General features: G+C 38.8%; 4 protein-coding genes and 1 non-coding gene across 9 annotated transcripts; 2 read left to right on the top strand and 3 right to left on the bottom strand.

The window, feature by feature from the left end:
• Positions 1–5,088: 5,088 nt before the first annotated feature.
• LOC133797868 (protein BTR1) lies at positions 5,089–12,067 on the bottom strand. Of its 4 annotated transcripts, XM_062235957.1 has the most exons (10): positions 11,915–12,067; positions 11,629–11,763; positions 10,025–10,263; positions 9,834–9,940; positions 8,440–8,633; positions 6,439–6,563; positions 5,847–5,942; positions 5,703–5,764; positions 5,499–5,607; positions 5,089–5,366 (listed from the first exon to the last, which is right to left on the bottom strand). In XM_062235957.1, exons 2-9 carry the CDS (start codon positions 11,714–11,716, stop codon positions 5,508–5,510), a joined length of 1,011 nt encoding a protein of 336 aa, XP_062091941.1. In that variant the 5' UTR covers positions 11,717–11,763; positions 11,915–12,067; the 3' UTR covers positions 5,089–5,366; positions 5,499–5,507. The 4 variants fall into 4 exon arrangements, with proteins under 4 accessions (XP_062091941.1, XP_062091939.1, XP_062091942.1 ...); XM_062235955.1 differs by having other exon boundaries at positions 5,089–5,607; XM_062235958.1 differs by having other exon boundaries at positions 5,089–5,607; positions 6,439–6,500.
• A 31,974-nt stretch (positions 12,068–44,041) lies between these two features.
• LOC133797866 (uncharacterized) lies at positions 44,042–47,040 on the top strand. 2 transcript variants are annotated; one of them, XM_062235953.1, is made up of 6 exons: positions 44,042–44,351; positions 44,467–44,657; positions 44,744–44,789; positions 46,215–46,300; positions 46,397–46,513; positions 46,739–47,040. In XM_062235953.1, the coding sequence occupies exons 1-6, from the start codon at positions 44,111–44,113 to the stop codon at positions 46,808–46,810; spliced, it is 753 nt and encodes a 250-aa protein (XP_062091937.1). In that variant the 5' UTR covers positions 44,042–44,110; the 3' UTR covers positions 46,811–47,040. The 2 variants fall into 2 exon arrangements, with proteins under 2 accessions (XP_062091937.1, XP_062091938.1); XM_062235954.1 differs by having other exon boundaries at positions 44,219–44,356.
• Positions 47,041–50,498: 3,458 nt separating this feature from the next.
• LOC133797865 (mitochondrial pyruvate carrier 1) lies at positions 50,499–52,424 on the top strand. The gene is made up of 5 exons (XM_062235952.1): positions 50,499–50,652; positions 51,373–51,478; positions 51,577–51,631; positions 51,725–51,860; positions 52,138–52,424. Exons 2-5 carry the CDS (start codon positions 51,386–51,388, stop codon positions 52,193–52,195), a joined length of 342 nt encoding a protein of 113 aa, XP_062091936.1. The 5' UTR covers positions 50,499–50,652; positions 51,373–51,385; the 3' UTR covers positions 52,196–52,424.
• A 1,310-nt stretch (positions 52,425–53,734) lies between these two features.
• On the bottom strand, positions 53,735–58,363 carry LOC133797864 (uncharacterized). Its single transcript, XM_062235951.1, has 12 exons — positions 58,247–58,363; positions 58,000–58,115; positions 57,837–57,866; positions 57,574–57,707; positions 57,190–57,366; positions 57,004–57,067; positions 56,794–56,901; positions 56,419–56,572; positions 55,973–56,062; positions 55,556–55,611; positions 55,035–55,092; positions 53,735–54,583 (listed from the first exon to the last, which is right to left on the bottom strand). Exons 1-12 carry the CDS (start codon positions 58,326–58,328, stop codon positions 54,171–54,173), a joined length of 1,482 nt encoding a protein of 493 aa, XP_062091935.1. The 5' UTR covers positions 58,329–58,363; the 3' UTR covers positions 53,735–54,170.
• Positions 58,364–62,048: 3,685 nt separating this feature from the next.
• LOC133798781 (U2 spliceosomal RNA) lies at positions 62,049–62,242 on the bottom strand. The gene has a single exon (XR_009876001.1). It is a non-coding gene; the product is annotated as a U2 spliceosomal RNA (small nuclear RNA).
• Positions 62,243–71,925: the final 9,683 nt, after the last annotated feature.

The following is a 71,925-nucleotide window of genomic DNA, read 5'->3' as shown; positions in this document are numbered from 1 at the left end:
TGGCCATTAGCCTGAGGATAGGCCACGGAGGAGAAACTTTTCACAATTCTGTACCTTTCACAAAATTTGGTGAACAGGTCGCTGTCGAACTGAGTGTCGTTATCGGAAACGATCTTCTTGGGCAGGCCGAATCGACAGATAATGCTTTTAACCACGAAGTCAAGTACTTTTTTTTGACGTTATCGTTGCCAAGGGTTCTGCTTCAGCCCACTTCGTAAAGTAGTCGATGGCTACCACGGCGTACCGGACCACGCCTTTTCCAGTGGGGAGGGCGCCAACCAAGTCTATCCCCCAAACGGCAAACGGCCATGGGGACGAGATCATCTTTAGCTCAACTGGAGGAGCTCGGGCAACTGCGGCGAATCGCTAGCACTTGTCGCACTTCTTCACGTATGAGATCGAGTCCTTGGACAGAGTTGACCAATAGTACCCTTGCCTTAGGACTTTTGAGGCCAAGCTCTGCCCCCCGGTGTGGTCTCCGCAAAATCCCTCATGCACCTCCTGCAGGATGGCCTTTGCTTCATCTGGAAGAACACATCAGAGGAGAGGTAGGGAGTGCCCACGTCGGTATAGCATCCCGTCCACCATCGTATACCTCGGCGCTTGATACAGGACTCGTCGTGCATCATTACGCCCTTTAGGCAGCTTTCCCTCGACGAGATACTCAAGGATGGGGGTCATCCAGGTCGGCCTGGCATCGATCATCTCGACCTCCGTCCTGACATCTTCTATGCTTGGTTTTTCCAAGAATTCTATTGGTGCAAACCCCAAGGTCTCTGTTTCCCCATAGGTGGCGAGCTTGGCAAGAGCATCTGCATTAGCATTCTGCTCCCGAGGTATTTGTTCGATCGAGCCTCGCTCAAACGCGGACAGCTCAGCTTTTACCTTTGCCAGATAGGCGACCATCTTGGGTCCCCGCGCTTGATATTCGCCCAAAACCTGATTTACCATGAGCTGGGAGTCGCTGAAGCACTGGACGGAGCTCGCCTTCAACTCCTGGGCTACCCTCAGCCCGGCCAGCAAAGCTTCATATTCGGCCTCGTTGTTGGAGGCTTTGAATCCGAATCTCAGCGCCGAGTGGAATCTATGTCCCTCGGGGGATATCAAAATGATTCCAGCTCCGGAGCCGCTCTCGTTGGACGAACCATCTACAAAGATCCTCCACGAAGCCTAGGGCGAGCTGATTTGGGGTGAGTCTTCTGCGGGATCCTCCTGGAATCCCGTGCACTCTGCCATAAAATCGGCCAGGGCCTGACTTTTTATAGCAGTTCGTGGAGTGTAAAAAATCTCAAACTGACTGAGTTCGATTGCCCATTTCAACAAACGTCCCGATGCTTCAGGTTTTTGCAAAACCTGCCATAAAGGTTGATCGGTCATGACGTGTATCGAGTGGGACTGGAAGTACGACCTGAGCTTTCACGAAGCCGTGATAAGGCAGAACGCCAATTTCTCCATCAGTAGGTATCGGGATTCAGCCCCGAGAAGTCTCTTGCTGATTTAGTAGACTGGCTTCTGAACTCGTTCCTCTTCTCGTACCAATACGGTACTAGCTGCGTCCTTAGTGACAGCCAAGTAGAGAAAAAGAGGCTCTCTTGCCTTGGGTTTGGATAGTACGGGCGGCTCGGCCAGATGTGTCTTCAGGTCGAGGAATGCGCTTTCGCACTCTACTGTCCATTCAAACTTCTTGTTTCCTCGGAGCAGGTTGTAGGGTTTCTTCTCCTCATGTTTCTACCACTATTTCTCCCCCTCACTCCTCATCTCCTTCTACCTCTTCCATTACACCTGTGTCAACATCCTCTGATTTACCATCTCAAACAGATCCTCCTAACCTCACTTCCGCTGTCACTTCTCCTCCTATTCTTGCCCCTTCCATTCCTTCCTCCTCTAGTCCTTTGGTTCCTTCCTCTGTATTGCCAACTGCACCATCATTATCATCTATTACAGACCACTCTAACACTCACAAAATGGTTACTAGATCCAAAGTTGGTGTGTACAAGCCGAAGGTGTATATCACCTCTAAAGAGCTATTAAATCTTAGTGATGCTCTTAACAATCCTTTTTGGAAATCGGCTATGGATGAGGAGATACAAGCTTTGCATCGCAATGGTACTTAGACCTTAGTTGAGCTCCCTTCAAATAAAAGACCTATTGGGTGTAAATGGGTGTTCAAGTTGAAAGAAAATCCTGATGGTTCAGTCCTTAAACATAAGGCACGGCTGGTTGCTAAGGGGTTCAACCAACAATATGGGTTTGATTTTACTGAGACTTTTAGTCTTGTTGTTAAACCCACTACCATTCGGATTATATGGACTATAGCTCTTTATTATGGCTGGTCTATTAGAAAACTTAACATTAACAATGCTTTCTTAAATGGCCAGCTTCAAGAAGAGGTTTATATGTCCCAACCACCAGGTTTTCAACTTAAAAAGTCTCCTCACTTGGTTTGTAAACTGCACAAAGCTCTTTATGGCTTGAAACAGGTCCCTCGAGCTTGGTTTGAACATTTGAGAGCCACCTTACTGTCCTTACACTTTCAGAGTCCACGGGCTGATCAATCTTTGTTTATCAAGATTACTTCCTCTTACACTATTTTTGCTCTTGTCTATGTTGACGATATCTTGATCACAGGAAGTTCTCGATCTGAAGTTCAGCACTTGATTTCTCTCTTGCACTCTACCTTTGCTCTCAAGGACCTTGGTGAACTTCATTATTTCTTGGGAATTCAAGTTACAGCCACTTCTCAAGGTTTGCATCTCTCACAAACTAAGTATATTACTGATCTCTTGTGCAAATCAAAGATGCAGTTTGCTAATGGTTTACCAACCCCAATGGTTGTTGGTGAGAAGCTCTTGGCCTCAGGCAGTGATCCCATTTTAGACCCAAAATTGTATCGTAGCTTGGTAGGTGCATTACAATATGCCACTATTACTAGACCTGAAATCTCTTATGTTGTCCATAAAGTATCACAATTCATGCATACTCCCTTGGAGTCTCACTGGAAAACAGTCAAGCGGATTCTACGGTATTTGAAGCATACTTTGAACTTTGGTCTTCATCTTAGGAGACCTGAAACTCTTCATTTAGTTGGCTTTAGTGATGCTAATTGGGCTTCGGACCCAGATGACATGCGCTCAACTACTAGGTTGTGTGTGTATCTTGGTTCTAATTTGGTATCTTGGTCTTCCAAGAAACAAGCTATTATTTCCTGCTCTAGTACAGAGGCTGAGTATAGGAGTTTGGCTTCTTTGACTGCAGAAGTAACATGAATACAGGCGCTTCTTACTGAACTGCAGGTCACTTTGACCCTTACTCCTACTTTGTGGTGTGACAATTTGAGTACTGTCTTGATGTCTGCCAATCCAATCTTGAATGCTCGCACCAAACATATAGAGCTCGATCTGTATTTTGTCCGAGAAAAGGTCCAACGCTACCTGATTATTGTCAAACATGTACCAGCTCATGATCAAACAACAGATATTCTCACGAAGCCTCTTTCTAACACCAGATTTTTGTACTTAAGGGACCAACTTAGAGTTGAGAATCTCTCACCACTAAGTTTGAGGGGGGTGTTAAGAGCTAATTACTTTGGTTGTACCTGTTTAGCTAGTCCATTGTTATTACTCCCTTAGTTAGTTACAGTAGTTATTAGTCAGTTACATTATTTGTTTCTGCTGTTCCTTCAGCTATATATATACTCTTTGTACAGAATGTTATAGTAATGAGAATCCATTTTATTCATCTCAATCTCTTTTCATAATAATATCATTCAGACCCAACCCTATGTGAAGCCGTAGCTGTTTTCAAGGCAGCCGAACTAGCAGTGGAATTACGGTTCAGTAATGTGGTGTTTCAGACAGACTCATCAAAGGTAGCCACTGCTTTCACTCAAAGGGACAGGAACCAAATTGAGACCATTCTGCAAATTCCCCATATCAATTTTGCAAACAAGGCAAAACTCTTAAATCTCTGGGATATCCATATCCAATGGATACCGAGATCGTGCAATTTTGCAGCTCATAATGTCGCAAGGTGGGCTCTTCAGAATGGATGGGACGGTGGGTTACTTCCTGATCAACTTAATACCACCATTCTATCTGACTACAACCTTACGATACCGGTTGATGGCTGGCTAGCTATGGGCGACGATGGTTAAGCTGTTATCTTAGTAGCTTTTTCAGTTAATTTAGTTTCTGATTGTTTACGTCTGTTGTTGTTTTTCTCTTCGTTTTGCTTTCTGTGATGGGCAAGCTTGCTTATTCCTGCTTTTTGAACTCTGCTTATTTTGTCTATGTTTAATGGATTTCAGGTGTTATCGGTTTGAGACATCAGTTATCAAAAAAATAAAAATAAAAGCATACTCTATTTTTTTTTTTTTTTTGAGATGAACAATTCCACCACATATACTTGAGTGTCCCGTACAACTTTAATAATGGTACTAAATTAAGTTCAAGCTATTGGTCTACAAAGTATGAGTTCATTAGCCAGATTATTTCCCTAAAAGAGTTATTTTTTCTGACTTTAAATATTTACGGTTTAATTTTCTGAAAATATCATTCTTTTCATGCAATTTTAATATTACCATCCATAAGTTAACTAAACATACTGTTAGATAGACGATGAATTTTCTTAAATACAAGAAGACCCACCACATATGTGATTGTGTCCAATACAATTTTAATAATGGTACAGGTTTCTGACCAAAAAATAAATAAAGAAATTAAGGCAAAACAACGTGAATACATATTTTCAAAAACTCAATTAACCATTTTCAATTTCAAGTGAGTTTGTCCTTTTTTCAACCATATTTTTTTAGAGGAAAAGGTGAGCTTAAGAAACTGTCACTTTCAGACAAAAATCAAAATGTCCTCGAGTAGAAGTACAGCTGCAGAGCACGCCCAACCAAAACCCCACTTACACGTTAAGTAAAACGAAACACATTTCTAGCCACAAAGAAACGTTTGAAGATGGCACTATTAGTAAACAGAACAAAGCATTGAAAACATTGGAATTTTCGCCTATCAAGATCAATCGTGCAAAGACCACAAATATGATGATTGATGCCCGATAAGCTCAGTACATTAAAGTGTATAGACATCACAAAATCATAATTGAAGTAAATGAATGGTGAAAACAACTTGTTCCTTTAGAATAACACAAAGTGTTACGTCAATCTAAAAAAAAAAATTCAACCAACATTAGACCAAACAATACCCTGTGCTTACTTTCAAAGTTACAACTGTATAAATAAATAAATCAAAACCTAATCATTCTATTTGGTCAACTACAATGCCCTCTCTCTTCCAACATTTCAAGTCCTGATCTCATACAACTCTATAAGGAAAGCAAAAATTTCCCCCTTCTCGACCCTACAAAAGTATTTCGGTTGTTTTTATCAATTTATCATATCATGTAAGTGGACACATTTTAAATGACCAACTGTATATAAATCTCCAAATCAGGTCCACCAAAAGATTCTCAGAAAGAATGAATTGCATTACTTGGAGAAATTATTCCACCGCTACCCTCTCTGATGCATAGGAAACTTTCTGCATTATCATCGACTCAGCTGTCCGGATTGCCCTCTGGGACCCGGTGATTGTCACTTTCCTGCAGAACAAGAAGCAGATAAGTCGGGAATAAAAAACATTTGAACTCATCCAAGGAAGCAGCATATTTATGCAAAATCAACGGATCTTATATACCTATCAGTTGTTCCAGACAAGAAATCGCCCCGATCTGAGATCTTAATCCTGGCACCACTTGCCTACAAAAACACAAGGCTCTACATTAATACCACTTGTGAAAACCACATAACTGATGAAGTTAGAAACTGGCTATCTACAAACCTGACTGATCTCTATAATATTCCTTCCACCACGTCCAACAACAAATCCAATATGCTCATCAGAAACACCAATAGTTACCGAATTACTTCGGTCCTCCTGGAAAACAACACAAGGTTTTCAGCAGTCCACCAAAAAATAATGATGACTAAACAGTACAATTATTGCAAGTTAATAAACTAAAGAGGTGATTAGCATAGACTCGTTGATAGAACAGAGTGTGTGCAGATCTACAATACACCAATTCTCTTGTGCACAAGCACTTTACAAGAAACGGTTTTGACTTTTGATTCTGATTGGTTCCAACTTAAAACTAAAATGAACTCGTACAACTCTTTGATGTGCACAATGAAAAAATGAGAATAAACTATCATTATTATAGCATCTTGTAATTTCAAGTGTTCTAATAGAAATTTAAAGTAAGTTTGCAGAATCAGCTCAAACTATTGTCCCATCCTCAATTACTCATAACGATAATGTTTGTTCATATCAACTTAACCACCTACAAATCAGTGTGCTCAAAATTTAATGATAACAAACTCTAAAATGTAAATAAGATAAATAAATCAATTAAGAATAGTTGAATTGTATGAACCTTGTTATTCTGAAACTTTCCTCCACCGCCATTTGGTCCATAGCTCGTTAAATTGTAAGATGCTGTTGCAACAGAAGGAAGCACATGTGTATATGGAGTACCATGAAAACCCGAGAAGAAAACACCTAAAATTCAAGTTGAACATATCTTACTGGAAATCAAACATAGGAACCCTACACATAATATAGTTCAAGTAACCATACCATGTACCACTATTTTTTCATGATGAAGAAACAAAAGACTGGGTGTTTTGTGAAGTAGAACAGAGACAGGAAAGTGGAGAGAGTAGACAGGAATAAAAGAAGAACAAAGAATGAGGAACTTGGATAGAGAAATAAAAGAATAGATAGAAAAGATAGAATGAGAGAGAGAGAACATTCTGGAGAATGGAAATCTGAACAATGTGTTCACACCCAGCCTATACATAGAAAGGCAAATAACACGTCCTATATCAACTCATCGACTAAATTTAGGACTTTAAAACATAATAGCACTCTTACAAATAAATCCTAATTCGAATGAATAAAAAATTTAAAAGGTAAATTAGTGCTGTAGCACTTGAGCTCCCTTTTGTAAAATCCAAAATAACATGCTCAGGCTATGTTTGGTAGAAAGGAAAAATGGAGGGGAAGGCCTTCCCCGTGAGGGAGAGAAAAAGAAAACAAAGTTGATTGAGAGAAGTAGGTGGAAAAGAAAAGTGGAAGGGAAAAAAATGAAAGTGGACCCACCATTTTTCTGAGGAACGGAGAAACTTTTTAAACTTGTCAACCAAACTAACTATTTTTTTCTTGATAATTTACTAAAGTCCTACTTTCCTTCTTTCCCCAACACCACACAACATAAAAGAATAGCATTTTCTTTTTTATATTACTAATTTCTATTTCTCATACTTATATCTCCTCCTACCATTATTTATTTCCTTCCTACCAAAGATTGCCGCATAAATCAAGCTTTCATCAAACCTAAGTCCATATTTCATATTTATCAATATAAACTTCATGATCCCACCCAATTTGTCATTAAAAACTTAAAGCAACAATGTCAACTAAATGTTAAAATAAATGTACTAAACAAGATGAAATAGGCAGAAGAACAAAGGGGGTGGAAGTCTGAGAGAGAGAGAGAGAGCGGGGGACAGAGGGAGGGTTACTAGCATGTGACAATGACACAATAAGTTGTGTGTGTGCGCATGTGGGTGGTGGTGTGGTGGATAGGGGTTTACTTGCGCCACATTCAATGACACGAGAAATTAAGAGAGAGAGAGTACTACGGCATTAGAGGCATAGATAAAGCAACCATGAGATCTATCATCTATGATCAATAAAATGTAGCACAGAGAATCACACGAGAAAGGAAGGGAGAGATCAAATTATGACATTTGATACAAGCAGTAGATCAGGATAGAAAAAGTAAAAACATGAATTCTTTCTGAATATATTCATATTTCTGGCAAATGAAGAAAATTTACGTCATTAAACATTAATACAAGCTATAAACAAGGATAGAAAGAAGAAAACATGGATCCTATTTTCTCAATCAAGGAATTGCAATAAATTTTCAAATTTGTGAAAATCCATAAGTATGAAAAAATAAACAAAACACTTCCCATTTAACTGAAACAAATGCTCCTTATCCTCTCTCTAATACAAATCTCATTTCTTATTAAAAAAAGTAAAGTAAAACTTAAACTACCTCTCTAAATCAGATAGAGTAACAACACTAATTTAGAGAGCTCATACTACATGTCTAATTTGAGGAAAGTAAGCAATGGTTTCAAATGATACAACACAGAAAATCAAATAATTTTCATGAAACTAAAACATAACAAGTCACAAATCACAATCCGTAAGTCAAATTGCCAATCACCAAAATAAATAAATAGAGTAAAGAGAGAAAAAAGTGGAGTGTTACTTAAAACTATCAAGGATAAACATCAACAGCATACAAGAATGGAAACCAAATAGCAACAAATAGAGCAATCATTTTAATAAAGAGACATACCTGGATAAGAAAATGGTGCATTCATAGACTGTGTGTAATGAGGGTCTTCAGCTAACTTAGAAAGAATCAGATCAATTGCTCGCATCTGTTCATCAAGAGTTCCTGTAACTGTTACCAGCCTGTCATTTAATCCAAGATAATTATTATCCTGGGGAGATATCTTGATGCCCGCTTGTGACTCCTCAATAAAAGACCTGATTGAAGGAAAACCTAAGATTAGCAACTGCCTGTTTTTCCAGTCTTTTGGCAAGTGAAAATAAATAAATTTCAAATCTAAAAACACACCTAAGTAAATGTAACATTGATTTCGAAGACATGAAAAATAATGTACAAAAACTTAAAATTTATATTAACAAGGATTATCAGAATAATATAAAATTTCCTAATTAAAATGCAATTTTAATATGGTAACTAAATACATCCCTCTCCCTCTTAAAAAAATCCAAAATTTCGTGGTCATTTTTGGTTTTGTTAATGACTGTCAAGGATCAAGCAAAATAGGTGTAAATCATCTGGTAACTCTAGAACAGGATGCTCTGAAAATTTACAATCGTGTTTCTAAGCTGAGCTTCTGTACCAAAGATCAGAGCACCTATCCCAATATGGAACTCAACACACCAAATACTTTGGTCCTAAGAAACTCCCACTTTGTGCATCTTACTAAAATAATCAAACCTTTACCATAGAGGAGCCCAACTGCAGTGGCTGACCCAACTTTAAACCAATCATGACAACTGAAAACCTTCTCCATAGAGACCTTCAAAGAAAAATCAAGCACCCAAGAACCACCCAAATGTCCAATGGTGGATACAACACAGAGGCACTAGAGACATGATAAATAGGCTATTCAGGTTTTGTTTGGCCAAGTTACCGTGATAAACCAATTGGGCAAAGCTAAAAAGAATCAACTGATGAAAGAAAAGCCAAAACCTCATCTAAAAGGCTAAAATATGACAATTCAGTTTTCCTTTCCCATAATTCTAAGCAAGGATAGCAATGGAATCAGCGAACTCGCAATACTTCAGACTGTGAGGCACAACAAAACTACAAACATAAGTCCAAAAGAAGACAATGATTCCAAATTCATTTACCATCAAAGGTTTTAATAGAAAAGATATTTAGACACCATTTGGACCAACAAATCCATCTAATCCAAAATCATGCAACAAAACCTATTATCTACATTCAACTCCAATTTTTTTATTTTTTTTAAATTAGAAATACATGCTAAACACACAAAGGCTAGTTAAAAAGGTTTCAGTAAACATGTTCCAACTTGTTCGACAATATTTTACAGCGAATAGAAGAAATTTTTTAAATAGAATATAGAGATTTGATGTACATTTGCTGTCTTCAACACATAGCAAACAAGAAATTATATGATTAATTCTTACTTTATAGTAGATCCTCCCTTCCCAATTATGCCGCCACAAGAACTATTTGGAACAACTAGTCTCACTTTAGTTCTTGGGTCCACATCATTGCTTTCTTCAGCAGCAAGCTATACAATGTACAAACAAGTATGAGAGCACCATATAGATCATTTGTTTTTTATAAAACCAAAACTCTCATCATAAAAGTATACCTCACTCAGCAACTTAGCAAGAACAAGTTCCATTGCCTTAAGAACTTCATTTATTGTTGCAGATATCATAATGATCCTATCAGTTGTTCCAGGGAAAAATTCATGATTGCGTGACAGCTGAATTCGTGCTCCAGATGTTGATTGAAATTCAGTGATTGTTGCCCCACCCTTTCCAATAACAGAACCAGCTGCAGCATTTGATACAAGAAACCTAATGTATGTAGGCCTCTCCAAAGATTCTGGCAAAAAAAAAAGTACATCATAAATAAATTAAAGTTTTAAAAAATTAAATCCAGTCAAAGATCTTAGCACTTAAATTTAAGCCAATAAGTGATGAATATATGCCCAAATCAATTAAATTGGGAAGAGAATTCTCATAATAGAAAATTGGAAATTGGAATTTAAGCATTTATCAACTTTAAAAAAATAAAGAAAGATACATATATAAAATGAAATGAAATTTAACAACAGGGTTAGTAAAGAAGATTTACATTAAAACTATATATAATTGCATTATTAACATCACAGGGATTTTAATTTATCCTAAAGTTTTCAGGGAAGAAGTAAAAAATGTGTCAAGGCTGGTGTTGATTTCAGATTGACATCTTAACATTTCAAGTAAAGATAAAAATAGCATGCAACTACACTAAGCTAAGAGACTAACCCACCCAAATCAAATGGGTGCACAGCACAATCATCTGTGCAAAAATCAGAACTGTTAATTAACTAATAAAGATATTTAACTGAAATCAGGCAGCTGGGAGCCTGGGACATCAGTTGTAGGGAGCATTGTCAGCAACCAGACAGAAGATTTTAGAAGTGAAACTGAAATTAAGTTCAAGACATCAATTTGGTAAAATTGATCTTTTCTATGGGTAGAATATTTTATTTGGTAAAAATAAAATTATACATTAAATGCCACACAATCAAAGCATATATACAATTTTTGAATGAACCGTTATAAAATTGATGTAGGACATTAATCCCTTGACTTGAGCCTTCTGTGCAGAAAAGACTGTGTCATGGATTCCGACACAAAACATATACAAAGTTTCTCTTTAATAACCATCTCGTCACTAAATCCAATAGAAACTCATTTTCACCATAAGTTATTTCACTAAATCCAATAGATCGAAAAACAAGAAGGTACAAATCCAGCAAGAACATATACCTACTTTCAAAATTCAATTTGACAGAATGCCAATTGCACATTGGTCAATTACAAAAACAAGTTCAGGTACATACATTACACTCCACCCGGAAATTCAGGAAAAATCTGTAAAATGTACCATATGGAGGCTGAGCAAAAAAAGAAAAATCTGAATCTTACAACTTAATTATCTTATCCAATTGGCTTTTTACAAATATGATGATTAAGAATAAATTCATCATTTTCCTCAGCAAACAAACGTACATGTACAAAATCAGGGTTAGGGTTCAGTTCAAGTAGAAAACGGCATTTCCATATAAGAAACTAGCCTCGTCGCCATTGTTATTGAATAAAACCAAACAACCAAAAGAAAGTTCTCCAAAACGAAAGCATGACCTGACCTCTAATTATACAGAAACGAGAGAGAAAGAGAAAAGGAGATCAGATCAGAAACCTGAACCAGTAGGCGATTTAGGCGGTGGCGGAGACCGCTTCCGCGGTGCCTCCGGGGACGACACGTAAGATGACTCCGTCGACTCCATTCAATTCTTACTGCTTCTTTCTTCCTCTACCTCAACCTTAACTCCTCCTAGAGAAAGAGACAGCACTAATTTAGAAAAAAAAATGCAGAAACAAATACAGAGAGAAATGAAGAAACTAACACCATTTTCGCACAACTCAAATTCCCGAGAAACAAACAAACAATCAAAGGAGCTTAAGTTTCAGATTAGCTTACTCACAGACACAGAGAGAAATAGAGAGAAAATCAATCTGGAGGGAGGGAATGGCTATGAAGGAAGGAAGGGGTTTTTGGGTTGGTTTCGTTCTTTCGTGTTTAGACTTTTATTTGCAAAAGCGCTGAAATGTAACTTTATATTTTCTTTTTTCCCTTTTATGTGAGCTGTGTTATACGTGAGAAGCTTTTCTGTTACCTACCTATCCATCCATCCATCTAGCCATCAACCTATCCAATCTAATCTCCGCGCGTGCATAAACGCGCGCGTGGGCGAGGGGTTTGCTCCCCGGTTTGCTTGCTTGCCCATGAGAACCGGCTCTTCTTTCTTCCAGCTACTAATTAATAATATAATCTCGTTATAATTTCAGAAAGAGTGGGCAGTAATCGTATGCAGCCGGGTGTAGCAACTGGCTTCCCACGCGCTTCTTAACTGATGGCATATAAAGTATAAACATATAGGAATATACTTTCTTTTTTATTTTTATTTTTCTCAACTCTTGGATCTGAAGACTTTTATAACATTTTGAAACATATCTTAAAAAGTCTATTTTTGTAAAATAATTTAAATATTAATTACATATTGTGAATTCAATTATTTCAAGCCATGAATCAGATGAAAAAGTTGGAAGTCAATACATGCATATGAAGATAATATTATTAATAATTGTCTTCAGGTTTTGAAGGAGAAGCATGTGATTTTATTATGCCATCATGTAATTTGAAGACAATTTGCACAAGTGGCTGATCTTTTATCATCATTTGAACAATATTTTGTTTATTATTATTATTACATCAAATTTGGATGTTTATTTTGGTCTGATTAGTTCAATGATGAAAATTCATTTTGGGGAAATAATGAAAGTAAAAACTAGGAAAACATATTTCTGAAAATCAAAATCTATGCTTTTTTTTTTGGTTGCTATGCTTTATATTTTTTCTAATATAATTTAATTTTCATTCTGATCGGGCAATAAATTTTGTAAAAAAAATCAACAATTTTTAGTTTGAAATAAATTGATTTAAAAACAAAGTGAAAAAATAGATGTGCATTTATGGCATATGGAAAACTGCATATATAATTAAACATTATCTTAATAATGTCAATAAATGAATAGTCATAAGAAATGAAAGAGAAAAAAAATTAATTTATACTAATGTGGTTACTGCTAAATACTTAAATCCTCTCTAGTTATATTTTTGGAATCAATGCATAAAAGAGTTTACTAGAACAAACATTAATGAGTAATTGTTGGGGAAATAGACAAAATCTGATTGGGATAATTGAACGAAATAAACTAAAGGGTGACAACAAAATTAAATTTACACACACTAAAATGAGTAATGATTAAATAATACAAAATTAATCTTTTGCCATTTAGTATCTTTTTAAAGTGAGGCTCTACATATGTAGTAATTTAAATTTTAAAAGACATCTATAATCAACATTCTCAAAGCCAACTTCAAACATTTCCACACAAAAAAAAAGCATATTCTCTTACAAAAGTAGAATATTGTTGATATTTTATTAAATCCTAGCAATTATTATACTATACTTAATAATTCATTATAGTTTTAATTAATTAATAATAATAATTGAAAAATTATAGTTCAAAAAAAACAAACTCATTACCTAAAATATATTGTTAGGAATAAATATAATCTTTAGTAATTATTTTTTCAATTTTTGTATCATGTATTTATATTTTGGATTATTAAAAAATACATAAAAAATAATTAAATTATATAAATAAAACATATTTCTAAGATTTATAAACACTATAAATATATTACATCAAACAAATTATATTTTTATTAATAGGGTAACTAGCATTTTAGGTCACAATTTATACCAATAGTGTTAATTTATACCTATTTTCTATTAAATGCTATAATTTAGTCTCTACACCCTATACATCATTTAAAAACATTAAATTAAATAGGAAAATTGTAATTGTAGTGTTTTTTATTCTTTGTGTAATAAGTTAAGTCTCTCTTAACTTGAACAGCAAGAATTTTTATAACCAATCTTCAAACAAAGTTTGTGTTACCACCTCGCGTCTAAAATCATTTAAAGGGTGTATATACTTTAAAAGTTATAACCGGCCGACCTAAATGGCAAAATTAGGGCTACAACCCTAGTTCCTCCAAGATATCCTCGGCCGTGGTGGACGAGCAGCCGCATATGTACACGCCGCCACCGAAGTTCTCCAACTCATGGCGGTCAAGCTTTCCTTTTCCCTTACCTGCACTATATAGCACCTGTGAGTCAAGGCTCAGCAATAAAACTTAAACATGTGCATGAATAGTAAATACATGTCTAGCATGCCCAACAGTGGTAACCTACTCATGCATGCATACAACAACAAATAGATGATCATAGAGTCAACCCTGGGCTCTTTGCCCTAGCCATGTGACCATAGAGTCACCTGGGGCCCTCGTTGTAACGTCCCGTGTCATTATGGCTGCTTCTTGGAATGACAACTAGAGTCAACCCTGGGCCCTATGCCCTAGCCATGTGACCATAGAGTCACCTGGGGCCCTCGTTGTAACGCCCCACGTCACTATGGCTGCTTCCTATAATGATGACTAGCCCAACCAGCACGAGTCTTTCCAGTGTGCTTTGTCCTCACTCGCACACTTCCTGGGAAAACTTCTCAGGAGGTCACCCATCTTGAGATTACTCCAGATCAAGCACGCTTAACTTTGGAGTTCTCAAGTGATGGGCTACCGAAAAGAAGATGCATCTTGTTGATATAGGTAGTACCCATCAATCTATTTAAGTCATCTTCAACTGTGTAGTCCCATACCTACACAGTCTTAGAATCATCACACTTGACCTTCCCCAGGCGGTGTGGGATTGCACAGCTTTACCCGGTCTTTCACCTTACGGATCACGGGATACTGACTGTCACACTCGCCCTTAGCTCTGAATGACTAGCCATAGCCAAACACTTTGTTTTCCAACGACCATAGGGTCGGCCAATGTAATAGTACGTTGCTGATTTGGGCCCAGCGCGCAGTGCACTATTGCCGCCCTTGACTAATAAGTCAAGCCCTAAACTAGGTATTCAGATACAGATACAGATAAGCATACTTCAGATAATACAAGTATGCATACATATTAATCATATAACACCATCAATTAAATGAAAACATACTAATAACCATGTTCCCTAACAGGGCCAAGCCCTAGCTACGCAGACCATGCGAATAACCATATAATACTTAGCCAGAAACGAAATATTCATGTATGTTTAATCAACAAGTGAAATCAGAACTTAAACATGTTCACTCTCAAGGGCCCGAGCCCTATTCATAATTATAATCAACAATCGGGCCAAGCCCTAACCACATATATCACATATTGGGTGCAGTTTTCTTACCTCAAGTTTGAGTTTAGCGTAAAATAAGGATGACCCTCGAGCACAATCCCTGTTCCAAGCCCCTAGGGATGACCTAGTCACAATCATAATATAGAATCTCGTCAATAACGAGTAAATAAAGGCTTTCAGGACGTAAAATTCTACTAAACCAGGTAGTAGATACGATCCCGAGCCCTTAGGAATATATTCTCATCATTAAAACCCTACAACAGCCAAAACTGCCCAGGCGGTCCGCGACTTGCCCCTAAGGGCCGCGGCAAGCCTCCCAGGTCAGAGGCTCCCTCCTACCTAGTGATGCACATTTTCCCCATGGGGAACGGGGCCGTGCGGGGACCCGACCCTAATGGGGCGGGGAATCCCCATCTAAATGGGGAACGGGGCGGGGATGGGGATGATTTTCAATCCCCGAATGTTAAATGGGGCGGGGATGGGGATAGCACTCCTCGCCCCGACGGGGCCCGTTTAAATTTTTATATATTTTATATCTTTCTTTATGTGTTATTGTAGTATAATATTAATTTTTTAATATTTTAAATTTTATTTAGGATAATGTTTAATAATTTAAATAATAAATATTGTGCAATATTTTAATTTACATATAATTTACGTTTTTTATTTTAAAATTTACTTTTTTAAATAAATGAGTTCCCCGTGGGGATTCCCCACCCCGCCCCTGACGGGGAATAAGCAGGGATGGGGCAGGGATGGGGATTAAGAATATAAATGGGGACGGGGACGGGGGGAGCACTCCCCACCAATTCCCCGCCCCGTGTGCATCACTACGAGTTCTACCTGAACCCTGGACATAAGTCGCGACCTGGCCTAGAGGGTGACGGTGCGCCCCTGAAGCAGAAACTCTCCCTTGGCCCTAGGTTCAGTTGGGTCGCGGCGCCCCAAGAACAAGGCCACGACCTGACCCTTTGAACCCATATTTCCTCTGTTTTTCTCCAGTCAAAATCTACCCAAATCATTCCTAGAACAGCAATTAAATCCTCAGAACAAATTCATCCTAGTATCAGCAGCAAAACCCAACCTAGAACTCGATTAAAAACCCACCAAGATTCACAATTTATCACTTGAGCCACAAAGCTCAAGAACACCTCAAAACTCAAGGGAAACATGACAAAAATTTAACTAAAATAGGGATTAAAGTTTTACCTCTGCTGTGAATGGTGATCTCCTAGCCACAACAAATCCCGAATCCTAACCTGAGCCTTCAATTCCTTGGTTTCCAGCCACAAAATCTCCTTAATTCCTCAAGAACTTCACTCATAATTGAGAAAGACTAAGAGAGAGAGAGAGTTGGTTGGGAGTAGGCTGCTTCAAGTGTTTTTGTGTTTGTGTTTTGCTTTCTTAAGGCTTAAGTAACTTAAGCTAATCCAGATGCTCAGGGTACCAAAAACGTCACCAATGGCAAAATGGTCAAAATCCCCAATATCTCCTCCTAATATCACTAACTCCAAATATATCCTCAATTATTCATCCTCGTTACCTGATAATACATTAATTACCCACAATACCCCTTGACTTGCCCCGAGTCGGGTATTGGGTCCCGTTGTAACTTTCCCACTAACTTGCTCCCTAGGATTGTCTGGTGCCGAGTATCCCAGATAAACTCACATAATAATGTGGTCTCTCACATATATCGCATATATGCACATATATATATATACAATTATGCCCATAACAGGCCAAATTACGAAAATTGCCTTTCTAATAAGAAACGGGCTCACATGCATATTTAATACACATAAACATGCATATCTAGTCATATTATCATACAATTCACATAATCACATAATTGCACACAAATATAACTTATTTAAGCATATAATTTCATATATTGTCGTATTGGCCCCTAATCAATGCCATAAGTCTTATTAGGTAATTTGAGACGTTACAAAAACCTACTTGATACATTGATTCTGATTTCCAATTAGACAAAGATAGTTGAAAATCAACATCTGGGTCAGTGTTCACTCTTGATGGAGGAACTGTTGTCTGGAGAAGCATTAAACAATCTAGCATAGCTGATTCAACCATGGAAGTCGAATAAATAATGGCTTGTGAAGTAGCTAAGGAGGCAGTTTGGTTGAGGAAGTTCACACTGATCTGGAAGTTGTTCTAGACATGGATAAGTCACTAATCCTGTACTGTGACAACAATGGAGCAGTAGCTAATTCCAAAGAACCGAGAAGCCACAATAAAGGGAAGCGTATAGAAATGAAATACCATATGGTAAGAGAGATTGTACACCGAAGTGATAAGACTGTTATGAAGATAGCGTCGGAGCAGAACCTGGCTGACTCATTTACCAAGACATTTTGTGCAAAGTCGTTCATGAGTCACGTGCGCAATATGAGATTAAGGGAGATGCCTCACTTGTTTTGAGGGTAAGTGGGAGATTGTTAGGATTAATGCCCTAAAAGCATGTAAATACAATTTATTGGTTTTAAATCAAAGTACAATTTTATTATATTTGAATGTTATAATTACTGTTTGAATTAATTATATATTAATATTAAGAAAATTCCATATTCATTCATGAGAATATGATCTTGTATTAGTATGAGAGAATTAATATTATATATAATGAATAAAATAGTCAATAACATATTAAAGTAAGAAATCCTTAATAAATGGTTACTAATACGGTTTGCTAAGTGTTATCCCCATTTCCCGCATGGGCTCGGGGCCTTCGTCTTGGCCCGCTATCAGAGGGCCAGCTCAGCACGTGGGCCCGGCCCAAGGTCTCTTGGTATGGAGAATGTTCAAGGGGACGGGTATGGACCGGGGACTCAAGACTGGGCCCATGGAGGGGTCCGGGATGTCCCTTCGGGTCCATCCTCAGCGAGGATAGTCCGGGCGATGTCCAGAGCGCTTGGACCATCGCGGCCTACGCGTCCTGGTCCCGGACCCTGATACGGTCCGGGCCTGTGGTAAATGAAGTGGGACAACGGTAAACAGACCTGGATCACCTCACCCCCAGTCGAAGGGGCCAAGCGTCCAGGACCCTGAAGCCGCCTTATTCCGCGTGGCGTTGTCCCCACTTTTCGCCTGCAGAAAAGGTCACCTCGGGATTGCACGCCGATGTGTCAGGACTGCGCAGCCAAGTACTCTGACTGGTCTTGTCTCCTGAATCTGCCTCGTGACTCGAAGTGATCAAACCCAAAGCGTCGTTTTGTCGGGCGAGATGTAGTTCTAAGGTCAACCTATTAGGCCTTAGCTGGTTGGGATTTCATGTATTTTTGTATCTTTTTGTATTGGGCCTCCACTAGAGAGGCCACTTGTATCCATTTTCCCCGATGGGCCCAGGTCGGATCTGGCCCAGACCCGGTATTCCCATGCGTCTATAAATATAAGCTACAGAGCACTGTAAACAGGGTCTCCTATTCACGAAAAAGACAGAAACTCTGTCAAGATATAGAGAGAAGACTCCATTGTAAAAGCTTCTTCAAGCTCTAATAATATGGACTCGTGGACTAAGGCTAGTTAATGCCCCAACCACGTAAAAACCTCGTGTCAATCTTCTGCTTTCATTATTATTATTAATAAATATTACTCATTAGTAGAGTTGCCGAAAATCTCGGTTAACAGTTTGGTGCTTTCATTGAGAGCTGAAGGAAGCTAGTGCTAACGTCAAGCCTTTACTACGATGGTGAACACCCGACACACCACCTTCGACCCTACCAACCCAGAGCAGGGCAACGGAGACCCGCTGCCTTCGCAGCATGTTCCACAGGACCTGCCCGAGGACGTGCCTCCTCAAACGTCTCACCAAGACGAGTCCCAGGACTACGAGGGTGGGACAGAGTACGAAGTAGAAAACGAGGAGGAGTATTATGAGGAAAATGAGGGGGAATACCACAACGAAGCTGCGGATTCCAGGACCCCCCGCGACGATCAGCAGGACTTGGAAGTGACCAGACTAAGGCAGTGTAGGATCTTAAAATTTAAATCTAGATGCATGCTTCCTATTATTTTTCCAAACACATAATAGAAACATAGAATAACATGACATACATATGAACATTATATTCGTAAATTAACATAAACACAATGATGTAGAAACTTACGAATACGCAGCGGAACTGGAACAACTCCTTCCTTAATCTCTCTAACTCTTGATTCCTTTCTGTAGCAGAGTATTATCAAGAGATTGAACTAGATTAGCAACACAGTCTTCCTCACCAAGCCTTTGATCAATCTAGAACTAGTGTGGGCTGGTTCTCAACACATGAGAAAGAGATCTAGAAAAGAAGAAGAGAAAGTGGCTAAGAAAGGATTAGAGTGTCTAGGTTTTCACTTACCCAATGAATTAACTGATACTGACTTATGAAAACCCTATATATCATATTCCTTATATAGACAACTTAATGGGCTTTATTTAAATTTAAATTTAAATTTAAATTTTGAATTAATTAAACTAATAAACAAAAAGATAAAAGCCTTGGGCTCCCACAAATGGACTTGGGCCCAATACTTTTATTTTGAATTTAAATCCCAATTGGGCCTAAATTCAAAACCTTTTATTTATTTATTTATTTTAATTAATTAACTAAATCCTTATTCAAATTAACTAATTATAATTTGAAACTTGATTTAATTTTTATTTATTTATATTGACACCAATTTATCAATATTAATAAATTTACCCAAAGATTCTCTTTTATTCTCTAAATCTCATATCTCTATAAATTTTCCAAAATTGACCTAGTCAACTTTAAAAAAAATCCTAATTGATAATTAAATCAATTAATTGAGACATTCTAGATGATTTACTCAAAGGTGATGCGGGGACCATGGATCCATGAAATCAAGCTCCAATAAGTTACCGTGAATTTATTTACGAATAATTTCACTACCTTATTAATTCCTCGTGACTCCACTATAGACTTGGAATTGAACTCTTGAATTCATAGAACGTATTTTCCAAAGCATAAATACGTTATCCATTGTTATAACCATTACAATTAGTCAATCCTCTATCAATGACTTACTAACAAGCTGGGTGAAAATTACCGTTTTACCCCTCATCAGTATTTTATCCTTAACTCCCACTAAGTTCCTTATAAATGATATTTCCGTGAACTTAATCACAGAAATGAGATCTCAATCATTTAACCTTTTGAACAAAGCAATTAAGGAAATCATCTTTTCACTTCTCATACAGAAGTTATAGATTTCATATCTATGAATAATACTCCCACTCAATTTCATTACTAAATCTCCAAGATGTAAGTATGGGCTAGACCGTAGGGTAAGCTGGTAACGAACAAGTCAAAAGATTTAAATAATATAATTAGCAGAATATTATCACTCAGAATTAAGATCGACTTAACCTATGGTCAACGTTGTGATATTGATTAGATTCGATAACAACGATACTTATTTATCAATCAATAATCAATATCGGTCCTAGTCCGATGTAACCAAATACATCCGATCATATCTACTTGGTCAATGCCTTGGACAAGACATCACACTACTAATGTGTAAGTAGATCATATCGTAGATTTCCTAATCAGTGAAAATCCAATGCACTGATCTAATCTAGGACTTGTTCTTTTGAACATATAATTGCAACTATAATCCACTGTGACCTAGTCACCATAATTGTAACTATCCATATGTTCAGGATTTTATGAATGTTTGTATTAATTGAATAAACATGTAATAAAACAAGCGAACAATGCAATTGAATAAACAAAATGATTTCTACTTCTTTTATTGATAATAATAACGTGTTACATAAGAAAAATGGTTTTATTAAGGGCATAAAACCCAACAGGCAGCAAGTCTTGGATCAGGAAGCCAGGATCGCTGAGCAGGCGGAGGCGCATCGCCGGATGCAAGAGTCTCTCCAGGCCCTGCAGGCGCTCATGGCCGCGCAGGGTCCGGCAGCCGACCCCGCAGCTGGCCCACTTCCAGAAACGCAGCAACCCGCTCCCCGAGAGCAAACCGAGGCCCCCAGAGGTGCCAGCCTGGTCCGTCCCCCGGAACCTTTCTCCGAACCGGCTCCAGGAGGCCCGGGCAGGGAGCGACGAAAGACCCGGGAGAAAACCACCCCCGTCGAGAAAGCTGGGGCACGTTCACGGCCGCTACCTAGGAAAGAAAGGGTGCGTCCCGTCCCAGGACGAGGCCACCCGATCGATCCACAGGGGACACGGCCACGGAATGCACAGCCCCGGCACGCCCCAGGGCCAAACGGGCGGGAAGGGTCTTTGCACCCAAGTGCCTCGGTCAACAAGAATCGTCAAGAACGGCCTCGCCGCGAGGAACGTCACGCCCTCAGTTCCAGGGACGACATTTCCCATATAGATTTACGCGATGGGCTGAACGCTCGAAAAGAGCGGGCCCGCAAGGAAAAAATACTCCCTCGAGACGGCGACCTCAGGAACAACATCAACGACAGGAGGAACGAGAGAATCCCCCTGGAGGATAGCACGGCCAGGCTGCTCATGGAGCAGATGGCCGCATTAAAAAAGGTCATTGATCGCCTGGTCCGCAAGCAGGAAGGCGCAGACATAGACTCCAACAAAGAGGATAAAGAGTCATGCGCAAGGCACATCCTGGACGCCGTACTACCCAAGGGGTTCAAGATGCCGAGCCTCACTGCCTATACTGGAAATACCGATCCCAGGGACCATTTGTCCCGGTACAACCGACTCATGATAGTGGCCCATGTCAGCGACGACGGCAAATGCCTTTGCTTCTCAATCACTTTGGGCGGTCCCGTCGAAGAGTGGTGGAAGAGGCTTAAACCGGGGTCCATCCAATCCTGGTCCGGGCTGCAATCAGCATTTCGAAAACAGTTCGTGGCCGCCATGAGGATGGATATGCAAATCAGCGCTCTCGCCAATATTAAGCAACTCCCCATGGAGACATTGAGAGCCTACATCCAGCGCTTTAAAGAATAAGCCTCCAAGACGAAAGTCGACGACGGACAGCGCCTGGTAGCACTGCAGTCCGGGATCCGGGCCGGGTCCCCCCTTTGGGATGACATGCAGCGCAGCAAGGCTGCCACCTTGGAAGAATTCATCAGGAGGGCCCAAGGATTTATCAATTGGGAGGAAGCTCAGATCTAGGCCTTCGGGTGGCCCCCAGCTCCTCATCCCGTCTCTCAAACGATTCCGGGATTTGCGAGACAATTCCCGACGCAGTCCTACGCCGCGCCCCCCATCGCTCCGGGATCGGCCGTCGCGCCCGGAGTAAGCTACTCCCCTACGGTATACGGCCCGGCCACTTCGATGTACTCCACGGCCCAGTCAACCCACTTCTCCAGTTATGGCGCCGCGCCAGCAAGACACAGCATGGCCCCCGTCGTGGCCCAACAGTCACAAACAGGAGTGACCGAGGCTAGCGTAAATCCCTCCCGGGGGAAGCGATCAGGGAAAGGCCAGAACCGGCCCGAGCCGGCCAAGAAGGGGAAGAGGGGCTATGAGCCCCAATATTCAGAATACACGAACTTGGTAGACACCAGGGAAAGCATCTACCTGGCGACAGAAAGGGTAGTCCACTACCGGAAGCCTAGCCCCATGTTTAAGGGGGGAAGGAATCCGAGAGATACCAGCAAAAGGTGTGCCTATCACAAGGACGTGGGCCACTCCACCGATGAGTATCGGCAGCTCAAAGATGAGATTGAGAATCTCATCAAGCTGGGGCACCTCCACCAGTGGGTACGGATGCCCGTGGGAGTCCCGGGCGTGTCAGCAAACCCTGGGCAACCAGCGGCCCCGGGAACGACTCGGGCATACCCCCCCCAAGGAGGGTATGCACAGGGACCTCCGGCGCAGGCCCCTCAGGGGGACCTCACAGCGCAAGTTCCCAGCCCCAGAATGCCTTATCCCTCCGGGGCGGCACCCCCTCGAGTGGACGGGCACGTGGCAACCATCTCGGGCGGACCTCACCTAGGAGGGCCTTCAAGGAATGACCAAAAGCGCTATCTGAGCGAACTAGACCACGACCAGGAAGTTTGCGCACTTGTCCAGGCTCCGGCTCAGCGCCCTAAATTGATAAATCTCCCCATCACCTTCACGGAGGACGACGCCCGCAACGTCCACTTTCCGCACCATGACCCGCTGGTCATAGACGCTCAAATCGCCAACAAATTGGTGTCCCGCGTGCTAGTGGAAGACGGGAGCTCCGTCAACTTGTTGTTCAAACCCGCCTTCACCGCCATTAGCCTAACGGAAGTGGATCTGGCATCCTGCCCAACCCAAATCTACGGCTTCAACAGAGATGCGCTTCTCCCCATGGGAAAGATCCAGCTACCGGTTACGCTGGGGAGTGAATTGCAGCACTCGTTCAAATTCTGCACCTTTGTTGTGGTGGATTGCCCCACCGCTTACAACGTCATCTTTGGCGCCTGCGTTGGTCGAGTTCGGGGCCATCACCTTCATCTGCCATCTTTGCATGAAGTTCCCATGCGACAACGGAGGGGTAGGAACTGTCCGGGGAGACCAAAAGAGCGCCCGAAAGTGTTACCATATCTCTGCCCGGTCCATATACATGGTCTAGGAGGAGCCCGTCGAACCAGCCCTCCTCCTTCCTGCTGAGCAAGTGGTACAGGAAGAGGATGATCTAGACCCGCGGATAAGAGACGATCGCGTCCTGGAGCCAATGGACGAAATAGGAGAGGTATGCATCAGCGAAGCCGACCCGGCCAGGATCATCCAAGTAGGAAAGAGCCTGCCGGCAGACATTCGGGCTGCCATTATCGCCCGAGTCCAGGAAAACCAGGACCTTCTGGCCTGGTCCCACTCCGATATGACCGGGATCGACCGCAATATCATCTGCCACGCGTTAAGTATTGACCCAAACGCGACCCCGATCCGCCAGAAGCGCAGACCTTTGGGGACGGAGAGGGCTGAGGCCCTCAAGCTGGAGGTGGAGAAGTTGTCTTCCATCAACTTCATACGCAAGGCTGTGTACCCCGTGTGGTTGGCCAATCCCGTCTTGGTGCCAAAACTGAACGGGACCTGGAGAACATGCATTGACTTCACGGACCTCAACAAAGCGTGTCCGAAAGACTGTTTCCTGCTCCCCCGAATCGACCAAATGGTGGATGCCACGTCTGGATACGAGATCTTGAGTTTCACGGATGCTTACTCCGGTTACAATCAGATCTCTATGCACATGGCGGATCAGGAGCATACCAGTTTCCAAACCGACAAGGGCATCTATTGCTACATAGTGATGCCTTTCGGACTCAAGAATGCTGGAGCAACGTACCAAAGGCTCGTCAATCGGATGTTTCGGGCCAAGCTAGGGCGAAACATGGAAGTATACATCGATGATATGCTGGTAAAGTCTAAGACGTCCCGGAACCATTCGGACGACTTGGCAGAGGCTTTCGCAGTTATCCGGAAGTACGGGATGAAGCTGAACCCTAAGAAGTGCACTTTCGGCGTGGCCTCCGGGAAGTTCCTGGGATTCATAGTGAGCTTCCGGGGAATAGAAGCCAACCCGGACAAGATCAAGGCACTGATCGACATGGCCTCTCCCCGGAAGCACAAGGACTTGCAAAGCCTGACGGGGCGAGTGGTCGCCCTGAGCCGTTTCGTTTCTAAAGCCACGGATAAGTGCGTCCCTTTCTTTAACGTCCTTCGGAGAAGCCAGCGTTTCGAGTGGTCGCACTAGTGCGAGGAGGCCTTCCGGAAGCTGAAAGAGCACCTGGCCAAAGCCCCTATCCTGGCGAAACCAGTAGAAGGAGAGCCACTGTATCTATACCTGGCCGTGACCGAGCACGCGATCAGCGCCGCGCTGGTGCGAGAAGAAGAAAGGACGCAACTCCCGGTATACTATGTGAGCAAGCGGCTACTAGACGCCGAGTCTCGATACCCATTGATCGAAAAGCTGACCTTCTGCCTGTTGATTGCATCCAGGAAGCTTCGACCTTATTTCCAGGCTCATGCCATAAAGGTCTTAACCAACCATCCCCTGCGGCAGGTATTGCAGAGACCCAAGTCGTTGGGAAGACTCCTGAAGTGGGCAATGGAGCTAAGCCAGTTCGATATATCTTACGTGCCCCGGGTGTCCATCAAAGGATAGGCCTTGGCCAATTTCATCGTCGAATGTTCCAGGATTTCCCCAGAAGAAAATATTCCCGAGGCCCCCACGGCGCCCGTATGGAAAGTCTTCGTGGAAGGAGCTCTCGCTACAAGTTTCATAAGCACACAGAACCATACACCAACTAATCAACACAAGGCTCTGCACTCTCAAGCCCAAGAATTACTACACTTTCTTTGCCATTCAAGATCGCTCTTTAATTACTTAACCAATCCAACCCTGGATCAAACCAAAGCCTGTCATAACCAGCCTTATCAGAATCCCTGATGAGTCCTTGCCATAACTCAACTTATCTCTTAAGTTGCCAGTACTGTGTTACATTTCTCATCACAACATAACCATGTGATCTCTATATACCATCAGTATACCCTTCTCTATATACGTACCAACAAAAGAAAAGCATGGCACCAAGGCCAAACAGCATAACTCAAAACTCCGAGCTAGAAAACTGACCTGTCAACCCCGAGGAACTGGTGTCGGTCTCAGTCTCTAACTGCTCTGAAACAAACACTTGAGTTGGAGTCAAACTGTCTATCCTCCTTTGCTCAAGCTCACTTAGCCTTGGACAATCCTTCTTGGGATGCCCAACCATTCTACACAAGAAACATGCCTTTGCTCGGCATTCCCCCAAATGATGCCTCTTGCACCGAGCGCATTCTAGACGAGTCTTCAAACTTCCACTTTCACTTCTTCCAATAAGTGGAGATACCACTATCTGAGCTCCATGCTCTCCAGCACTCTGCTGCCCAACTACTATACTCTCAACAGCAAGAGCCTTCTCTACCACCTGAGCATAGGTAGAGACTTCATACACTGGGGCAACTCTAATGCCCTGAGCTATTCCAGGATTCAACCCCTGAATAAATCTTTCCTTCCGAGCTATATCTGTGGGTACCATGTCTAAAGAAAACTTGGCCAACTCATCAAATTTAGTAACATACTCGGTCACTGACGCATTATCCTGAGCAAGACTCAAAAACTCATTCACCTTGGCAGTCTTAGCCACACCACAGTAATACTTCTCATTAAACAGCTGCCTAAACTCTTTCCAGTCCATCACAGCTGTATCTCGTGTCTGGGATACTACCTCCCACCATGTCTGGGCATCATCTCGCAATACACATGTAGCACAGATCACTCTATCGTGACCCACCAGTCCCATACTATCAAAAATGGAGCTAATCATACCCATCCATTGCTCAGCTCTGAATGGATCTAGGCCTCCCCCAAAGATTGGAGGATAAAACTTCAGGAATCTTCCACAGAGAAATTCCCATCTATTCTCAACCCTAGGCTGAGCTGAAATTGATGCCACCCCTGGCATAGCAAAGGAAGAGGTACTCCCTAACAGACTCCGATGTTGCTTCAAATACCTGATCTCTTCCTCCTGTCTCTGCAATCTTAATTGCAAATCTGTAAACGTCTGCTGAACATTCAAAGATGCAGACGAAAAACTGATACCCTGGTTGTAACTCCCAGCCCCTGTATAACTATCACCAGGCCTCATAATTTGCCTTGAGTACAAACCTACTGATTCAATCTGCAGCTAATAACTTGATCCATTAATCACAATAAGCATATCAAGGGCTTTCTCCCACGGGATAAATCTTACCACACCACAAATCATAAACCACTTGCAGTGCTACAAACATGCCCATGACATTCATACATACTCATAATCCTTGCTCTTCCAACATTCAAACCATGCCTCCAATCCCAGCATGCAAATAACACAGTTATATATATTCACAGAGCAGGAAATCATATGATCACAGTCATATAAATATATTCACGGAGCATATAATCATATAGTCAAGAGCCAGGCTCTATCAGAATCTCATGCTCCCTAATACAATGTGCAGGTAAAGCATTTACATTTTATTCAAACAACTATACACATAGCTACAGAAATAGTTACCATTCCTTGAGTGGAGCTATCTTCAGTGATGAATGTGTTAGGAACGAGTTTCCTAATACGCATCGAAAAGGTGGTGTGGTTGGCCCAGTGTACAACAAAAATTTTGTAACATATTTAAACTACCTTTAAATATGCGGATCCATTAATATACATACATTAATCATAAACAAGATACTAATAGAAATCATACCTCTTGAAGCCTATCAAGTGTCCTTGCTATCTTTTCGTATTTAGAACGATCTTCCTATCCAAGCCGCTCCCACGTACTCACACCAAGATCTTCCAAAGCGTTCTCTACACCTCAAGAAATGTGTGGGCACTTAGAGAATGAATGATAGTTTATTTGTGATTCTTCTTGATGTACTCAACTCATGAGATCAAGAGAATAGGCCTGAGAATTGGTTCTTTATTTTCAGGGAGAGAGAAAACTATCGTTCTATTTTTCACAGAGCGAAATTGTCAGAGTAGTCTCACTTTTTTTTTTTTTTTTATCTGAATAATTTTATGATCAATCATACTTAACAGAAAAAAAAAATTCAAAATTTAAAAATTAAATCTGTAACCATTTTACAATTTAATTTTTAATTAATTAATTATTCCATTAATGAAAAAATCCAAAAAACAATTTTTTGAATTATCCATTAATTAATTAATTAAACAAATAAAATTGAAAATCCCATCCCTGAAAATGCCAGCCCTTACACGCCACACACAGTCCTGGACTGTGTGTGAACGTGTAGCTTCCTAATTTCTAGGGATATTGGTTTTTCAAATTTTATTTAATTATTTATTCAAATTTCTTTGTCAGATAAGATCTAACAACCTGATAGCTAATTCAAATTTGAATTCAAATTAACTATCTTTTTAATTAATTATCAAATATAATTAATTATTTGAATAAATATCAATCTTTTAAATTCAAATCTAATTTGAACTTATCAGATTATTTTCTCCCACTCAAATAAAGATATTTAATTAATTCTATTAATTAATTAAACCCAAAATTTTTGAAAATAAATATTTAATTAATCATAATTTCGAAAATTACAATCAATTAATTATTTAATTAAATTTCAAATTTTAATTTAATTATTTAATATAATTTCAAAAATTATATAATAATTAAATATTAATTAATTTTGTTAACTACAACTAATTTGTAATTAATTAATTAATCACTATTATCATATAATTGCATATTTGGCCTGAAGAACAAGTTTCTTCTTAAATATGTCTTTAAACTATTTTCCCTTCATATCAACTCTTACCTTGAACAGTGTTGATAGAGCCGCTATGGGGACCTATGGACCTATAATTCCAAGCTTCAATAAATTTGAGATTATTTATTAAACTCTTTAATTAAATAATCTTAATTTATTAATCTCATGATTATTCCACTATAAATATGAGATTGAACTCTTGTAATTATAGACATTTCATTTACTGAGTACTTTATAATCATAAAGCGTCCATTGATTTAATCATTGCATACAACTTGACCCTCTAATAATGGTTCATAATTAATCGGGAATAAAATTACCGTTTTACCCTTTTAATTATGTCTTGTTTCCTTAAGTATCATTGACTCTACTAGTGAAGGTTAATTCATAACTACATTATGAATTTGAGCTCAATAACCTTTCAGTCCCAAAAGTCAACCCTTAAGAGAACCATCATTCAATCTCTTGCGAGAAGGTATAGATTCCATATCTGTATACTATGTCCCCAGCCATCTATATTAATGAGTTCCCAAAACAAAAGTTTCTAGCCTGATCATTCTGACAAACCCTAACAAGTGAATCAAAGAACTCATATAATATAAACAGGAGTTCATAGTAACTTCAGGATTAAGATCAATTTGTATATGATCATCAGTTGATATATTTAATTAATACTTCGAAACGGTATTTAACTAAGTATTAATAAACATATCTGGTCCAGTTCTATATATTCTCAATATATAAAGCACCTCCACTAAAGTGTCCTGCCACACTAGTGATCCGGATCTAGATCACATGTATTCATAATACTAGTGGACCGTACTTGCAGTAATTAATCTAAAGATTCCATAACTTTATTTTACTGCGAACTATTCAAGTTCATTTATCTCAAACACAATCCTCTCGTACTAATACGTGTTTGAGATTACATACATGACCTTAGGAATTTTCCTGATATTTACATAATATTATCATAGAATAATATAGTCCATAAAATATATGCATAACAAATTCAATTTATTTATTTATTTCATAAAAACAATGTCTACTACATATGCTTTCAGGGCACATTTCCAACAGAGTGTACATGCCCAGCTTGTCTTCAGGAACCATAAACCTTGGCTCGCTCTGATACCAAGTTGTAACGCCCCAAACTCCAGGGACCGTTACGGTGTGCCTTGTAAACAGTGCTAAACTCGCTAATCGAGTCATTTGGCCAAATCGTGTAACTAAGTATGATTAGCGGTTTAGGGTTTAAAAACTTTCGTTAGGATGTAACGTTTCACTAGAACGTTTAACATATACATTGGGATCCCGAAAATATAATTTCAGAGTTTATTACAGAAAATATTTACAACAGGCCGTTCTAAGCGGCAAAACAGGGTTCAACCCTAGTTCCACTTTAAACCTCGGCCGTGGCGGACAGGCAGCTGCATATGTACACGTCATCACCTAAGCTCTCCTACTCAAGGATGGTCCAGCTTCCTCTTGCCTTTACCTGCACCACATAGCATCCGTGAGCCGAAGCCCAACAAGAAAACATAACACTTTATACAAACATTATCAAATGATTATCATTATAATCACACTTAGCGTAAAGCTTTCAAACCAATGAGTGAACATCACATGATTCAAGAGGGAGAGTGGCTGCTAGGTAAGCCACTAGCCTCCAAGTTCTTATTTCATTCATCGACCCTCACGGTCGGCCTGGCATTAATGCTCTTTGAGTCATTCAATGCTGATGGTCGAATAGATCTAATCTCCGTTGGCTTGCGTAATCCATGCTAAGGCCATTCTGACTAATAAGTCAGCGCTATGTGACTAGTGTCCAGTATCACTGCCGAACCTGACTAATAAGTCACAGCTTCACAGCTGATACTAACACCTTTGCCAATTCTGACTGACGAGTCAGTGCAACGTGACCAGTGCCCAGTACCACTGCCGAACCTGACTACTAAGTCACAGCTTCACAGCTGATACTAGCACCTTTGCCAAATCTGACTAATTAGTCAGTACCATCCACAAGTAAGCAATGCTATCAATACGTATCATATGCCAATTATCCAAGAATAGGGCATTCAGCATGCTTACTAAACAGTTGCTAGCATAATCATGATCATGCACAAACCCAGAGACTCAAGCTCTGACCAATCTCATATTCATCATTCATGGCATGCCCCAATCACATGTTTCTCGTGCATTACATGCATCACATTTAATCATCCAGCATGCCTCAATAATAATCATATGCAAATGGGCAAGATTGCCAGGCATTCATTATGCTATCAATGTTTACATTTAAACATCCAACATGCATCAATCACAGCCATGCATGTCACATATGGGGCGTCGTTTTCTTACCTTGGGTTCGAGCGATAATTAATAAAAGAAACGACCTTTGAGATCGATCAGCTTTCAGTCCTTTAGCGGTCACCTAGTCATAACCAAAATATAAGGTATCATTAAAATGAGTAATTAAATACTTCCAAACCCAACCCAAGCCTCCGGAACATCGAATCCCACTCAACTAAGTAGTAGGATCGATTCTAGGCCCTTAGAGTTAAGTTTCCATCACAAAAACACATTTTTGGGCAATTTTTCCCTTAAGGGCCGCGGCCCTACATGGACCATGCCGCGGCGCGCCCCCCTGACAGAGCCTCCACCACCTTCTTCAAGCTAGGGCCGCGGCCCAACTTCGCACCAGCCATTTTTCTTCGTTTTTCCACTTCTAAAACCTTCCAAAAACCCATCCAAACATCTCCAAATCATCAAATCAAAGTTCTCAAACTTCCCAATGGTCCAAAACCACCAAAACCTTAAGCTCAAACCAACCAAAAACTCAACAATTCACAAAGTCCAATTCTAAGCTTAAAAACTTAAGAAACTCAAAAACAGAGCACACCATTAAATTCACAACTGAAACTCACCTCAAACACGGTTTTGAATCCCCTTTAATGGCTGTGACAAGTTCCCTAGCTTCCCCCTTTGATCTCCAAGCTTAACTTCTCAAGGTGGCTCTCAAAATTCAAAGAGAAGGATGAAGGAAAGTTTGTACGGGAGATTGGATGAAGAAAGGATGAGGTTGGCTCTGTTTTATTCTGTTTCCACAGCCTTCTAAAACTCCCTTAGGCTGATATAAATCCTTAAGGTCAAAAGACCATAATGCCCCTAAGCCAATAAACCCCTCTAAAAGCTTCCGAGGGTAAAACCGTCCTTACCCACCTATCTCGTTAATTATAATTAACGTTCTCCAATTCCCGCTATTCTCAATATTCCCAAATACCAATAAATCATATCCCATTACCCTTTAATTCCCGGTAATGTTCTAATCATTAAATTCACCCCGAGACTCACCCCGAGCCCCGGACTTAAACCCGTTATGACTAGACCGAACACTTACATCTCATGATCGTCTCATGTCGAAAAGCTCGAACCAATCCACCTTATAATGTGGCTATAATAATTAATCAAAATCATGCACCCAAAATACACAATTATGCCCACAGTGGCCAAATTACCAAAATACCATCACAATAATAAATTCTCCCATATGCATGCATTCACCATCATATAATAATATAATCAACGTAAACATGCATATAATCGATAAATACTATAATAAATCAATTATGGCCCTCCCGGCCTCCTAATCAAGGTCCTAAACCTTATTAGGAAATTTGGGGCATTACATCGCAAGTGCAGCTGAAGATGTACCAGGGCAAAATCGCGCGGCACTTCAACTCCAGAGTCAAGAGCCGTAAGTTTGGAACTAGCGACCTAGTCCTGCGCAGAGTCTTCCCTGCCACTCAAGATCCGGGAGTGGGGGTTCTGGGCCCTAATTGGGAGGGGCCGTATGAGATCCAGCACGAGGTATGCCCCGGAACGTATCGCTTAAAGCAGCTCGATGGCTCAGAAGTCCCGCGAGCCTGGAACGCGGAGCATCTCCAAAAATACTATAAATAGTCCGGGAGTTTTTCCTAGTTTAATATTTTCGTTGTAAACAATGTACGCCTCAGGGTGAGTGTCTTTTAAACAATGGAAATGGCGTATGCAAAACGTCATAAAGGGTTATTGTCAAAACTATGCCAAATCTTTCTCAAGTGACCCCAGACCTGTCTCCGCTCACTTGCGGGGAGTCCCATCCCAGGTGTAAGCAAACACTTGGCGGGGAGCAAGCTCAGGCTAGTCCCAGCTCGGACTACAGTCCGGGAAATCCAAAAACCGAGCCCAAGGCCGGTCCCACCCCAGACGAGCGACGTCCGGGGGTATAAAATAAAGACCGAGCCTAAGGCTGGTCTCGCCCCGGACGAACGATGTCCGGGGGTATAAAATAAAGAGGATCAAGCCCAAGGCCGGTCCCACCCCGGATGAGCGACGTCCGGGGGTATAAAAAAGGGGCCACGCCTAAGGCTGGTCCCGCCCCGGACGAACGATGTTCGAGGGTATAAAATAAAAAGGGGCCACGCCTAAGGCTGGTCCCGCCCCAGACGAACGGTGTCCGGGGGTATAAAATAAAGAGGATCAGGCCCAAGGCCGGTCCCACCCCGGACGAGCAACGTCCGGGGGTATAAAAAAGGGGCCACGCCTAAGGCTGGTCCCGCCCCGGACGAACGATGTCCGGGGGTATAAAATAAAAAGGGGCCACGCCTAAGGCTGGTCCCGCCCCGGACGAACGATGTCTGGGGGTATAAAATAAAGAGGATCGAGCCCAAGGCCGGTCCCACCCCGGACGAGCGACGTCCGGGGGTATAAAAAAGGGGCCACGCCTAAGGCTGGTCCCGCCCCGGACGTCGATTTCCGGGGGTATAAAATAAAGACCGAACCCAAGGCCGGTCCCACCCTGGACGAGCGACGTCCGGGGGTATAAAAAAGAGGACCGACGTGAAGGCGGTCCCACCCCGGATGAACGATGTCCGGGGGTTTAAAAAAGGACCATGCCTAAGGCCAGTCCAGCCCCGGACGAACGATGTCCGGAGGAATAAATGAGGATCGACCTGGAGGCGGTCCCACCCCGGACGAACGATGTCCGGGGGTATAAAAAAGGACAGTGCCCAAGGCCGGTCCAGCCCCAGACGAGCGACGTCCGGGGGTATAAAAAGGGGCCACGCCTAAGGCTGGTCCCACCCCGGACGAACGATGTCCGGGGGTATAAAATAAAGAGGACCGACCTGAAGGCGGTCCCACCCCGGACGAACGATGTCCGGGGGTATAAAAAGGACCGTGCCCAAGGCCGGTCCAGCTCCGGACGAACGATGTCCGGAGGAATAAAAGAGGACCGACCTGGAGGCGGTCCCACCCCGGACGAACGATGTCTGGGGGTATATAAAAGGACTGTGCCCAAGGCCGGTCCAGCCCTGGACGAATGATGTCCGGAGGTATAAAAGAGGGCCGACCTAAAGGCGGTCCCACCCCGGACGAACGATGTCTGGGGGTATAAAAGGGGACCGTGCCCAAGGCCGGTCTAGTCCCGGACGAACGGAGTCCGGGGGTATAAAAGCGTCCGGTTTACCCTGGGACAAAGCCAGAGTCTAAGACTAATAAAAGGAGAACAAAACACCAGGTTAAACTAAGCCCCGAGGGCCCTGGATAGGGTGCCAGGATTAGATACTTGGAAAGTTAAGCCGTTTTGTCTAGTCCAGGCCGTTGGAACCGGAACTAAACCCCTGCAATCAGTTAGTCGCGACAACAAATTGAGATTTCTACTGAACATTGGAAAGAAGCCTTCGTAAAAACCAAAGAAAGTAGCAGTGTTTTAAATTTAATTACAAGCCAAAAACACTAATAAAAAAACAAGGCCGGGGGTAGGGCCTACAGCGCATCTTCCCGGAGGTCCGCATCCTCCCTCTCCTTGGCCTCGTACTCGGCCCGCTTTGACTCAGGATCGGGGAAGACAAGGAGATTCATTCTCTTATCCTTGCACCAGGCCATGTAGATGGCCTCATCAAAGGTGACATCCAGTAGGCCCTCAGCCTCCTCCTTTTCCTGACGGGTCATTTCGTGCGCCGCCTTCTCCTGGAGCAGAGAGTCGCCCAGTTTGCAGACTCGGGCCTTCAAGGCCAGGATCTCCTCCTTATCCAGGGCAGATTGCGCCGCGGCCGCCTCCAAGAGCATCGCCTGGTCGTCGGCATCCTTTGTCTTCCGGGACAACTCCTCTTCCAACCCGACCTTGGCGCGGCCGAGCTCCTCGCGCTCTGCCTTCACACGAGCCACTTCTTCCTGGAGGCGAGCCGTCTCTCGGCCAAGGGTCTCCTTGACGGCCTCCCTCTGATTCACGGCCGCCTCCAGCTCCAGCTTGGCCGTCTCCATATTTATGGCAAGCTCGGCCACCAGATCGGCACTCCGCTGGGACAACAGATCGACCTGGAGCAAAGAAAAGTTAGAAAACAAAACCATCATCAACAAGTGAGGTAAGGAGTTTGAGAGAAGTAAAAGTTATTGCGGTGGCCTGGTGGCGGAGAGCCTGGGAGATGAACAGCACGTCCAGGTTGGCAATCGTGGCGTACCTCTTCAACTGAAGGTTGGACATAGTGCTCCCAATCTGGTCCAGAAGATCAGCCGCCAGGGGGCTGTGTCTTGGCCGAGCTTAGGGCAAAAGCCCGCTTCGGCGACTAGCCGGTCCACGATCGGCTGGGAAGCGCTGAACTCGGCGGGGCGATCCAAGAACTCGACCTGGCGCCGGATCGTCAGGGCCTTATAAGTGTCGTCCCTCCAGCACCGGCCGTTTTCCCAGGTCCGGTTGATCAGCCGGGACTGCTCGTCCCGCAGGGCTAACTCCCCCTCCTCGAGAAGAGTTGGTCGAAGGGGAAGGACTGGTGGTGCGGGGATTTCCTTCGCGGTCAGCCGACTCTCCCCGTGTGATTCTTCAGTCGAGCCTGCCCGCGTCATCCGGGACCTCTTCCCGATGTTGCCTTCTCCAGCGTCATCCTCCGGGCCCCTCTTCCTGGAGTTTCGGCTGGCAGCCGTGCCCGCCTCCAAATCAATCACGGGGGGCTGGTCAGAAGCGAATTCTGCAATAGGCTCCACGGCATGGAAGGGAACCACCGCCAGAGCCTCTCCACCTGGATGGAGCTCGGTCTCGAGCGTTTCTCTAGCAAGGTGGGGCTCCGGGCCCGTCACCTCATTTCCTTTCCTGGCTGCCTTCTTGGGCGCCCTGTCCTTGATGAGTCTCCTCATTTCGCTGGCCGGGTTCGACATGTCAGAGCCCTTTGCAAAAGTACAGAAAAAGGAGTTAGGACAGTAAACCAAACAGATGAAAACACACAAAGCAGTTAAAAACGACCCGGGACGAACCCTCATCTAGGCCCCGGGCGAAACTTAATTCCCTTAAAGCGAATGAATGGACCCGATCCCCTACGTCGTCCGGGTTCAGAAAGCCCCCGTATTGGAGGAACTCAGATAAGAACATTAGGACCTCTGAGCCTACAGGGACGGGAGCTGAAGGCCTCATCTCCCCGTCGGCCCCAAACGCGGGGCCCGGGGGTACTAGCCTATCCCTATCTAAGTCCTCAACTTGAGGAGCATACGTTAAGATTAAAGGGGAGTTACCTCGCCCCGATACGCTAGCCCTGGGCGTCCCGGCGTTGGGTAGGGCATCTTCGAAGAGCTCCTCCAGCTTTTATGAGGTGGCCGCCTCCGCCGGGGCTTGGTCCTTCTTGCGCTTAGCCGCATCGGCCCGCGCCGCTCTTACCACGGTGGCAATGTGGTCCAGGGTCAACTGCTCCCGGACGTCGACGTTCTTCTCGCAGGGGATGGCCCGAAGGTTCGGGATAACAATGGTCTGGGTGGCCGCGAGCATCCCAACCAGCCGGAGGTTATCGTCCCTGACGTAGCCCCCTACGTCCAGCTCCTCCGCGGTCAACTTAGCATAAAACCTCCTCCTTTCCAGGATGAACTCGGTAAGGGGGGTTTGAGCGAAGGGCCCTGCGACCCGGAAGACATGATAAGAGACGAGTATAAAAGGTGAATAAAAGAACGATGTCCGGAGGAATACTTACCCACTCGCTGGAAGTCCAGCAACAGTGTGGGGTTCTTGTCAACAAGGAACCCAAACGTCATGAACCAATAATGCCTGACATCCGGAGGGTGCCTCCAGGAACTGGTAGGAGCAGGATAGCTGCTCCGCGGCTGCAGCCTGTAAAAGTCGTCCAGGGTCTTGTTTTTGACGTTGACCTGCGGCACCAGCTTGTAGAAGTACAAGACTTCCGCAGGGGTAGGCTCCGCGATCTCCTTCGCGACACAAAACACCCTCCACCCAGCAAGCAGGCGGTACGCTTGCGGCAACAGTTGGAATGGTGCGATCCCCACGTACGTCAGGAACCTCGCGAAATAGTCATGAAGCGGGAGCGTGGCTCCCGCGCTGATATGGCCAGCACTCCAGGCTCCAAATCCTTCCACGGACGTATGCGCCCGCTCCTCGAGCCTCGCCAGACGATTGTGAAAGAGGCCTGGAGTCGATTCGATGCCCAGACGCTGCTCCAGGACCAGCATCATCCGGTAATTCCAGAACGAGTTGGCCGTCACGTCCATTTCCCACCTGTTGCCCTTAGGCGTCTGGGATCCGGGAACGGTGACTGGGGCCCTATTGACCTCTTCTTCGGAATGGAGCGTAACGCCCGTTGCCATAATTGACGATCTGGGAACAAAGAAAGAAAGACCAAGCAGTTAGTACCTAAACCCAAGAAAGTCGGTCAAGGTACGGGGAAATCTCCTAAGGACTGCTTGGAGTCCCATCGGATCAGGTCCGGGACTCCGGAGAGCCCCGGGGCCCTGATCGGGAGAGGAGACTACTAAGGCCCGCCCCTCGTCTGGGAGGCATCCCGATACGGAGCAACCCGAACCAGGCAGCCTTCCTAACAATTTCTAAAGCAGAGTCTAAACACACGCATCAGAAGAACACAAGTTCACAAAGTTGTCAAGAGAGTTGAAAAGAACTTACTGTGAGGTGTCGACCGAAGAAGGTGATGGTTGTCCGACTGTAAGAACGGCAGGACCTCGTTCTTGAAGTAGCACAATCGGTGCAGTAGTTCGTCGACAGGACAAACCCGAGATGCGTCGTCAGGTAGAAGAACAAAAGTTGGGGTTCTGGGGAACAGGCGGAAGCGCAGAGCTAGTAGGTGGCGGTGAATGTCGTCGGCGATGACGGACATGCAAAGCTCGAGTAGTGTCTGCGTTTTCTTGAGCTAGTTCGAAGAGGTAAAAGTGCCAAATGTGGTTTTCTTGGGGTATTTATACTAGCCCCAAATCCTGGCCCACGATCCAACAGACAGGTGTCTCTTCATCAGACGGTCAGGAGTTGCGCAGGGGCATTTATGAGTCCTTTCAGGTTGGATCCTCGCCGCCTCAGATCCGACGGCCCAGGAGTGGCGGATGCCAAAGGTTGCCCCATCCTACGGTCCACCTCGTTCCAGGGACATTAATGATGGCCCCCCTGTGCGGATGGGACGCCTCGAGATATGCACTGACACCCTAGTCTAGGCCTAGCGACCCTTGGGAGGTCTAGGCGACCCTTCAAGACCCGCGCAGCAATCACCCGGCGACACGTGTATCCTTACCATAAAGCGGGCCGAAGGCAAACGTCCCCGGATCGTGGTAAATGATCCGGGCTAAGCATCCAACCAATGCCACGGCCTTCTGCCCGGACCCAAGAACTCGGGCAGGAATTAGGGAGGCAACCTGGCGAGCGCCGCGGGGACGATGCAACCCTCCTCCCGGCAAGCCCGGGCGAAGGCTTGGGGGGTAAATGTTATCCCCATTTCCCGCATGGGCTCGGGGCCTTCGTCTTGGCTCGCTGTCAGAGGGCCAGCTCAGCACGTGGGCCCTGCCCAAGGTCTCTTGGTATGGAGAATGTTCAAGGGGACGGGTATGGACCGGGGACTCAAGACTGGGCCCATGGAGGGGTCCGGGATGTCCCTCCAGGTCCGTCATCAGCGAGGATAGTCCGGGCGATGTCCAGAGCGCTCGGACCATCGCGGCCTACGCGTCCTGGTCCCGGACCCTGATATGGTCCGAGCCTGTGGTAAATGAAGCGGGACAACGGTAAACAGACCTGGATCACCTCACCCCCAGTCGAAGGGGCCAAGCGTCCAGGACCCTGAAGCCGCCTCATTCCGCGTGGGCGTTGTCCCCACTTTTCGCCTGCAGAAAAGGTCACCTCGGGATTGCACACCGATGTGTCAGGACTGCGCAGCCAAGTACTCTGACTGGTCTTGTCTCCTGAATCTGCCTCGTGACACGAAGTGATCAGACCCAAAGCGCCGTTTTGTCGAGCGAGATGTAGTTCTAAGGTCAACCTATTGGGCCTTAGCTGGTTGAGATTTCATGTATTTTTGTATCTTTTTGTATTGGGCCTCCACTAGAGAGGCCGCTTGTATCCATTTTTCCCGATGGGCCCGGGTCGGATCTGGCCCAGACCCGGTATTCCCATGCGTCTATAAATATAAGCTACAGAGCACTGTAAACAGGGTCTCCTATTCACGAAAAAGACAGAAACTCTGTCAAGATATAGAGAGAAGACTCCATTGTAAAAGCTTCTTCAAGCTCTAATAATATAGACTCGTGGACTAAGGCTAGTTAACGCCCCAACCACGTAAAAACCTCGTGTCAATCTTCTGTTTTCATTATTATTATTAATAAATATTACTCATTAGTAGAGTTATCGAAAATCTCGGTTAACACTAAGCATACGAGATGCAAGTAATCTAGATTCGGTTTACTAATGTAGATAGACATCTTAGTAAATGTGTTGTATATAATAAAGAATATATATGACAGGACCGATGTGAATTAATTATTTTTATAAACTTGTAGTTTGACGTAAATAGTTAATTCTTATCATAATATATGATCATTTGTAGATCAGTCTAAATCATGAACTCCTGTTTATGTTTATTGGATCTTTTGATTCACTCGTTAAGGTCTCTTAGAATAATGAGGCTAATGACTTTTGTTTGGGAAATTCAATATCATGGATGACTGAGAACATGAATTACAATAATGGAATCCATGCTTTCCCAACGGATCGAATATTGGTTTCCTTAAGGGTTGATTTTGGAACTGAATAATTATTGAGCTCAAATCTATAATTAAATTATAGATTAATTATTCGCTAGTGAATTAATGGTACTTAATGATTAAGAGGTAATTAGAAAGGTAAAACGGTAATTTTGACCAGCTCTAATTAACGAACCAATAATGGAGGACAAAACTACATATATGAATTATATCAATCAAATACTAGAGAAAACTCTATAAATATAATTCTATAAATACTTAGAGTGCAATTCCATATTTATAGTGGAGTAATCATGGAATTAATAAATATGATTATTAGATTAAAGAGTTTGATTAATAATTTGGTTTATTGGAGCTTCGTATTATAGGTTAATAGTCCCTAAATTACCCATGTCCTACACTGTCAAGGGTAAGGATGTCAAAAGAAATTTTTGTAAAGATAAATGACTAAATTGCAAAGGAATTAATTTTCTAGTGCAACGAAATAATTATGTGATAATTATGAGTAATTGAGTAATTATGAATTAATTAATTATTGTTTAACGCCCAAAATGTGACAACTACTAAGCGGTGGTTGTAGTATAATCGGGCGGTCGATCCACAAGGAGGTAACCTAAAATCAAAAGATTAGTAGAAAATAACACAAAAAGTTAGTAACAAGAAATAAATAAAATTGTAAATGGAAAGAGGTTTGAGATTTTGGTATTGTATTTTTTTGATGAAATTATAAAGTGAGATAAATGTAAGATGTAATCAAGAGTTTGAGAAATGGAAAAGTTTCAAGAATCATCCATATGCTTGGTTAGTTACTTAGTTACTTGATTTACAAAAATACACAAGTAAATAGTTCACATCCCAACATTTACTTGGAAAATCTAACATTAAAGTCCATATTCTTTTCTAACAACAGTCCATTTGAGTTATAAAGTTCTTTACTTTAAAAGCACAAAGCTAATCTTATGAAAAATCTAAAAATGACAAAATACCCAAGGGCAATAATGCAATAGAAGATTAGACATAAAATTATGTATCAATATTACTTTTACTAATTAGAAGCACATAGAAAGAGCATGACTAATCCTATATACTATTAGCATAGGTAAATAAAGATAATAAAATAAAGATAGAAATGAAAGAACATAAATAACTCAAATATATTACATTAAGAACATAGTAAATCAAAGTAGCAAAATAACATCACTTGCATATGGAATCATCCCTAACCTTCCTAGGAAGATTAGACCATTATGCTCATGATTCTCACAAAATTCTAAGAAGAAAATATGAGAAGAAAGTGAGTGGAAATTTTGCTATAGTTTCTCTACTCTAAAAATTACATAGAAAATGTGAAGAAAGTGTCCCTATTTATAGATGGAGAAAAGGACTAAAAAGAAATTAAACAACAATTTGGGGTTTACAAAATAAATCTGAAATGTTAATAATAAACTATGATTTTGAAAAATTAAATCTTATTATAAATATTAACCTAGTTATTTTGGTGTATAGTCAAATGCCATTTTTCAAAAATACCAAAAAAGATGAGCTTTAAAGCTCAAAATGGCAATTTTGCAAGGCCCAATACCCACAAAATATGGGTTGAAAGTGGCTGTGGCAGATGAGGGTTTTGACCCACTCCCAGCCAATCAGAGGAGGACACGTAGGCAGCTGAAGCTGGGACTGATTCGGATTGGGCTTGCTGTGTTGGGCCGTTGGATGTTGCTAGGCCTGCTGGAGATAAATGCTGAAGGAGGCTTTGGAGGTCACGTTGGAGTGAGGCTGCTGGAGCTATGTTGAAGATGGGCCTTGGTATTGGGCCGCTGTGATGCTGAAGGTTGGCTTTGGATGGATGGTCACGTTGGAGTGAGGCTTAATTGATGGAGAGAAGTTGAATTGATGGCATTGCTGAACATGCTACGTGGCGTATTTGGACTGGCTGGCAGGAGTGCTGTTGGGACACGTGGCGCGAGGACAAGGCGCCACATGGCGCTGAAGGTGGAGAAAAAGGCCAGCGGGCCTGGGCTGAATTGGGCCAATTTTCTTCTATGTTCAAGTTGCAAAAATGCCAACTTTTCCTCATTTCTTCAATTTTATTTACTTCTTTCTTCTTTGTTTCCAAGTTCCAAAAATATCAATTAAATCCTACAAAATAAAACAAACTAAATTAAAATTAAATATTTTCATTTATAAATTTAATCATATTAATTTGATGAAAATATTAATTAAGACTTAATTTATTTTAACTATTAAAATCAATAAATGTGTATTTTTTGGCACTAATCAATTATTTAACCATATAGTTTTTATTTTGAAAAACTATAGGTTAAAATTTACATTAATCTTGTTTTGATTAATATAAAGAGAGAATAATAAATATCTTATAATATTTATTTATTTAATTTAAAACTAATATTTTAAGATAAAGTTAATTTTGAATTAACTGATATTTATGTTGGGATAAATATATTGTCTTAAATATTAATTAAATAAACCAATGAAAAAATGAGGGAAACGTGATACAAGCTTGGGTGGCACACATTATATTGTACAGTGGCGCCTAGCATTAGGGATTTAATCCATGAGATTTGAATTTTGAATTTCAAATAATTTTGCTTAATCAGTTTATTCGATTATTCTTTTTAATTATGATTTAAATAAATAATTAAATGAAAATATCTAATCAGTTTTAATTTGAATTATATTTTAATTAAATAAAGATTATTTAATTAGATTAAATATTTTTATAAGTATCACAGTAAGTGACTTTGAGGAAAGACTTGATTATTTTTTTGAAAAATAAAAAGATAGACTCTCTCTCAAACTATAGTATTATCTAAATCTGAAAATTATTCTAAATCTTCTCTCTATTGTAAATATTCTCTCTGTCAAAACTCTTTAGATTTTATGTGTTGAGTACATCTTAGAAGATCAGGGTGTGAGATCTCAGAACACTAGATAGGAAGATTGTTGATTTATAAAAAAAGATCGTTGATTTATTCAAAAAGACTCAAGACAATTGATAGGCTACAAAATATAATCATTGATCTATTTGTATGTGATTTAATATTTATATATGTGTATGATTCTAACTATTATTAATATTTATTAAAATTTGTCCATATATTCACTGCATACTTTGAATTGATCATTTAAATACCAACAAAATTTGGGTTTATAAATTTTAGAATTGTTCGAAATTCTTGATTTCTTGGTTCTGGGTTTCATATCAGATTGCTTTGTGGTTTGAATCTATGACTTTGTACATGGTAATTAATATTTTCCATAATTGGATTTCTAATTTTTGATAATGAGAAAAAAAGGGATTTGGGAGGGAGAAATCCTCGTGCGAATCACTTAATATTGGGATGGAGAGATCTAATTACTCTGTTAAAAATAAATAAATACATACATATACGTATATATTGAGTAGAGCTTGTGATGTTTCTGATATGCCCATCTTTTGTGTAATGATGAGAAGAAGAGGAAACCCCGAAGGAGAAGATGAACATGATCAATTTTTTTTAAAAAAAAATTATGTTAATTAATTAAGGTTTAAATTTTTATTTTAATTATTTAATTATTTTATATTATAATGATTTTTAAATAATTTTTACTATATTTAAATAATAAAAATGATATCGACTAATCAGATCAAGCCACATGTCCACTCATGTCAGACGTTAAGTGTGAGTACCAATAATGCACAATTTTATTGATATAATGTATACTGCCGTAAAAAAATTGGGTATTAAAGTGCAACAATTAAAAAGATTTTGGTATTATCACCGCCAATATCCCTTTAAATAAGAGAATTGCTAAAGGACACCGCTGGTGCCCAACACCACGAGTAGGTGACATATCGCTATTGGTGCAATCTAATATCAGGCCCTACTTATTTGAATTTAATAAGGATTATCTGGTATCGCTAACCAATCATAAGGCAATATCTTATATGGTGTTGGACATCTTAAGATGCCCAATAGCAACACTCTATAAATATTTTAGTGTAAAATCAACTCAAAATCTATATGTCCCACATGGATATTTAACAAACAGTTAACAGTTAGTTCTAATAGTTGCACAAAAATTATAGATTTAAGTATTACTAAAAAAAAAAATTAGGTATTAAGATATAACTTTTGAAATTTTTTGGGTATTATCGCTACCAATTAAACTAATAAAATCGTGTTATATAGATACTTACTATAGAGTTAACATTACGTACTAATAGTTGCATAAAAATTATAGATTTATGTATTATTACAAAAAAAAAAAAAAAATTGATTATTAAATTGTAATTTTTGAAAAAAAATTGTGTGCTATCTCGACAACAAATATCTCAACTTATTATAACTTAGTAAATAAATAATACTAGACACTCTAAATCACATGTAAAACTACATCTATATTTCATCAAAACGACATGGAACTATTGCCACGTACACCTTAGCAAAATAGAAGTGTGTGAATCTAAAATACGCCACAGGACTAGCACCTCTACCTCTCACTTTTTCAAAGCAATCTTTTATTTTATTATTTTTATTTTTTCCTTCTGGGCCAAAAAAAAAAAGGAAAATATATTTTCAGAAGCTTTGGTTTGGATGGCACTACGCGCCACTACATCATCATCTTCATCTTCTTGCCCTGTAAAACTCGGGCCCATTTCGTATCCGCAGAGAAACCCTAGGAGTTCTCTCAGCTTTAACCATGTTTTATTGGGTTTATCTTCCTCCGAATCCTCGAGGCCTTCGCTTCGCGTTTCGGCCAATTCGAAACCCAGAGTCCGTTTCGCCGCTCGCCGGACCGAGTCCGTTCCGGTTCGACAGCTCGCACGGCCTCTAAGTAATGTTAGAATAGAATAATAGTTTCCGATTCATTTTACTTTTATGGGTTTTTCCCTTTTGCATTTTATGTTTTTCTATTTTTGATACATATAAAATGTAAATACTTATTGCAGGTGAGTACATGAGTTTACCGGCGAGCCAGTACTCGGTTTTAGATGCGGAGAGAATAGAAAGAGTGGATGACAGCACTTTCAGGTGTTATGTGTATAGAATCAAGTTCTTTTCTTTCGAGGTTTGCCCCGTTCTGCTTGTTAGAGTAGAAGAACAGCCCAAAGGGTGCTCCATTAAGCTCCTATCTTGCAAGGTTTGGATTTTAAAATATATATATTTTTTTTTTGTGAATGAATGTGATGTACCTAATACCTTATTACCGTCTTTTGGGTTGTACAGCTTGAAGGTTCGCCAATGGTGGTTGCTCAGAATGACAAATTTGACGGTAACACATTTTGTCACTTCGTGTTTACACTATAATATAAGAATGTGAATGCGTGTAGGTTCAGAAAAATGTTGGGTATATCATTTTAATTATTGTATGCATCATTATTATATGAGTAATCCAGCATTTGATTTAGGAGACTTTATGGTCAGGTACTGCTTGAGAGATTTTGCTATTCAGTTTGAATGACATGAATTTGTTTAGTGGATGAAACTAATTATTATGTTATTTGGTTTTGTTATTAGGGTTTTTATAAAGAGTAATGACTTGACACATGGGTGTGTGTAAAATTACTCTTTTATAATTGAGAGGAAGTTTTATAATTACTCTTTTATTTGGTTTTATAATTGGTGTGAGTAAAAAGTGTGTGCACATATCATTACTCTTTTATAATTGTGGGGAAGTCTCAAGTTTGAAGTTTGAATGAATTCGGTTAAGTGAATTGGTTTTCCTGATTTTGATAGACAAACACTATAGTAGAAGTGTAAGGAGCTGGGCATAACTGTTGGAACTTTTACTCTTCTTGCATTGTGTAGTATGTGTTGCTATTACATTGCTGCAAATACCTTTTTCAGAATAACCAATTCCATGTGGCTTGTTGCATCCTCTAATATATTATTTTTGGCTATAGCTTTCATGTAAACCTTGCTGTATGGCTTGGATATGCATACAAGACAATTTTCTGCATCGCCAAGTGAATAATAAGGCCCTGTAGTAACGTGAGTTTTTCCTGACATGTTCGGGGAGATAAGTTTGATATGTTTTGGACATCCTTTCATTCTTGTCATTTTCCATGATGTCCCATATTGTTACCCCTTCTAATGATTTCTTATGTATCTCTGTCTTTACCCTTTTGAGGCCTCTTAAAAAAGAGAGGAAATGGAAATGACAAAGAAAGTTGTATTTGACACTTTGACAGAGGCTTTAAGCATGTCCCAACTGATTGTTATTTAAGGTCTTTCTAGTTCTCGGATTATCTGTCTTGGTATCATTCTTGTTCTGGCATAAGTTACAAAATTTGAGTGACCATACGCAAGAAGGTTTCCTTTGATTTTTGTCCACATTTAATATTGAGGCTCAAGAGGCTTGGAAAGTATGGTTTACGGGTCAAAAGATTTTGCATAAGGTCTATAGATGAAATTCTAATTACTGATTATTATGCTCATAACTTGTGATGAAATGAGATATTTTGTGTGCAACTATTTATTTAATGAACAAAAAAAAGAAAAGGAAAAAAATACTAAGAATATTGAACCAGGGTTTTATGTAGTTGTTTATACTGGATTCATTCACATTGATGCAAATATGAATACTAGAGTCATCGGAGTCTCTTTAATAGATGAACGAAGATACATTTTGTTGGAGTCATTTGGTTTAATCCTTTTTTCAGGAAGGATTTGACATTGATTTGGTGTGGGAATGCAGCTTTCATGGAGAATATTGTATCATGTGATAGTGACCAAGGAGAAGACTTATCGGTGGAACAACTCACTTCAGAGGCTGTCATTGAGGTACCCTTTTAGATGGTATACATACAAACTTATATGTTTTGCATAACACTAAGTGTCTCCTTAACTTATAATTGGACATTGCCTGAAATTCTTCAGGTTAGCATTGAGGTTCCTTTTGCATTTTTCCCAATTCCAGTGCAAGCCTTTGAATCAACTGGTGCCCAAGTCCTCGATCAAGTTCTAAAGATCATGCTTCCTCGCTTTATGGCACAGGTTCTTTTGCAGCTTCATGCACCTCTGATTTTGTTTCATGCCTAATATTTATTTATGATTCCATGATTGCTATCATCAACTAATGATGGACCTGACAAAGTAGTAAGCTTGATTTCTGTCAGAATATCTTATGGTCAAACTTGGAGTTTGTTGGGATGCATATAACTAAGTTTTTGGTTCATTTGCATGGGTTCTCTTCTAATATTCAAAGAAAATGTTGTGCAGCTTGTAAAGGATTATCAAGCATGGGCTTCTGGTGATACCTCAAGGCAGCCTTTAGGAACAGGTGAGATTTAACACAGTGAACAACAACACTTGGCCTCTTAAACAGGTCATTTAAAATGTTCAGTATCAAATTATAGGTAGCATGTCCCATTTGTACAAGTACACTATTTAAAAATTTAAATGACCAGTTTTTATTATTTTATTTTAAATCCAAGTAGATAAAATTCAAGAGATTGTACTACTTAATTATCACTGTATCCCAATCTATAGTTTGGGAAAATTTAATCTACGTTTTTCTCTCACTGATTTTTTTTGTTTTTTAATCTCCCACCAAATTCTCATGCACTTCCAGCACTGTCTCAGTGACTTATTGATCTTCTCTTTCAAAATATATCACTAAAATCTACTTTTTATATTTCACACAGTACTTTAACAATATAACATACATGAAGAATAAGCAATTGCAAAATGTTAAAAATTTGATGTAAAAATACATTCTGTAACTGTCAATAAATAATATCATCATATAGGAAAGAGTAAATGGAAATTAATTAAATAAGTTGTGTAATGTTCTCAAAAAAAAAAAAGTTTGAAGGATGAATATTATTTTCATGAATGAAGAATGAGCAGTGGCAAAATGTAAAATATTTGTAAAATACAAGATTTGATGGTGTTATTTTAGGACTATGTTTTTATGTTTTAAATTTTAAAGAAAAATATATTTTAAAGAAAAATATATCTTAGTATATATACTTGTTACATTAGTGTATATTTGATGGAACTTGTATTATCGGGCATTTCAATTTTCTACAGCAATATCTAAATTGAATAAAACAAAAATGTTAAATATTTTATTATAAAACTAAAATAAAGAAGATGAAGTAGAGGGAAACAAAACGATTGCCGACCCAACTCAAAGTGTTGCCTTTTGCTTTTTTTCCAACAATTTTGGATTTATTATTATTTTTAAGGAAATTTGCAACAATAATATTTATGTAATTAATTTTGTTGCACTTAAAAAAAATTAGCGGTAATAATGTCTACCATTACGAAGTTGGTGCAAACGGTGGTCTTTGACCATTAGCTCTAATTAGGAACCAATGTAGTAGCCATGTAGCGACACCTGATTGGTCCAATCATTTTTATTTTAATAAAATATTATAAAAATATTTTTATAAAATTTAGTTAATTAAAATTTTAATTTACAAATATAAAAATATATTAAAAAAATTAAACTGATTATTAAAAATAAATGTCTTCTTCAACCTCACTTCCCTCGATCCCATGGGTCTTCTTCAACCTCGTCTCCCCCAACTCTATGATACGTTAGGATATTATTTATATATTTCTTTTACAAACTGATGCCCATTCATTTTGTAATTTTTTTTTAAACTCACTCGTATCATATCTATGGCTTCACCAAGCTCTCATGGTAGTATTATGTATTGCATTATTTATCACGATTAACGAACATAGAAAGTTTAGAAAATGATTCATGAATTTAAAGAGACCTCAGTTTAACTAGTTAGATTTTTGCTTAAAATAGATGCCCAGTTATGATTGGTTGGAAGGAATTTCATTTCACCAAATATATGCTTCTACTTATACTACACTCTACAATATATAATAATATTTAATGGAACAGATAGCGTTTGCAATAAAATATGCATTAAAATGTTTTAGTAAATAAATTTATTAATAACTCTTGATGTATATTAATTTTTTTTAGGGGAAATGTATATTGAAATTATAGCAACACCTCTCGCACAAAAGTAATAGTAAAAAAAAAGAATGAAAACATTTGCGAAGTTTTTTTTCAAGAAATTTTTTGGAGTTGTTATTAAGAATGTTCAAATGATACGATATGAGAGATACATGGATGAATTTCAATAATTATATACATATCATGAAAGAAAGAAATACTAGATTTAGTTCTGCAAAATACCCAACACCTTTTGAGGCTTTAAGTATAAAAAAAAATTGAGGCCTTATTTTAAAGAAATTTTTTTTGGCCTTATTTGTATAAAAAAAAATTTATGCCGTCATTTCATATTAAATTACACTTTTAGAATATATATATATTTTTGGGCATTTTTTCTCATTAAAAATAAAAAAAAAATTGAGGCATTAAGCTAAAATCTAGTTGGTCTTATTGTTAAACTGGCCTGATGAGAGGAGGGAGGATTTAAGGTTATGTTTAAAAAGAACGACATATTGAATTTTAAAGATTAGGACCATCTCTCCTCTCCCTTCTTTTTTTTCTCTTGCCAAACAAAACAATCTACCTCTTTCTTCATTTCTCTCCCTCCACCTTTCTCCATCCACCTTCTACCAAACATAGTGTTAGATCATGCCCAAACAACATCTAGAAAGTAGTCTCTAACTATAGCATACCAATTGGACTCATGTGACTGAAAAGAACAACATCTGCAATTAACTTCAACATCCGAGGAGGAGGAGGAGGAACCCAAACCGAGCCTCTAGAAATAGATGTGGCCTTCACCCAAGTCTCTTTTTTTAGCAATGTTAGAATTAGTGGGGTGGCTCATGTGTGATGCCTAAACAAGGTGCACTTATGGCACTTACAAAAAGAAGTTATGATGCTATATTTATTATAGAGAATTATTAAGAGTGTAGGTGGTGCGCAACATTAAAAGGAGATGTTATACTACTATTCGCAAAATTCAATATCGGGTCCCACATATATTAATTAAATAATTATTATGGAGTATCGCTAACCAATTATAAAGTGTCACTTTTTGTAGTGTTGGACACCTTAAGATGTCAAATAGCAACACTTTTATTATAATTTTAAAATATTCATCATTTGAATAGTTTCTTATTGGGTTTATATCACTAGAGGTCCCCAACTTTTTTGAAAAATATCACTTAAGTCCTCAAATTTTAATTTTGTATCACTTAAGTCTCAAAATTTGCTAAATATGTGTCACATAAGTCTTTTTAGTTGAAAATTTGTTTACATAATGTGTAATAGAAAATTATTTATGGCCTAGTAGAAAGTAATTTATAACCTAGTTAATTACAATTAATTAATTAAGTTGTAAATCGATTTTTGTTGCCCATTTATAAATTTTGGGAACTAATGATACAATATCAAATTTGAGAACCTAAAACATTTAAAAAAAAATTAGAGAACTCTACCGATATAAACCCTTCTTATTAGAGCTCGGATGAGCACCATCACCACCAGTTTCGAGCCATCCTTTCAAGCAGTTTATTTGTCTAGCTTTATTCTATTTTAAAAATTTTACAAATAGAAATAATTATAAAAAATGATTAAATAATTCGTGAAAAGCCAATCAAATCAAGCCAAATACACGTGTCTAAATTGCTCAATTGGACTATTCAGGATTTCTGATTTTTTTAATAACAGTGTAATAAGCACATACCCATTCATTTAATTTTCTTAAAAAAATACACATCTCTAAGTTTCATCATCAAATTGTAAATAAAATAAGGACAAGTAAACTACAGGAACAATTATTCAAGTTTTAGATATTAAAATAGAATTAAAGTTACAGATGATAAAAAATAAATAATAAAATGAAATTATTAATCTACTTTATTCCAAAATCATAATAACATTACACTTCTTTAACAAAAGTTTGGCTGAGGCATTGTTTCTGATGAGTGCAAGACCACATATAAATCAAGTTAATCAACCTTGTTCCCTACCATTCGATTCCACGTAGCTCATATCAAACGTGGCGTGATATTAGTGGCTCAAATAACAATTCCACCTGGTCCTGTACTTCAGCTGAGTCGCTCTCTCAAGTGAAAACATATATAATTTGTTTTATTGGCGAGGCAAAAATAACTTGATTTGAGTTGAGGGAGGGGTTGGTGGTAGCTCAGTCGAATCCGATCGGACCATCTACTCCGGCGACCCAAAGGTATATCTTTCACACAAACCCTTACCTTAATCATTTGTCTTCTGTTTCAATAATCTGAAACTAGGTTAGGTTTAGGGTTTCTTGCTCCCGTTTATTGTAAGAAATCCCCAATTTTTTGGAGATGTTAGTGTATAAGGATTTGGCTCTGATCTTATTGGTTCTGTAACTTTGCATGTCCAAATCATTGCTGAATTTCTATAAACATGTAAAATATATTATTTATTTGTTAATTTTGGAGTGGAGTTGTTTTGTTGCAGTTGAGAAAAATTCCCCCTTCAAATTTTCACTTGTTTCGAGCTTTTGTGATTTTTTTCCCCCTTCCCTATTACGTTAATTTGTTCCCTAGAATTTACATCAAGGATGCATTTGGGGATATTTAGCTTAAGCGTTGTTGGGTTTCTTGAAAGGGGAGATTATGAATTTATGATGAAGTTGAAGAGCTTGGAAGTGAGTGAGATGTGGGAGCTTGATAGTTTTTTATGTTTATAAATATGTTGGTTAAAATTCATTGGGGGATAGAATGGGATAACTCTTTCCCATTAGTGCATTTGCTGGTGTTAAGTGAATTTCTTTGTTTGGTTGAAAATAAAGAAGGCCCTTTTGCATAAGTGGGTAAGGTGCCTCCGTACTTTTTATTGTTCAACAGACTAAAAAAAAAAGGTTCATCTGCTTGCAGCCTATTTTCTTCAAAATTAAATATGTCTTAGTTTCTTAAAACAGGTAGTAGACTGATATGGCTTCATTCCGAGCATTCTTGAACAGTCCAGTTGGTCCCAAAACAACTCATTTTTGGGGCCCCATTGCTAATTGGGGGTTCGTTGCTGCGGTATGTTACAATCATCTGGGATATGAATTCATTCTTTGTTAATTTCATGGTTTATGGCATCACTCTTAACTTGTGACCATGTCTTATGGATGCATCAGGGGTTGGTGGACATGCAAAAACCTCCAGAAATGATCTCTGGGAACATGACTGCAGGTTCAAAAACTTAATGGCTTTAAGTATTTAAATACTTTCTTTATAAGTTAGATGGCTATAGATTATAATATTACTTGGAATTTTGTGCTGCAGCAATGTGTGTCTATTCGGCATTGTTCATGAGATTTGCATGGATGGTACAGCCTCGTAACTATCTGCTTTTGGCGTGCCATGCTTCAAATGAAACTGTACAACTATATCAATTATCCCGCTGGGCAAAGGGTCAAGGGTAGGTTACGGAGTGCTCTGGCTATTCATGTTTCCTGCTTGTGCATTATTTCATGCCTTTTGGTTTAGTAAAGATAGTTAAGATATATGTCTTCTCCGGTTCCCATTACATCTTCAATTAACCAAATTCTTTTATTGAGTTGGTGTGTAGACATGTTTCCAGTAGATTTTACTTATTTTGTTCCTCTTTTCTTTTGTCAATGAGTCTATCTGTGAAAGCTTTCTTTAATACATGTAGTGTAAATTGTAACTTTTTTTTTCTTCTTTGAATCGCATAGGTACTTGTCAGAGAAGAAAGAAGAGAAAGAAGAGAAAGACAAAGCTGTGTCTCAGTAACTCGATGCTTCTTTCAATTTATTTTTTCAATGTTGGGTGGTGATTTTCGCAGAAATCAAGACTGATCTCTTATGTAAGACTCGTTTAAAATAGTTTCATTTTAACTGCCTGCATAAGACTTTATGAGCATACCATTTTTCGCTGAACCTTGATTTACATCACTTTGATCCATTTGGCTGATGGTTTCTCAAAAGGAAGAAATAAAATTAGTGAGCAAAAATTCTTTACAGATTTTGTTTTTTGTTTGGGGTTATCAAGGATAGGAATAGAAGAACATAGGAGGAAGTTGACATTTAATTAAGGAGTTCAATAATCGTATGGATAGGTGGCTAGCAATATCATGGATCATGGTGGCTTGGAGGCTATACAACATTCCAAACCTATTTCTTTAATATTTTAGAATTCTAACCATTTGATGTTAACGGAAGTTTAGCATATTATCTAGGTGAAAGAGAGAGGAAGGCGAGTGCTCTTCCCTTGTTTTGTTTAGTATGAAAGGAAAAGAAGATCACAATTATATATTTTATTGATAGTTGGGAGAAGTGGATGAAACTGCAAGATTTTGTAGTAAAATGATACTCTCTACCACATGATATGACACTTCTCCTAAATTCTTTCCAATATAAGGATTTTTTTTATTTGTTTATAAAAATACAAGTTAAGGGGACTAAAACCCCTAACACGCACGTACGCACTCACCAACACAACCACTTGTGGCTCTCCAATGTAAGGTTGAACTTTGGTAAAATTGTGGATGTGAAATCTATTGCTTAATCTCTTTCATTAAAAAATTCTTTCCTGTCAAACGATCAACCAAATTCATCAAAATTTTCTCCTCTTTTCTTCCATGTTCTGATTTAAAGGCCTCCTGCTAGTACAATATAACCAGCTCTTACGTACAGGTTGTTATCTTTTAGAGGTTGAAATGGTGTTTAATTTTTGTAACGTAATCGATCTGTAAAGCGGGGAGTAATTGAAAGAGTAGATAAAAAGGTGGCATGGCACGTATGGGTTCTTATCAAGCACTAAGTGAGCAATGCATGTTTCTACAAGAATAGCCTAAGAAAAATGAGAGCCAAGTTTTATTAATTGTATTGTGCTAAAACGACAATCACTAGAAATAATAATAAAAACATTTTTAGATAAACGTGGAACTCCAAGTCCAAACCCTAATTTCAACTTCCTTTCAGAAAGAAAAAAAAACCCTAATTTCAAGGTATATTAAAAGGACAACGACAAAAGCTATCTAGATAATTTGGGTGAGGGTTCCTACTTATTTGGATACTTTACGTTGTTAATATCAGAATGAAATAATACCATATCATTAATTTAGTCACATCTTATCTCAATACTTGACTCAAAAGCATTTCCTACGTCCAATGGTTCATTGAAATGCACCAGCTTTTCTTTCTGTCCAGTTTTTATACTTAACTACTGAAATATTAGAAACGAATACTATAGTAATAAAAAAAATTGCTCAAAACAAGCTCAAACAAACACAAAGAATTTTGTATCAAATACAGATTAAGAGGCAAAACAGCAACAAAATTTTAACTTCATTATTCAGATGTTTTCAAAAAACGAAATTGTCTCACTTATGATTATAATTATTATAAAAGGCTAGAATAGCATTATGTACTCCATGACAATACATAAAGCTTGAACACATGATCTAAATTTCCAAAAATGAATCGAGACATTTATCTCATTTAAATATGATAAAAGACTGGTTTTTCAATTCTCTGAGAATAAATTACAACCCTCTTCCAACAAAATTTTAAGGTGCTTGCACTCTCAAGTGAGCAAAGGAAAAACATTGTAGTTTTTACGCTATTTCCATGCCCTTCTTTGATAGAATGGCAGGCAGCAGCAACCTGGCTTTTACACGATACTTATCTCACCGTCTCCCTTACGATATAAAGCATGGCAAGCTGCAATGTTTGATAACTGAATAGTTCAATCCATTAAGTCATGATTAATCATCGAGTTTCTCGTGCTTTAATCTTTTCTTGGACTTCAGCTTCTTGTTTCCTTCATCTTCTGCACATATCTGATTACTTTTCTTTTTCTTCTTAATTAGCTTCTTGCTTCCCTCATCTTCTGTAGATATTTCACTGCTTCTCTTCTTTTTACTCGACTTCTTGCTTCCGTCATCTTCTGTTGACATTTCAGTGCTTCTATTTTTCTTTTTACTTACCTTCTTGCTTCCTTCATCTTCTGTAGATTTTTCATTGCTTCTAATTTTTTGTTTACTTCCTTTCTTCGCTTTCTTCTCTTTCGAAGGTTTCTTCCTTTCCACATCTTGTCGACCTTGCTCATCTCCATCTTTATAATCATTGGCAGTCGGTGTTTCTTCAACTGCGGGATCTCTTGTAGAGTAGGCAACATCTGCTAATAAGATGAGATATTAGCAGATTACAAAAATTACGACGTGAAAACTGGGAATATATAGCTTTGTGCTAATTAGAATGAAAGCAGAAACATGCTGGCAAACATAAATGGAAAATGGATTCTTTCACACTTTAAGTTACCCTTTTATGTTTAGGTAATCAATTTAGGTGGATGAATAATGGAATACCCACATATTTATTGATATGGAATGTTAAGGTGGGATGGATTAAAGTAGTCCCATGCTCGTACCACATATATTGCCTAGCCAAAACAATACCCTCATTCTCACTCCAAACATTTCTTCCTCCCTCCTCAAGTACTCAGTAATCTCCTCATACAACCTCATAATAAAACACAACATTCATATATGATTTCTTTTTAATTGTGACTTGCGAGTATAGCTAGGTGTTTAAGTGAAGGAAGAATAAGACAAAGGAGTATATCGAACCTTCTTCACTGAAATTGGAATCAATAATAACACTGGAAAGGTGCTGCTTCAGAAAAACCTGCACAGTGACAAGGACAATCAGAACAATAAGCTTAAAGGGTATGAAGCATGATACATCAGCATTAATTTTCAGCTATTTTTATTATGAGAAACAAGGTTATTGAAAAAACGAAAACAGATACTGAAGATTTTTTTTCTTAATAAGATGCAATATTTCAATTGATTGGCATGCTTAAGATAATCTAAAACATAGAAGCTTGTTACAGTTCATTAATATTGCAGCCTCGCTTCCTTTAAAAAGACTTCCATAAAACACACTACTTTTTCTCCCCGGAAGAAAATGCAGAGGGCATAAAACATAAAATATCTGATAAAGTCACTTTAACATTACTTTTAAGCACCAAAATTCCCTTAGCCGACTTTTCCTGCAACTACTAAGTATGAACTAATAAACAAGCTATTTTATCCTCCAAGATTTCATCTCTTCATAGCAATACAGCTATAGAAATTCAACAACATACCGCAGCAAGCAATTGCCGTGTCCTTACATCCCACAGACGTAGATAGCTATCCAATCCTGGGAAAGAAAGTGGGGACAAAAACTAAGTTTTAATGTACAAGTGATAAAGCAAAACCTTAATCAGACTTGTGATGCAAAAAGTAAGTTTCCAAAAGATGAGTCATAATCACTACACAAAATGCAAATTATCTGAGATCTATTTATCATCCTTTTCTCCCCCAGGCCCCAAATAGTCCAATTACAATGCAGCCCAGTACTAAACAAATCTTTCAACCCATTCCAACTTATTTTCTAGTAGAGCACTATTTAGCATCATTTTCTCTCCCGAGCAGTCAAATTACAATGCAGCCTAGTACTAAACCAACCTTTCAAGTAGAACACAATAGAGTTCCCATAAAGGAACAATATTACTACTCACCACATGATGCTATCACTGGAAGCTCTGGGTGCCTGGCTATCGATCTAATGCTTCCAGAACACTTGCCCAAGAAAGATCCTAACAATTTGCCTGAAGAGAACACTTCACCATTAGCATTATAAAGGAAGAAACAAAATTTTCAAATAACAAAAATAGAAAGACAAAACATGGACGAATCAAGTAAACTAATCTAATTTAAGCTCAATCTATAACAAGGTAAAAAAATATTGCAGAAATGAAAACCCCAAATATACATTCCTGACATGAAAGCAACAATGCATTCAGAACAAATCAACTTAAACTGATGATTAAATAAAGAAAAATATAGGTCCAAAAATAGCTTGACTATTCTTATAACTCTAATGCAGCTTATAACGTGAAAAAAAGCCAAAACATGTCTTTCAGAACTTGAGATAAACAGTCTAACATATATGATTAAACTTTACCAGTACGCATGTCAACAGACGCAAGGTCACCAGATCCATTCCCTATATAGATTGTGTGGCCATCTAAATCTTCAGCCACTGCTTTAATAGGGGTCTCCCGGAAATCAAAGGATATAACAGGCCTTCTCTGAGCAGAAATATCATAGAGGCGAACCTGTTTAAGAAAAAGTACAGTGAATAAAATGGCCAGAAAAACCTTACCAGATGACTTCTAATGTTATTATTTAACCATTATTCCTTTAAAGGGGGAGGAAGAAAGCAAGAGAGACAAAAAAGATAACAGTGCTACGCGGGTGTATTGGAATCCACTGTTTCTTAAATGTAAAATTTAAATGTTTGAATTCCATAAAAAACAAAACTTCTATTAGAGGATACCTGATGACTGTTAGTACCAGCCACAAATTTACGATGATCATCTTTACTGAGGAAAGTGGCAGATGTGAACCAAGTTGGGGTAAAAATGCCAAGACTGTTCTTAGGAGGCTACATAAAAGAAAATGATTAAATAAATGTGAGGTCATACACTAGAAAACCAAAGCAGATGAAACATTAATTCAAAAGTGATTGGCGAGATAAAGATCTCACAGATTTTGCAGTCCAAATCTTTGTACACTCGTTGAGATCGCATACATTCATCTCCACTCCCTTCCTGTGGTTTAAAACAATCTAATCAGTCTTTAAGAACCAATATGGTAGTTGCCTTTTCTTAGCAAAATATGACAAGATTTACAGGTGTTTTTAAAAAAATTAGATATGAAAGAAAGTGCTTACCCTCCAAATAATGCATAGTTTTCACTTCCATCCACCTTGAAACATTGAATATTACCAGACGTGCAGACATCCCATGTTTTTGAAGATCCCATTGAGGCAGAATCTGCAGATGAGATATCTTCAAAGGACCTCATGTTTGCTTTCCCATTTGCCGAACAAGTAAGAAAAGTGCAAGACCTAATAACATAAAACAAATGAACTCACATTGGAAACTCCTACCAATGGGACTGAGCAGTTGGACGTTTGGGAAGTTTATATGTTGATCTAGATATAGGTAATAATAAAAAAGGTCCCCATATAATACTGTGTACTCAAAGGAAAAACGAAACAAGTTGTATTCCCAATTAATATTAAAGAAATATTCTGAAAAATCATGAACATTACTTGGATTCTGATTCCAATCTATTTCTTGCAAATAAATGCAGCCCAGCAATAGCATCAACTTCAGGTCGACCAGTATCACCAACATTAGAAATTGCAAAACGAAGATTCCCATTAAGAGGATTGAGAACCTCAATCTGTAAGACCAATTAGGCAGATTCACAATAAATAAAGCTTCAAGCAAACCCAAAACCACAAGCAGCAACCAATAAACAGAAACCAATATGCTGTTCCCGGAATATTCATAGTCTAATGAAGCTACTCACCGTGCCATTTTTTCTTGCAACAGCTAACATCTGCCACAATTAACAGAAAACAAAATACTTAATATATCAACAATTGGGTTTTATAAAGCAAAAATTGCGGAATTATTCAAAAGAATAAAAATAATAAAATTCATAACACAATAAATGTAATGAACACACATACTGGGTCGTGTTTGGCGTCCACCATTGAAGCTGCAATCACGGATTTGGAGGCGTCCGGCTCGCCCCATCTCTCTACGATCTTCGGAAGACCTCCTTGCTTGCCCCGAGCTTCAATAACTATAAATCAAACAAGAAAATTCTTTGAAGATTCAAATATACATAAAGATATAAATTACTGCTGCAATACATATTGTCGAAATGTATCATCTTATTCATCTAGAGTGAAACATAGAAGGAGTAAAACTGACCTTTTATGAGACCAAGTGCGTCGAAGGTGAGAGCTCTAAGCGGAGGGCAACCGGGGCACTCCAATGTCGTTGTGCGAGGCATCTCTGAAGCTCTAAAACCCTAACTCTACCTCTTTCTGTGTATTCATTCACCAAAACATAAACCTTGGGTTTAGCGGGAATATCTATTTAGTCCTTCCAATTGTAATTTTTGCAATTCGGCCCTCAATTATCCCATTCACTTTATTATTTTTTTTACATTAGTTTTTGGGAAATTTACACAATTTAGTACAATTTTTTTATTACAATATTAAAACGCTTTTTTAATGCAGTTTTAATTTTTAAGGCCAATTTTTTTAGTACAAATTAAAAATAAATTATATAAATTAAAAAGGATATTTTTGTAGTGAGTGCATCTAAGTTGTACTAAAAATTATATTTAAATATTTAAGTTTATTTTTTGACGGCAAAAATATCAAAGATTAATTTTTAGATACACTATAGATATCTGCCATTAAGTTTGCCATTAGATAGTGACATGACAAATTGGTTTAAAGAGATATTTGCGTGAAAATACTTAAGTTATGTTAAATGTTGCACTAAAGTACCTAACTTTTGTTAGCGCCTAATAGTATTTAAGTACTTAATTGCAACTTTTAGTACACTTATGTATTTTTGCTGCAAATATCTCTTATAATATTTAGGTACTCAAAATTTGTAAAATAAACTCAGAGTACTTAAGTACATCTTAAATGCTTTCTTCGCAGATATCTCAATTAAAAATAATAAAAATTCAATTATAAGTTACACGTTTCCCATTTTGGGTAACTTCCTTTTTATATACAATTTATTCTTATTAATCCATAAGTCACATATATTACACACATTCAGCTAAAGTTGTTGCAAAAGCAATAAGAAAAATATTAAGGTCACGTTTGGCTAAATTTTTAATTTTGCTTATAACTAAAATTATAAAATAAATAAAAGTTGTAGCTTTTTTTATTTTAGAAAACAACTTTTAAAAGTCTTTTTGGGAGAAGCTAGGATCTCTCGGTTTCTCTCAAAATGACTTCTAAATTATTATTATTTTTTTTATATATTTTTCACCTATACACTTCTAAAACGACTTTTTTTTTTTTTTAATTCTAAAAGCTAAAAAATAAGCTTAGCCAAACAGTGCATAAGATGCTCTAAAAGTTCAAGGTAAATTTTATGTCCTATGCATGATAACTTACTGAAATTTTTTAATATGCCGTCATAAATTACCATCCAAAATATATGACAATTTCAATTTTTTAGACAAAAATACTAACATTAAACACTCATTTTATCTCTCAATCCGAACTCTTTCTCTAACGTCTCTCTCTCTCTCTCTCTCTCTCTCTCTCTCTCTCTCTCTCTCTCTCTCTCTCTCTCTCTCTCTCTCTCATTCTAATATTATAGATCTTGAAAAAATACTAAAATTAAAAAAAAAAAATCATTTGAAACAAATATTTGAGTGAAAAAATATGAGCCTCCAAAGTTTTCGTCAAATTTTAATGCAGAGCATCGAAATTACATCGAAAAAGAATCGTTTTTGCCAAAAATCTTGTTTTCATGATTGCATCACAAAAGCATCGAAACACCATCGATTTTGCATCGAAAAAGCATCGTTTTGGTCAAAAAATAAGTTTTTATAATTGCATCACAAGAACATCGAAATTGCATTGATTTTGCATCGAAAAATCATTGTTTTGGTCGAAAATCAAGTTTTCATGATTGCGTCACAAGAGCATCGAAACAAATCAATGGTGTTTCGATGCTCTTGCGAAGCAATCATGAAAACTTGATTTTTTTTTCGATGGTGTTTCGATGCTCTTGCAATGCAATCTTAAAACTTGATTATTGGCCAAAACAATGCTTTTTCGATGCAAAATCGATGATGCTTCGATGCTCTTGCGATGCAATCATGAAAACTTATTTTTTGGCCAAAACAATGCTTTTTGATGCAAAATCAATCATGAAACTTGATTTTGGCAAAAACGATGTTTATACTATGCCAAATCGATGGTGGTTCGATGCAAAATCAATGATATTTCGATGCTTTTGCGATGCAATTATGAAATTTTATTTTTTTGGCCAAAACGATGCTTTTTCGATACAAAATTGATGTTTTTTCGATGCAAATTGATGGTGTTTCGATGCTTTTGCGATACAATCATGAAAACTTGAGTTTTGGCCAAAACAATGCTTTTCAATACAATTTCGATGCTCTGCACTGAAATTTGACGAAAAATTTGGAGGTTCATAGTTTTTCACTCAAATGTCCATTTTAGATTTTTTTTTTTTTTTTAAATTTTGGTAGTTTTTCAAGATCTATAAGATTAGAATAAGAGAGAGAGAAAGTGAGAGAATGAGAGACGTTAGAGATAGAGAGTCCGGATTAAAAGAGAAAATGAGTGTTTGAATGTTATGAGTATTTTTGTTCAAAATATTGAAACTGTCATATATTTGAGATAGTAACTTATGTTGGTATATTAAATTTTTTTACCAAATTATCATATGCATATAACATGAAATTTCCCAAGCTTAATTCACCCAAAAATTGAAAATAAAATGATTTAAGGTGGTAGGTTAATTAGAGATAGACACCTTCAGTCACTCAAGGTAAAATCATTTCTTCCATTTATCTTTTTTAAGAACTTTTTAGTTTTTGTAAGGTTTTGTGGGTATCATTCAAAAATATTGTTTGGGTTAATGAGAGTGGATTTTTTAATTATGATCTTAGTTTTTTGTCACAATATTCTTAATGTGCATGTGTTTTATTTAGGTTTCGATTCGTTATATGTATTACGTGTTCTTTAGATTTTTTTTTTTTTATTTGAGTTTGATTCATTCTATAAATTGTTTAATTTTATTAGTTGATGCTTATGGTTTTCAAAAGATTAAAAAAAATATTAGTTGTCAAGTTAATTATGTAAGATTTTAGTATGGTTTTTTTAAACCATTTTATTTAATATTTTTTTGACTGTTTTTTTTTGTAAAATCTTAACACGTTAAAAATGTTTATTAAATTTTTTTTTTTAAATTTTGTAAAGTATTATTTTGGTATTTTGTGTTACGATAATGAGTATTTTAAAATTATACACATTTAGTATCATAAACTCAAATTTAAATAATAAACTTTTACTAATTTAATTATTTGCTCTCAATTATATGAGTTTTAAATTTAAATTTAATTACTTAATTATATAAAATTAATTACAGTTTCATTATAATAATAAAATTTTATTTATCAAATCTAAATTTAAAAAGACAAATACATATGATTTTAAAATAAATGATACGAGTATGATTAAAAAAAAAACTAAATCTATACTTTGTAAAAATATATTCCATCTCGACATCACATTAACTTTTAACTTCATATATACAAAATTAATTTTGGCCTGAAAAAATCTAACTGATGAAATATTGTGTTTATAACATAATAGTTTATAACCACAAAGTTGTAATTCTACATAATCCAAAAAAAAAATACAAAAATACACAGGCTTTTAACTATTTGAATTTATTAGATATGTTTAAAATAAAAGCAGATTTCAAATGACTAGATTTTTCTTCCTTAAAAAAAATATTAGATTATTATTTCTAATTGATTTCTCATGTTTTGAATCAAATAACATACAATGTAATAAAAATGAAACATATAGCTTAAAAAATGAGATATTGCAGAAGTGAAAATAGCTTTCGTATTATTATGGACCTAAATCAAAACCCCATTAGCTGGCCCATCAATATCACTCCTTTTCACAGTTAAGCCCCAAATTTAAGACTAGAATTAGTAGGGTGCGCCAGTCCTTGCGATAGTGCAGCACACGGACAACGCCTGGGAACCCTGGCAGCAAGCTACCAACTATATTCTCCCCTATAAAAAATTAATTTAATATCGCGTGGGCCATTGGCCCACATATCAGATATTAAACTGATAAGAACAGATACTACACTTGATCTTAGCCAAAAGGCCGAGAAAGGTATGATCAAACTTGGTAGATAACATTTTGTTTTATCATTCAATTATAACTCCACCGCTCTACTATAGACGATGTGGGACAAAAGTAGTTGCACTTCTGCAGTTACAGTCTACAAAATCCCTCTTAATTAAGTTAGTACGAATGATGGTGTGATTAGTACCTTTAGTTTAATTTGTGTTTTTCTTTTAATAATCTGAAAAATGTATATTATATATAAGGAGCGACTACAACGCATCTCATTTTTTTACAATAGCAGTGCATTATTTTTCTATTTCGGCATCTAAATAATTATAATCCTAAAAAAATTTATATGATGGTGTACATTATAGATATCTAGAATATCCTACAAATTTTCAATAAATTTTGAATAAATTATGGTACCAAAACAGGGTCTAAACTGTCTGTTGCACGCGTCCTTTTTTTTTGTGTACGCTTGTAAAATTTGACAATTTGAGCTATGTTTTCGGCTTCGTAAACTATTCATAATTTCTTCAAAATTTGCAAGATATTCTAAATACCTACAATGTACACCTTCATATAAAAAAATTGAGATTATATCTATCAAGGTGCTGAAATAAAAAAAGAATACACCAATATTGCAAAAAAAAAAGATGCATTGTACTTATTCCTATTATATATATACGCATATTTCTTCTCGAATTAGTTTTCACCTTTAGTTAGTTCATTGTTTTATAATTTAGTTTCAATAAATATTAATTTGGGTTAAAGATAGTTTTTGTTGGCTAAAACATATGTGATATAAGTTAAATTATAGATATATGGAGTTATTGAGTATATTGTTTTGAGTTTGTAATGAGAAATTTGATAAATCATGCTTACATTAGCTTAATAATTAAAATTTGAACCAAAGTTAACCACCATATGATACAAATGCTCATCTTTCATTTAATACCTAAAATACCCCTCTCATAACAAAATCTCATACCTTTCCTCTCTAAAATCTTGCAAAAAAGATACACATGGGTAAGTGATTTTCTTTGATTCTTGTTGTTGTTGGTTGTTTTTATGATTTAGATTGCTGTTTAGATGTTGGATCTGTAGTTTGTTGGTATTTTTTGCTGTTTTTTGGGTGAAAATCGTGGTCTGTGAAAATCTGCGTTTTTTTGGGTTCCTTGAATTTTTTTCTAAATGCCCGATAGTGTCCGATATAGGCCCGATGCAGGGACGATAGTTGTTGAGTTTCAAGGTTAGTGATGAGGTCCGATGGCCACCCGATGCTTGCCCGATATGTTTTGGTTACCCGATGGTCATTAAGGTTCGATGGCTACCCGATGGTTGCCCGATATTTATTTCATTCTACAAACCCTTTAAGTACGATAATGGATCGATACTAGTCCGATTCATGCCCGATAGTTGTTATTAAGTTAATGCAGACCTATTAGCACGATTGTACATGATGGTACCCGATAAGTGCCCAATGCTTGCCCAATAGTACGATGGTACACGATTTTACCCGATGGTACACGATAGTGATAAAAAAACTTAATAAAAACCGTACCTTTCGGCTTTTCCCCTGCCCATTTCCCGTTCCCTCCCAAATCCCAACTCTTCACTCCCACAAAACCATCGAGCAACATAAGTACTCACACCCGATGCTTCTCTCTCCCTCACCCACCATCACCCGACGCTGCTCTCTCCCTCACCCGACGGTCGGAAAAACCCCCACCGGAGACGTAGAAAAACCAAGCCCCAACCCCCACTGGAGACGAAGAAAAACCAAGCCCCAACCCCCACCGGAGACGAAGAAAAACCAAGCTCCAACCCCTCACCAGAGAAGAAAAACCGACACCCCATTGCGCAAAAATGTCTAGGGTATGTGTTTTTTTTAATCTCTTCTCCATTGAAAAATGTTATAGTATGTATTGTTGAATTTGACTGTGTTAAATCTGACTGTGTGAAATCTGATAAACCGTAAAATTTTGAAAAAAAATTATGGGTTTTTTTAGAGGTACGATAGGGTACGATAGTGGGTCGATATGGGTACGATAGTATTTGTGTTTCTCATAACTTCAGGTTGAAGATGAGTGTACGATAGGGGTACGATAGTGGTTCGATGGTGGTACGATAGGTTGTGTTTTCTGATAACTTGAGGTTGAAGATGGAGGTACGATAGGGTACGATGTTGGGTACGATGTGTGCCCGATAGTGGGAACAAATTGTTGTGTATGTTATAATACGATGGTGTACGATGTGAGGTACGATTGTGCACGATAATGTTATAGTTCCAGTTTTCCATTGGTGTCCGATATGGTGCGATAGATTCCGATAGTTGCTCGATAGTATATTGCAGAATATAAAATTTGATGTTTTTTTTTTGTTATTCTATTTAATTGGGTATTTATTTGTTTTATGCAGAACTTAAGACCTCCACAACTGATAGTTCCAGTAGAGGAACATTTTACGGGACGTATCACTTGGCGCGGCAGTTGGTACTTTCCAAAGATTAAAGCAAAATTTATACAGTGTGGTTTATTGGATAGGGTGAAGGAATCCCCTTTCAAACAGTTCTTCATGGCGGAACCATTAAATTTTTCTGGTGCCTTAGTCCATCAGTTGTTGTTGCACAAATTCAGAGGGGAGAAGACTGACGAAGTCCAGTTTTATATTGGGAAAAAAAGATGTAGATTTAGCCAATTGGAGTTCGCTTTAGTTACTGGTTTAAATTTTGAGGCCGGACCGTCTGAAGCTGAGATTAAAGCGAAGACCACTTCGGATCGGTTGATTCTTGAGTACTTCAATGGTCATTCCCCAGTGAGCATAGGGCAACTGCGCAGAACTTTTGAGAGTTGTCAAATAGTTGATGATGTGTACAAGATGGGTTTGTGCTTATTAGTTGAGGGTATTTTGAAAGGTCGTGAGGAGAAGTTGATGGTTTGGACTGACATGCTGAAGATGGTAGACGACGTTGACTTCTTTTTCCAGTACCCGTGGGGGAAGATATCATACCAGAAGTTGTTACAAACTTGTCAAAAAGACTTTGTTGAAATGAAGAAGCATTTACAGAAGAAGATTGAGAAAGGAAAGACTCAGAAGGAGGCCAAGTACTCTATTTATGGGTATGCTGCAGCATTGCAGTATTGGGCTTTTGGGTCCATCATTGAGTTGGGTCAGGATCATGCTGTGAGATTGGGCCAAGGCATACCAAGAATGATCAACTGGCAGAGCAAGGAGAAAGTAGAGATACACAAAGAGCAACTTATTAAGTTGTTTGCCAAAAAGGTGAGCTTTTACTTTACTTTTGAATGTTCTATATTTTTTTCTAGATATGCAATTTTATGGGTACTGCACGATAGGAATACGATAGAGTACGATTTGAGTACGATTATGGGGTTATTTTGTGGTTTTTTGTCAACTGTTTGAAAACTGACTAAGTGGTACGATTTGGTACGATGATGGTCCGATGGGGGTACGATATGTATTCTTTGTTAATGTAGTAGTAGAGGTACGATATTGGTACGATGTTGTACGATGATGGTACGATAGTTAGCAAGTAATTCTCACTTACGGGTACGATATTGTTATGTTATGGGTACGATATGGGTACGATATGGGTACGATTGGGGTACGATAGTTTACCATTTTTCACAGATGACAATTACTTATTTTTTATATTGTTTTACTTTCCAATCTAAATATGCATTGTTTTTTGTGGCAGTTGACAGTATACCCCTACCTGTGTGCCCGACCTGCTGAAGAACAGTATGTGAGGACCCTTACAGACAATGAAGCCCCATTGTATGTGGACATGGGGTTAGAGGAACTAGAGGTGGGTCCCGATGGACAGCCTACACAAGAAGCCTTACAGAGCCAGGCTGAAAAGCTTGCTGAAAAGTTAGCTGAGCAAGCAGAAGCAGCAAATATTTTTAAGGAGGTTCCACCAGCTCAACCTGAGGCACCTGAGGTTCCCCCATCAACACCTCATGCCAGCACCTCCTCCCATGCTGAGCAACCAGGCTACTTTATGATTTTGGCCAGGTTGGAAAAGGTTGAAGGGCAACAAAGTGCCCTTATTAAAGGTCAGTCCGAGATCTTGGGTCAATTGCAGAAGCTGATGACAATGATGGAAGATCTCAGTAGGCCAGTTCCAGATCCACACCCTCAGTCCACTGAAGAAGGCCCTCAGTCTCCTGTAGATGAAGACATTCTCCCTAACGATTACAGACCTGATGATGTAGATGATCACATTTTTCGCACACCAGAGGATATGCAAATTACTGTAATCGGAGATACTGAAGATTCTGAAGTACAATTCTTAAACATAGCTCCACCAGCACCGGAGAAGAGGAGAGAAAGAAAGAGGCCTAGGTGGTTCGATGAGTACACTGCAATGAGGAAAAGGAATAAGAAATCGAAGACAGCAGTGAATGTGGATCCATTGAGGGTTGTTGATGGTAAATTACTTATGACCTTTCACAAGTGGTTGCTTGGCACCATTGGGAATAAATATCCGAGGGAATGCTTCTCAGGGACACACGATGCTGCTTGGTTCCTGAAACTGCATACTCCGAGGACATGGCTTTCTGACTCTGTAAGTTTTCTATAACTTCATAATTAAATAATGTTGAAAATTTATTTAAATGTTTCTATATATAGTGGTATGATATGGGTACGATATGGTACGAATGTAGTACGATAATTACAAGTGTCAAATTATAAACTGTTTATATGTCAATGGTACGATGGTGGTACGACATTAGCACGATAGTGGTACGATATAATTTGTTAAGTAGTTACTATTACCATCATAATTTTAGAATTTGTAGTGGGACAATTTAGGTACGATGGTAGTACGATAATGTACGATGATGGTACGACAGTGGGACGCTAGTGGGTACGATGGTGTATAATATTAGTTTTTGCCATAAAGGTACGATGATGGTACGACATTAACACGATATTGGTACGATAGAAGGTTTTATTGTTATTATATTCATGTACGATTGGTGTACGATAATGGTACGATTGGGGTACGATAGTTACTATTTCATGTCTGATAGTTTTTTGTTTGTTTATTTTGGTACGATATTGTGGTTACTGACTTAATTTTCCTTTAATGTAGCATTTAGATGCAGCATTCCATCTCATGAGGAGGCGTCTAGAATTTTATCCTAACGTGTACCCTCAGAAATGTGTTGTTATGCCTACAATTTTTCCCGAATCATTGAAGGGTCGGTGGGACGCTTTTCCAGGTTCTGACTACTCTAGATTTAGTTGGGATGACAGTATATTGGACCTGGTTAGGGGTGATGCAGTCCAGTTCTTACCGAGTTGGCAGAACAAGGAGTTCATTTATTTTGCCCTCTTCTTGAAAGACCAAATGCATTGGGTAGCTGTAGAGGCAGACCTGAATGGGTGGATGCTCAACATCTTTGACTCCAGTATTGGATCAATTTCCGAAAACGATTTGATCAGCTTGATGGTTGACTGGTGTACCATTTTCCCGTCGGTCTTGCGACAGTCCGGTTTATTTGAGAACCATGACGTTATACTCGCGCCTCAGTTGACAGCATCAGAGAGTCAGGTCAGACCCTTCGATTGGAAACTCATTCCACGTGAATTCGTACCGCAAACAAAATCCAGGTGAACTTTATTAAATATCACATATTAATTATTATTTCTTAATTACAAAACTTTATTAAATTATTGTTTATTTTCTAATGCAGTGGCGATTGCGGATGTTACGTAATTGAGCATATTGAACATAAGCTTCTACAACTACCATTTGATAATGTAACTGACAATAATATGAAACTTTTTAGGCAAATGTGGTGTGTAGACTTATTCTACCAAAACTTATGTTGAACGGTCTTAATTTTTTTGAATTGTATAATTTTTTTTATTGCTCTTTTTGTAATTACTACATTTTAATGTGCTTAATCTTTGCATCGTACTATCGTCGATCACTATCGTACTCTATCGTACCCTCACTTGCCTCACAAATTTCACGAACTGTACTGAAACCATACCATCGTACCATTATCGGACCAATATCGTACATTATCGTACCCTAATGTCATACATTAACTATCGTACTACATCGAGCAACGTCGTACCATATTGTAAGATACATTTAAATAATCCTACAACAAACAATATCGTGCATTGTCGTACCGGCATCGTGCACTATCGAACCAACACTGGATTATTACATATTTAAGAGTTTCATAATGGAGAAAAAAACAGAAAAAAACCTGCAAAATCCAGCACATAACAAATATTACTAGTTCAAGCAGAAATAAAACATAATAGGTCAACTAGAATACAAACAAAACAAGTTAACCTCGGTACTTGCAAGACGCTTTGTTGTGCCCTTTACCACCACACTTGCTACAACATCGTTGTATCACAACCTTGTCTCCATTAGAAGGATATCGATTTTTCCTAATTCGTCCGACCTTTTGCTTCTTCGGTCGTCCTACAGGTTTCTTCTCAATCGGTACTCCAACTTGGATGTTCTTAATGTCTTCAGGCAATTCCCAATCATCCTCATCACCAACTGGCATAATTGTCCCCTCATATGTGCTCTTCCAACTCTCTCTTGTGTAATATTGAGAGCACAATGCGTACATGCTAATATTTCGTTCTTGAGCAGCAGCACATGCATGTGGACAAGGAATCTTCATGATTTGGAATAGGCCGCAACTGCATTGTCGTGCCTCCAAATCAACTATACCACCGCTCTGAACTGTTCCTCTGGGGTGGACATTAAATGTATAAGGTCCAGCTCTGTCGATGCTTAAGAACCGAGATTTCTCAAATTGACATGACAAGTCCCCCTCCATAACTGGTGATAGAGTCGTGCTACACTTTTCAGCGTTTTCCTTTCGAGTAGCAAACCATGTTTGAATAGTAAACCTGATGAATTCAACAAAAGCAGTGATCGGGAAGGCTCTTGCGTCCTTAGTTTTGCTGTTGAAACTTTCAGCCCAATTACTTGTCATTACATTGTAACGGTCCCCTGGAAAGTACGCACGAACCCATCTTTCAAATCCAATGCCCTCAAGATATAGTGCAACTCGAACATCCATTGCTTTTATCTTTTCAAATTCTCTTTCAAAATCTGTCTTCTTATACGAGTATGCACAACTGTAAATATGATCCGTGAAGCAATCAGTCTTGAACTTGCTAGCCACGTTCATAATAATGTGGTGGTAGCATGCGCCATGGGGTGCATCAGGGAAGACAAGTTCCAAAGCATGAACAATGCTTTGATGCCTATCCGATACGAATGCTAAGTTCTCAACATCACCAATCGCTTGTTTCAACTTCCTCATGAAATAGGTCCAAGAGTCGTGGTTCTCACTGTCAACCATTGCGAAAGCAATCGGAAATATGTGGCTGTCTGAATCCAATGCCACGGCACACAACATTTGGCCACCATACCTAGTTTTCAAGAAGGACCCATCAATACATATAACAGGTCGACAAAACTTGAATCCCCGCCTACAAGCACCCAGAGAAAAAAAGCAATACTTGAAGCGACCCTCGTCTACCTTGAAATCAGTAATGGAATCGGGATTGTTCAACTGCAGCATGTGCAAGTACCCAGGTAACTTCGAATATGAAGCTTCAGGCGTACCCCTAACTATGTGGAGTGCTTTCTCTCTGCATCTCCAAGCCTTCTCATAACTCATTTCGATCCCGAAAGAATTCTTCATATCTTCTCTTATTTTGGAGGCTAAATAATCTGAACCGTTAACTGAGAATTTATCCTTGATCAGTTCGGCAACTACCAAAGGTGATGCTTGACGGTTATCTTTTTTTCGAACATCGAGGGAACATGTGTGTACATTTTCAAATGCTGTCACCTCGAACATGTTAGAAAGTTGCTTCTTCTTCCCTCTTAACCTCCACCCACAATCAGGATCCTTGCATGTAATATACCAAACATCAGTACCAGACTTCTTAACTATAAAGTCGAATCCCTTCTTCATTGCAAACAAGCCAGCAACCTTCTTTAAATATTCCTTGTCTCTGAAAAACTTTCCTAAATGAATCTCCCCGCCCGATGTGCCACCCATAGATATATAGTGACTATTATCCTCAATGTCTTCTCTTGTAAACATCTGAGCTTTGAATTTACTATAATATGTCGAAGAAGAGAGTGGATCACTAAATTCTCTAGCATCATTTGTTCCGTCTGGACGACTACTACTAGTACCAGGTGTTTGGCGATCTTCTCTACGGGGTCTACTTCTACATGTTGTTTGCCTCGGTATTTGGTACGACAGTGGACTCAGGCTCAAAGCTTGAGAACGGACCTCTGTTTCTTGGTCGTCATTGCCCTCAAAATCATTTTCAGGGTCAGGACAATCAGGAAAATCATCATGAAATGGCATCTGTGCTACATGGTCAACTGTTGGTATGAAAGGGTTTGATTCAGGTATAGCAGTGGCTACCAGCACCTCCGGATTTGTTTCTGGAACATAAGTCCCAACCTCACTACGAGTATCCTTAACAGTACTTGGTGGAGGATTACGATCAACAATGATATTCTTCTCCACCAAAGTCACAAAAAGGGGAACAAATTCATCTGGCTTCTTCAAAAGCATTGACAAATATAAGCTTACACCCTTGTCATTCCTTATAAGTTCAGGCCGATACATTAACCCTTTCATGTACTTATAATTCACTTCTAATTTCAGGTCATACTGCACTTTGTCAACCTCCAGCTCTGAGTACAGAAGTTCAACAAGTTGTGAGTAAGTTATGTCCTTCTCCAACTCGAACGTTAAATTTTCGGCTCCATTAAAAACCCAATCTCTACCTTCACGCTCCCAAACACCATTATACATTAAGTACGCGAACAAAGTTGACCCTATCATGTACAAAGAAAAAAAATCAGTAAATGGCAACAAAATGTCGAAATTTAGTTCAAATGTTTTGGCATCGTACCAGTATCGGGCCATATCGGGCGGTATCGGGCAAAGTTTTATTTATGTTTTTTGATCACTTAAAACACTAATATCGGGCAAGTATCGGGTAACATCGAGTACCATCGTACTATTAGGTCAGCAGTAACTTAATAATAACTATCGGGCATATATCGGACTACTATCGATTCATTATCGTACTTAAAAGGGTGTGTAGATTTAAAATAATAATCGGGGCAACCATCGGGTAGCCATCGTACCCTTATAACCATCGGGTAACCAAACTATCGGGCAACCATCGGGTTGCCATCGGACCTTCATCCCTAACCTTGAAACTCAACAACTATCGTGCCTGTATCGGGTCTCTATCGGACACTATCGGGCATTTAGAAAAAAACTCAGGGAACCCAAGAAAACGCAGATTTTCACATAACACGATTTTCACCCAAAAAAACAGCAAAAAATACCAACAAACTACAGATCCAACATATAAACAGCATTATGAATCATAAAAGCAACCAACAACAACAAGAATCAAAGAAAATCACTTACCCATTTAATATCTTCACTATGAGCAAAAATAACACAAAGCTTGGTGTTTCTCCTCAAACAATCCACAATGTCCGAATGTGTATCTTTCTTGCAAGATTTTAGTATAAAAATCTTGTGTGTAAAACGTATGGTGAAGAGAGAGTGAGAGAGAATGTATGGTGAAGAGAGGTATGGTGAAGAGAGGTAGAGAGGAAGAGGGAGAATAGAGAGGAAAGGTGTTATGAGAGGGGTATTTTTGGTA

This window comes from Humulus lupulus, chromosome 8 (assembly GCF_963169125.1).
Source record: "Humulus lupulus chromosome 8, drHumLupu1.1, whole genome shotgun sequence".
In the NCBI taxonomy this organism is placed as follows: domain Eukaryota; kingdom Viridiplantae; phylum Streptophyta; class Magnoliopsida; order Rosales; family Cannabaceae; genus Humulus; species Humulus lupulus.
The sequence above is the reverse complement of the archived record's forward strand: the minus strand, read 5'-3'. Positions and strand labels throughout refer to the sequence as shown.

Bases quoted from the DNA above. Each gene is read 5' to 3' on its own strand.
- LOC133797866 (XM_062235953.1), top strand. From the start codon at position 44,111: ATGGCACTACGCGCCACTACATCATCATCTTCATCTTCTTGCCCTGTA. The intron at 44,352-44,466 runs GTAATGTTAGAA...TACTTATTGCAG, and splicing joins ACAGCTCGCACGGCCTCTAA to GTGAGTACATGAGTTTACCG. The intron at 44,658-44,743 runs GTTTGGATTTTA...TGGGTTGTACAG, and splicing joins TTAAGCTCCTATCTTGCAAG to CTTGAAGGTTCGCCAATGGT.
- LOC133797868 (XM_062235955.1), bottom strand. From the start codon at position 11,716: ATGGAGTCGACGGAGTCATCTTACGTGTCGTCCCCGGAGGCACCGCGG. The intron at 5,943-6,438 runs GTTCATACAATT...GTTGTTTTCCAG, and splicing joins GAAAGTTTCAGAATAACAAG to GAGGACCGAAGTAATTCGGT. The intron at 5,765-5,846 runs GTTTGTAGATAG...GTGTTTTTGTAG, and splicing joins ATATTATAGAGATCAGTCAG to GCAAGTGGTGCCAGGATTAA.
- LOC133797864 (XM_062235951.1), bottom strand. From the start codon at position 58,328: ATGCCTCGCACAACGACATTGGAGTGCCCCGGTTGCCCTCCGCTTAGA. The intron at 56,573-56,793 runs GTATCCTCTAAT...TTTCTTAAACAG, and splicing joins CTGGTACTAACAGTCATCAG to GTTCGCCTCTATGATATTTC. The intron at 55,612-55,972 runs GTGAGTAGTAAT...TTTCTTTCCCAG, and splicing joins TCCAGTGATAGCATCATGTG to GATTGGATAGCTATCTACGT.
- LOC133797865 (XM_062235952.1), top strand. From the start codon at position 51,386: ATGGCTTCATTCCGAGCATTCTTGAACAGTCCAGTTGGTCCCAAAACA. The intron at 51,479-51,576 runs GTATGTTACAAT...TGGATGCATCAG, and splicing joins ATTGGGGGTTCGTTGCTGCG to GGGTTGGTGGACATGCAAAA. The intron at 51,632-51,724 runs GTTCAAAAACTT...TTTGTGCTGCAG, and splicing joins CTCTGGGAACATGACTGCAG to CAATGTGTGTCTATTCGGCA.